We start from the raw sequence: 72,089 nt of genomic DNA on the forward strand, positions 1-72,089 counted from the left end.
CTAAATACGGTTGTGTCTACTGTCATCCTATTTTATAGGTGAAATAAGTCAGTTTTATGGAGGCTATAAAATGAACTCAAGATCACAAAGAAAGTAAATGAGAGCATTTGGATTAAAACTGAAGCCTTTTATGGGTGCCTAGGTGGCTCAATGATTGTGTCTGCCTTTGACTCAGGTCATGATCCCAGGGTCCTGGGATGGAGCCCTGCATCAGGCTCCCTGCTCAGTGGGAATCTGCTTCTCCCTCTCCCTCTGCCTCTCCTCCCCTTCTTTCTTTCTCTCTCTATCCCTCTCAACTAAATAAACAAAACAAAAAAATAAAAATAAAAATTAAAATAAGCAAAACAAAACTGAAGCACTTTGAACCTTTTAGATTTCAAAGCCCTATGCTACATATTCTGGGAAAGGAAAAATAAAAATAAAAGTCATTTTTAAGGGCTCCCCACATAGCCACCACTTCAGGGGTTGTCTATATCCCACTAACCCTGGACAAATAAAAAGCAAATAATATATTATCATTCTTATAGTTTAAAAAAGTTGAATATTGTTAATATCATATATTGTGACCTTATAGAAAATATAATTGCAGCAAGTGCCTCCTTTTCCTGTGACATGTCTGTGACATCTTTTCAGTTTTTACAAGGTTTTGAGATAGAAGCAAATTGTCTCATATGTAAAAATGCTCAGTGAGGTTTAAATGAATAAACATCCTTTATAATAATTCACAAATAATAATGGAATTTTTAAAAAGGGGGTAGGCAGAAGAATGACTCACAATAGATGAGAGGAAAAAATATATGTATGTATACTTATAACAGAGACAGCTATACACAAGCAAATTTGTTGCCTTCTCTACACTCCCTGTCCTCTGCTACCCTGTCATTTCACTTCCCAAAACTTTGCCTTAAATGCTACAAACAAATTGAGCCTCAGCTACCCTCCTCACCATTTCCACATTTCTCTATTCCATGACACATGCTCACATGTCTCAGTTGTCCTCTACACACACACTGCCTGCCCCAAAAGAACCACCACCTTGCCCTGTAATAAGAATGGACCTATCTATGTATGTGTGCATGTGTGAGCCACTGTGCACTGCCTGTGACCTGACATTCTCCATCCAGCTGCATTTTCAGTAGCTGCAGTTAATTCTGCCATGATAACTCATCCATCCCTTTGCTAACTCCCAGCACAACCCACTTAAAATCATCCCTGCATTTTTCTTATTTTAAGAATGTTGAGAGCAGAACCCTGCTGGCTAGAGCAGAATCATACGAGCTACACAAAATGTGGGGATGAAACCAAAATGATCCAGCAGAACAGACAGCACACAGAAATAGGTACTCAGGTACCACTATTTGTGTGGGAAAACTCCAGGGACACTGGAAGCCCCCAAGCTGTTCTGCCTAGAGAGAAAGGAGACATGATGCCTCTAGAAAGCAAGTATTTTACAAGAAAGACTGGTTTAAAGTAATATTTTCTTAATTTCTCTAACTATTATGGTCCTAAAATAAAAGTAGATGAGAAGAGGAGAAATGACATAAATTGAGTATTCAGGAAGCATGGATTTTGACATTAGCTCTACCAATAGAGCCATGTAATTGTGGCAAATATTTCCATTTTTCTGAGTCCTATTCTTTCCTCTATGAAAGATGATATTTTGATTGTAAGACTCTTAAAGTCATTTCTGCTTTAACATTTTTAAAATATTAATTGAGGAGGGAGCCACAATTTTAATAAAAGTTGAAGAAAATGAGCTAATTAGGGAAAAGTCAGAATAGTTAGATTATAGAAATGGTTAAAAGTGAGCAAACTGGTCTTTATTTTAATAAAGGATTTTTTTTTTTTTTGAGATGAAGATCAGTTGGACTTAATCTAACTTTGGTCAGCATGAGAGGAAATGTTCTCTATTTGCTAAGATTAGTTTTAACACGGACTGCATTGGATGTCAAAGTTGCAATAGGCAATGGGAAAGAATATGTAACTCCTCTTAAGAAACTTTGAAATAACATGAAATTATCTCTTAAATGGCCTATTCCAAACAGAAAAAAAAAATGCATGCAGGTAGCTTTTCATTGATCCTTTGATTTCACACATTTCATGAACAGATTAATGTAAGAGATAAAAATCCCTACTTTTGGCCCTTATTTCTTCCTTTTTCCAGTGTCCATCTGCCATCTGTCTCCCCCACTGAAGCTCCCAGTGTCTGAGAGCAAAAGACAGATAATCAAAATACAATGGAAAACAAGTGCCATAGGCAGTGGTTTGCCAGTAAATGTTTAACAACCAGTTCTGGGGATAGGCGTGTGCTTTTGATTTGCAGTGCTTACCAGTATTCACAGTGTAAATATTCCCACGTGGTTGATTTCAAGCAACCAATATGGCATCAACTAACTGCAAAATTTCTGAACACTTAAAAATCAGCTTTTAGGAGGTAGTATAAGCTAGCTGTAGCACACCACTGAACAGGTATTAGCAAAGTGATTTAAAGCTCACTACTACCTGTCCAGAGGAAATAGGTTGTCAGGGGCTGGCTCAGCAACCTGCAGAAATTGTGAGAGCATGGTGAATTAGGCCACAAGTGGTTTGCTAGGGCAGGGTCCTAGATGTGCGATGGGAAATTCAAAAGGAAAGCAAAATGGGAAATGTTGTGAGGGGCTAGGTAATCATACTAAGGAGTTAGGGTTTCATCTCAAGAACAAAAAGAAACCTGGGACACATCAAGGTGGTGGTTCAATGCAGGGTAATGATAAAAAAAATGATTTATTTTAGAAAAATAACTCCAGTGTGAATTATGGACACATTCAGAATCCAACTTGAATGTTTTAAGCAAAAATAGGAAATTATTGTAATGATTACAACTCTATAGCAATGCACATGAGTCAATGAAACACAAAAGCTACTTGGACTATACCAAACACTGGAAGCCTGTCAGGAATCCAACCCATGTTCTCCCCCAACCCCCCTTCTCTCAGTCTCCTGAGTTTGTTTTTCTTTTCACCCCTATTCAACTCTCTCTTTTTTTCAGAAGAGTGGTTTTCTCTGCAACCTCATTTATATGGTAAGATGACAAATATTCCAAACATCCAATTTAAAAAGAAGAAGGAGGAGGAGAGGGAAAAGGAAGAGAAGGAAAAGGGGAAAAGAAGGAAAGAAGAATCTTGTTTACATGGCTTTGATCAAGTGTCTTATCCAATCAATTGTGCCATGGATGTGACATGGGAAAGAAAGCCAAATATGAACTGTAGGTTTAGGAAGACAAAGGAGCAGGTGCTTGTGTGGAGGGGAGCAGTTCTCACAAAAGGATGTCACTAGAGGTTGGGTAGATATTCTCAGAAGTATCTACTAAAGATTGGAAATGAGAGAGAATATTAAAGAAGATCCATGTTTGAATCTAAGTTCCTTCACACATATTCTATATGATCTCTTAGCAAGTTAGGTTACTTCTTCAAGACATAATCTCCTAATGAATAACATGAAGATAATAGTACCAATCTTAGTAGGTTATGGGAAGAATTACTGAGTTAGGAAGGAGAGGCAAGATGGCAGAAGAATGGGTCCTTGTTTCATCTGGCATTCCAAATTTAGCTAGAAAACTTTATTTTTTTAAGATTTTATTTACTTATTCATGAGAGACACAGAGATAGAGACAGAGACATAGGCAGAGGGAGAAGCCACCTCCCTGCAGGGAACCCTAAGAGGGTACCTGATCCTGGAATTCCTGGATCACGCCCTAAATCCAAGGCAGATGGCAGACACCCACTGAGCCACCCAGGCCTTCTGAGCTCGATAACTTTAAAACCATCCTGAACACCTATGAATTCAACCTAAGATGTAAAGAAAGAGCAGCTGGAACACTACAGATAGAAATATGATCACCTCTTGCAAGGTAGGAGTTTGGAGAGGAGAAAAGGAGGGGATATGTGGGAAGATAAATGGCGGGGGGAAGGAGCCTGTGAAAGCTGGCTGCAGGAAAATGATACAGCTCTGAGGAGCAAAATCAAGACCTTTAGGAATCTGCTCCTGAGAGAGTCTTCCCAGCTTGAAAAGTGCTCAGTGGTGCAACAGGGCAGAATTGCAGGAGGGGCAGTGAGGTCTCAGTATTCCCAGAGGTACAGAAAGAACAGGGGTGCTTGAGCCCTCAAAGTTCCCAGGCATTGGAACTGGAAATGGGTTTAGGTCAGTAAGCCCCAGAGAAGGCTCAGCTTGTTGGGCCATAAGCCACAAACTGCAGATAAATTGGGGGACAGCTGTCTATGCTGGGTCCCTGCAAAGCACTGGAATGCAGCAACCCTCCACTTGCATCTGGGAGAGGTAGAACAGGTGTGCACCCAACCAGTGAGCACTCTCCATGCCAGGGCCCTGCAACAGACAAAAGCAGGAAGACCCTTCACTTTCTCCAGAAGGGGCAGAGCTGGTAAGCCCATAGGCCTGAGAAAGCTCTCCCACTGCCTGGGAGCCCTTCAAATTGTACAAATCAGTCCACCCCTCTTACCCCCACTGCTGTCCTCAGGAGGATCTGAGCCAGTGGGCACTATAGGAGTCTGCAGTTTGGCACACACTGGGAGCTCTTGGCTCTGGGGCTGCAGATCTGGCTTTGGCCATTTTTATTATTTTTTCCCTCTTTCACCCTCAAGAGAGGCGCAGCCTCCAGGGAACAAAGGCCTCACAAGGCAAACAGCTTAATTGAGCCCAGCCACCCAGGAAGGGGTGGGGCATCTCTGCCCAGGCACAGACACCTGAGAATCAGCCCAGAGGGCCCCTTCCTCAGAAGAACTGCTAAAAGAACAGGGGAACAGCAAGGTTACTGACCAAGCAGGACTGGAAAACTCTAGGACTGATGAAAACTAGTGAATAGAACTTGAAGTTTTTTCCTTATGATTCTTTTATCTTTCAGGATAAAAATTTCCAATATTCTTTCTTTTTTCTCATTTTAACTATAATATTTTATCAATCCTTCATTTTTTAAGGTTTCTGCTTTTTGGCTTTCATATTTTTACAGTTACATGTTATTCTTTGTATAAGTTTTGCTTTTTTATATACATTTGGAATTTAGTATCTTTTTTTTTAATTTTTATTTATTTATTTATGATAGTCACACACACAGAGAGAGAGAGAGAGGCAGAGACACAGGCAGAGGGAGAAGCAGGCTCCATGCACCGGGAGCCCGATGTGGGATTCGATCCCGGGTCTCCAGGATCGTGCCCTGGGCCAAAGGCAGGCACCAAATCGCTGCGCCACCCAGGGATCCCGGAATTTAGTATCTTTTAACATACAGACCAAAACACACTCAGAACCAACTGGATCATTGTCTTGGTCCACTCTGTGAGACTATATTCTCTGTCCCCATTTCCTCCCCATCTTTTTAAATTCGTTTTTTCACTTTTGTTGGCTTTTTTCTTTATTTTCTGGTCTCTGACCTCTTTGGAATTGTCTAATGTGTATTTGACTCTCCTCACTTGTACAGCAATTCTGCACAGGACAAAATGTCTAGAAGGAAGAACTCACCACAAAAGAAAGAACCACAGGTAATACTCTGCCACAAATCTAATGGATATGGATTCAAATAAGATGTTGGGGATAGAATTCAAGATTACAGTTATAAAATTACTGGTGGCTCTTGAAAAAAAAGCATAAGACTCTAGAAAATCTCTTACTGCAGAAATGATATCTAATCAGGCCCAAGTTAAAATTACTCTGAGATGCTGTTGAAACCGGATGCTCTAACAGGTAGGGTAAATGAGGTAGAAGAGAGAGTCAGTGACATAGAAGACATGTTGATGGAAAAGAAGGAAGCTGAGAAAAGCAACTAAGAGCCTATGAAGAGAGACTCTAAGAATTAAATGGTAGTTTGAAAAAGTATAACATCCATATTATTGGGATTCCAGAGGATATGGAGAGAGAGGGGACCAGAAGGTATATTTGAACAAATCATCACTGAGAATTTCCCTAATCTGTGGAAGTAAACAGACATTCATATCCAAGATCAACAAAAGCTGATCAACACCCCAACATATAATAGTGAAGCTTGCAAATTTTACAGATAAAAAGAAAATCCTAAAAGCAGCTTGAGATAAGAGATTCCTAACATATATGCAGAGAAATATCAGATTAATAACCAAACTATCCACAGAGACCTGGCAGACCAGAAAAGGGCTGGCATCATATGTTCAAAATACTAAACAAGAAAAACATGCAGCCAAGAATACTTTATCTAGCAAGGCTGTCATTCAGAATAAAAGGAGAGATAATGAGCTTCCAGGATACACAGAAATGGAAAGAATATGTGACCACCAAACCTGCCTTGAAAGAAATATTAAGGGGGACTCTAAGTGAAGACGAAGCCCAAAGAAACAATCTGCAGAAACTACTATGTACAGGTAATACTATTACATTAATTTTATGTCTTTCAATAGTTACTCTGAATGTGAATGGGCTAAATGATCCAGTCAAACACACAGGATATGAGACTGGATAAAAAAGTAGGACCCATCCTGTCTACAAGAGACTCATATTAGAATGAAGGACACCTTCAGACTGAAAATGAAGGGGTGGAGAATCATTTATCATGCAAATGGACCTCAAAGAAAGCTGGGGTAACAATCTTCATATCAGATAAATTAGATTTTAAACCAAAGACTATAGTAAGAGATGAAGAGGGACACAATATCATATTTAAAGGATCTATCCAACAAGAAGGCCTAAGAATTATGAATATTTATGTCCTTAACATGAGAGCAGCCAATTATGTCAACCAATTAAAAAACAAAGTAAAGAGACACATAGATAATAATACATTAATAGTAGGAGACTTCAACGCTCCACTCTCAGGCAAGGACAAATCTTCTAAGCAGAATATTAGCAAAGAAACAAGGTTTTGAATGACACCCTGAACCAAATGGACTTCAAAGATATATACAGAAATTCCATCCTAATACAACAGAATACACATTCTTCTCAAGTGTACATGGAACTCTCTCCAGAATAGACCACATACTGGGTTACAAATCAGGTCTCAATGGATACCAAAAGATTGGAATTATTCCTTGCATATTTTTGGATCACAATGTTTTGAAAATAGAACTCATTCACAAGAAGAAATTTGGAAGGAACTCAAATACTTGGAGGTTAAAGAGCATCCTACTAAAAATAAATGTATCAACCAGAAAATTAGAAAGGAATCAAAAAGATTCATGCAAAGTAACAAAGATGAAAGCACAACTGTTCAGAATCTTTGGGATGCAGCAAAGGCTTGTATTGAAAAAAAACATTTCAATATATTTAAAAAATGGAAAAATCTCAAATACACAAGCTAACCTTACACCTGAAGGAACTGGAGAAAGAATAGCAAATAAAGCCTAAACAAAGCAGAGGAAGAGAAATCATAAGGATTTTTAGAGCAGAAAAGAATGAAATAGAGACCAGAAGAACTATAGAACAGATCAATGAAAGCAGGAGGTGGTTATTTGAAAGAATTTATAAGACAGATAAACCTCTATCCAGACTCATTAAAAAGAAAAGAGAAGAGACTCACATTAATAAGATCATAAATGAAAGAGGAGAGATCACAACCAACACCAAAAAAATACAAATGATTTTTAAAACATATTATGAGCAACTATATGCCAACAAATTAGGCAATCTAGAAGAAATGAATGCACTCTTGGAAACCTATAAACTACCAAAACTAAAACAGGAAGAAACAGAAAACCTGAACCAACCAATAACCAGCAAGGAAATTGAAGCAGTCATCAAAATCTTCCAAGAAACAAAAGTCCAGGGCCAGATGGATTTCTCAGGGAAATTCTACAAAACAGTGAAAGAAAAAATAATACCTACTCCAGTAAATCTGTTTCTAAGGATAGAAATGGAAAGAATACTTTCAAACTCATTCTATGAGGCCAGCATTACTTTGATCCCAAAACCAGACAAAGACCCCACCAAAAAGGAGAGTTATAAACCAATATCCCTGATGAAAATGGATACAAAATTCTCACCAAGATGCTAACCAATAGGATACAACAGTACATTAAGAGGATTATTCACCAGGACTAAGTGGGATTTATCCCCAGATTCACCAGGACTAAGTGGGATTTATCCCCAGATGCAAGGTTCAACACTCATAAAATAATCAATGTGATAGATCACTTAATAAAAGACAAGAACCATACTATCCTCTCAATAGATGTAGAGAAAGCATTTGACAAAATACAGCATCCATTCCTGATTAAAACTCTTCAAAGTGTAGGGATACAGGGAGTATATCTCAATATCATAAAAGCCATCTATGAAAAGCCCACAGAAAATATCATTCTCAATGAGGAGAAACTAAGAACCTTTCCCCTAAGATCAGGAACATGACAGAGATGTCCACTCTTTTTACTGTTATTCAACATAGTACTAGAAGTCCTAGCCTCAGCAATCAGACAACAAAAAGAAATATAAGGCAGTCAAATTGGCAAAGAAGTCAAACTCTCTCTCTTTGCAGATGACATGATACTGTATGTAGAAAACCCAAAAGGCTCCACCCCAAGATTGCTAGAACTCATACAGCAATTTGGCAGTGTGGCAGGATACAAGATCAATGCCCAGAAATCAGCAACATTTCTATACACTAACAATGAGACTGAAGAAAGAGAAATTAAGGAGTCAATCCCATTTACATTTGCACCCAAAACCATTTGATACCTGGGAATAAACCTAACCAAAGAGATAAAGAATCTGTGCCCTAGAAACTACAGAAGACCTCTGAAAGAAATTGAAGAAGACACCAAAAGATGGAACAATATTCCATGCTCATGGATTGGCAGAATAAATATTGTAAAAATGTCTATGCTACCCAGGGCAATTTACACATTCAGTGCAATTCCTATCAAAATACCATGAACTTTCTTCACAGAGCTGGAACAAATAATCTTAAGATTTGTATGGAATCAGAAAAGACCCGAAATAGCCAGAGAAATTTTGAAAAAGAAAACCAAAACTGGGGGCATCATAATGCCTGACTTCAAGCTGTATTACAAAGCTGTGGTCATCAAGACAGCATGGCACTTGCACAGAAACAGATACAAAGATCAATGGAACCAAATAGAGAACCCAGAAATGGGCCCTCAACTCTATGATCTACTCATCTTTGTCAAAGTTGGAAAGAATATCCAATGGGAAAAAGAGTCTCTTCAATAAATGATGGGAAAATTGGACAGCCACATGCAGAAGAATGAAACTAAGCCATTCTCTTACACCATACACAAAGATAAACCCAAAATGGATGAAAGATCTAAATGTGAGACAAGAATCCATCAATCCTAAAGGCTTTTGGCAACAACTTTTCTGATCTTGGCTATAGCAACTTCTTGCAAGATATATCTATGAAGGCAAGGGAAACGAAAGCAATAATGAACTATTCAGACTTCTTCAAGATAAAAGCCTTCTTTATAGCAAAGGAAACAGTCAACACAACTAAAAGACAACCTACAGATTGGGAGAAAATATTGGCAAATGACCTATCAGATAAAGGGCTAGTATCCAAGATCCATAAAGAACTTATCAGACTCAATACCCAAGAAACAAATAATCTAGTCATGAAATGGGCAGAAGACATGAACAAACATTTCTCCAAAGAAGACCTATACATGGCCAACATGCACATGAAAAAAAAAAATGTTCCACCTCACTTGCCAGCAGAGAAATATGAATCAAAACAACAATGAGATACCACCTAACACCTAACAATGAGAATGGCTAAAATTAACAAGACAGAAAAGAACAAATGTCAATAAGGATGTGGATAAAGGGGAACCCTCTTGCACTGTTGGTGAGAAAACAGTGTGGAGGTTCCTCAAGAAATTAAAATTAGAACTACCCTGTAACCCAGCAATTGCACTACTGGGTATTTACCCCAAAGATACAGATGTAGTGAAATGATGGGACACCTGCACCCCAATGTTTATAGCAGCAATGTTCACAATAACCAAACTGTAGAAGGAGCCATGATGTCCTTCAACAGATGATGGATAAAGAAGATGTGAAATATATGGAATATATTATATATATTCCATATAAATATATGGAATATAATATATATGGAATGTTATTCAGCCATCAAAAAGGATGAATACCTACTATTTACATCGATGTGGATAGAACTGGAGGGCATTATGTTGAGTGAAATAAGTCAATCAGAGAAAAACAATTATCATATGGTTTCACTCATATGTGGAATATAAGAAATAGTGAAAGGGACCATAAGGAAAGAGGGAAACTGATTTTGGAAAAAAAATAGAGAGGAAAGCAAACCACAAGAGACTCTAACTCTGGGAAACAAAGGTTTGCAGAAGGGGAGGAGGGTGGGGGGGATGGGGTGACTGGGTGATGGGCACTAAGGAAGGCACACGATGAGATGAGAACTGGGTGTTATACTATATGTTGGCAATTGAATTTAAATAAGATTTTAAAAATTAAAAAAGAATAAAGAATTACTGAGTTAACCCACATGAAGGAACTTAGCACATTACCTGTTATGTACTCAGTCCTAATTAAATATTTATTGTCATTATAAATGTTATTAATTTCAAGTAAAGTAATAAATGTAGGAAATAACTAAATAATTTGGAAAACACAAAAAAGCAAAAGGTACAGGCAAGTAAATGAAAATACCTACATTCCTAGAATCCAGAATATAATACTGTTAACATTTTAGTAGAGAGTCTTCTAATGAAAGCCATTTTTGCATTTCTGAATTAGTATTAAACAGCCTTCCCAACCATTAGAATGTAAACAGCAAAGAGGTAGAAAAACTCAGCATAAAGTTTATAAGCTTAATAGACTAAAGTCATGAATCCCAATAGATAATCCATATTGGACCCACTTTTCCTCTTGACACAATCTAACAAGATCTAATTTTTTAGTTCAAAGTTGGTAAGGAGCTTCCTAAAGAAGCTCTGGAGGAGATATTCTTTTAATTATTCAGTCAATAATTAAATAGTTATACCTTAATGGTACGTGAAGTGATAACCAACAGCCTTAGAGCATTGGGAAAACCTCCAATATATCATAGAGGAAAAAAATAATAAAAATTTAAAAGGTAAGATTTTAGAGTCATTTAGTGTAGGAATAAGTATCTAATAGACACTAGTCATAGTGTAGACTTGACTGAATGATAATTTTTGCAGTGATTAATGATAGTGGCCCAGAATCATCAAGGAAATTTTGTTATGCTCTGTGTGGATAAAGGCAATGAGACATTCCTAGAATTCCAAGTCAGTGTAATTAAATCATGACATGTTTGGAGAAGATCTCTTGACATGTCTCTTGACATGTCATGGAAAATAATTTGTATCTGCAGTGCCAGCTCTAATAGATTAGCATAAACTGGGGAGAGTACTGTGTTAAGTACTGTGTTAAGGCTTACTCTATACTCTGTAATCTAAAGAAAGATAGCCTTATGCATCATCAATAATGTATACCTTGGGCTTCAGAACTAGTAGGGGCTGCCTCTGTATATTTATCTATCCCGGGCTTGACCAAAGCTCAATTTGAGATATTATTACATACATAGATAAAAACTACCAAGAAAGGTAGGAATTACTGGCATGGAACCCATTTCAGAATAGGCCAACTTTATCAGTATATGACATTTTCAGAGAATATCTTCAATCTGAAAGATGAGACAAATTTCTTCAGAGAGATGTTCTATCAGTAGGGTTATTTTAGAGGTTTAGTGTTTAGGCTAAAATAATCCCACACAGTTATTCTTGCATACAACAAGCAATTTCTCAATTAAGATTTGAGATACTTTAATAATGGAGGAGGAATGATGTCTCTAGGGGGCACAAAATTCTGATCACTAAAAAATATCTAATATAAATAATTAAGAAATATATATTTGCAATTCTGACTCTTGAGCTTGATTAATGTAAATCAGCCACCCATTTACCCACTGACCTGTTAATAGCCTACACCAACTCCAAAGAAGACCTTCAATGAACAAAGACTGAATTTATACCTAATTTTATATGTAAATATTATGTTTAAAGTTATATAATTTTATGACTTTTTCTATCAAAGTAAGACCTCCATATGCCCCTCCCCCCAACACACACAGAGTTAAGGACCAACATTCATATTTATTATAACTATGTTTATGGAAATTAAAATAATTATCACCATAGTTAACATAGCTTACTACATGAAGGCTTTATGTTTAATGATTAATAAATGATATTACATATCACTCAAAGTAACCCCTGGAAACGAGAATTATTGTTACTTCCACTTTCCTGGAGAGAAATCCAAGGCTTAAAAAGGTTGTGTGTCTTGTCCAAGGTCATATAACTAGTAAGTGAAAAAGCCAGGATCTGAACCAAGGTGGTCCGGTTCTAACGCCCTTTTGTAGCCAGAGCCCAACAGAGAGAAACAAAGGTCTGATTCATGCGTTCCCAGCTTGAGCCTGACCTTGACCTTTATCCAAGAAGCAATCAGGATTCAGTTGAGAATCAATGCACAAAGAAAATTTCATTTCTTACCTGCAAGGGTAAGGATCAGATTCTATTGTGGTGATCACATGCTTCCTCAGCACAGGCTGGTCTCTATACTAGTGACTTTCAAATGCCTTTGTGACCCACAGTAAGAACTATGTTTTACACTGCATCCAAGGTCACACACACAAATATACACACCTAATAAACAAAACTTCTCAGAAAAGTACCTATTCATATTATACGTGATATACTCCGATTTTTCTATTCCATTCTATTCCAATTCTATTTCATTACTGGTCAAGACTCACTAAATTGACTTCCTGATTGCAATTTTGAATAATGCTCCTTTGTTCAATTCCTCCAGTGTTATGTCTCCCACTCCATCTCCCCTTGTTTTCATCTCAACTTAGACTACAATAAGATCAATGTATTTTGAGAGAAACATTTATTTTAGAAATACTTCTACTGACCATGTTTTAATAAAATTTTGTCATTTTTTATTAAAAAGGAACATCTATTATTAGACAGCAATAAATATCTCTTCCCTTATGATGCCAGATAAATAAGCTTGTATAAACAAAATATGAATATAAAATTATGCAATAAAATTAAATAACCAGGGCAGCCCAGGTGGCTCAGCGGTTTAGTGCCGCCTTTGGCCTAGGGCGTGATCCTGGAGGCCTGGGATCGAGTCCCACTTCGGGCTCCCTGCATGGAGCCTGCTTCTCCCTCTGCCTGTGTCTCTGCCTCTCTCTCTCTTTCTCTCTCTGTGTCTCTCACAAAAAAATAAATAAAATCTTAAAAAAAAATAAATAACCATGGTTTAAATTATAATATTTATCACATCTATTGATTAGTCACATGTACAAATATAAATATTAATATAATAACTAAATTTCCAACTAAGTCTATACCCTCCGAAAATACTTGGATAGAATTTCATCAAGTTGGAAAATTTAATTTGGGATTGTCTAACCTAAAATATATGCGACTTATACAAAATTCAATGTGAAGGTCCTGGGGAACATGTTAAATAGCTTCCAAACTAAAACCGCTTCTTGGTACAGACAGAGCTTCCATACTGACATGCCATGGACAGTGGGTTCAAATATGAAACCCAAGATGAAAATGCAATTCTCAAGGGACAAATGCTGCACAGTGGTTGATTTCTACTTGGAGCTACTTTTCACATGGATCCTTTTAAGTAGGGCAAATGGCAATAGGAATTTATTGACTGTCCTGAACAATTCTTATTGTTCTTACACCACTTAATGTTTACTAAGATATTCTGGGGGCATAGAGATTTTTTTCTCCTTTGCTTCTGAGGGAGAAATAACAGAAAATAAGAGAGTAAAGCATGAAAGGACAGAGTTTAGCCATATGGAGGAACCCTGAAGCCCTATTTTGCAGAAATAGCTACAAGACTTTAAGAAAAAAAAAAAGCCTACTTTTTTATACTGTTTACATTTCTGAAATGCAAATCCTTTCCTTTTCCCTAAATATTCTTTTATACCTATAGAGTCTTTAAAATGAAATTTTTGTTTTTAATTTTTTGTTGTCTGTGTTCTGAACATCAAGTAAAGGGGCTGAGTTTTACATCTGGGTTGATACAGTGAGTTCTGGGGACAGCACATTTAGGATGACAGGAAAATGTGTAACCGAACTACTTCAGCAGAAACAGAACCTGAGGTTGTAAGTGCTCATGAAAGGCAAAGCCTGCTAGGAATTTACAAAAACATTTTCTGATGGCACTGGATCTTCCATGGAATGCAGAGTTAAATTGATCTTATTTTCATCTCAAGCAACAGTGACCCCAACTGATACCAAGTATTCGATTTTAAGTAAATAAACCTACATGTGATTTTAAAACATATGTTTAAATCCAAAATTCACATGTATACATATATTACTTCGCTTCAAAGAAAAGAGTGTGTATCAAATAAAAAGACAGTATTTGGGACAGCCCGGGTAGCTCAGCGGTTTAGCACTGCCTTTAGCCCAGGGTATGATCCTGATGACCCAGGATCGGGTCCTACGTCGGGTTCCCTGCATGCAGCCTGCTTCTCCCTCTGCTTGTGTTTCTGCCTCTCTCTGTGTCTCTCATGAATAAAGAAATAAAGTGTTAAAAAAAAAAAAAGAAGAAGACAATGTTTGGTAATTTATGCTGGAAACATGGTTGGGGATCTAGGCTATTCACAATACTACAAGTGGACCTTCCACAAAATGTTTAAGATTGAGGACTGAATCCAGACTCCATAGAATTTATACTTTTATATTTAGTTTAGGAATTTCTAATTGTAAGATTATTCTCAGTTAAAACAGAAAGAAAAGAAGAAAGAAAAAGAAAGAGAAAGAAGAAAGAAAGAAAGAAAGAAAGAAAGAAAGAAAGAAAGAAAGAAAGAAAGAAAGAAAGAAAGAAAGAAAGAAAGAAAAGAAGAAGAAAGAAAGAAAGAAAGAAAGAAAGAAAGAAAGAAGAAAAGAAAGAAAAAGAAAGAAAGAAGGAAAGAGGAAGGAAGGAAGGAAGGAAGGAAGGAAGGAAGGAAGGAAGGAAGGAAGGAAGGAAGGAAGGAAGGAAGGAATGGGTTGCCTGGGTGGCTCAGTCGGTTAAGCTCAAGTCACGATCTCAGGGTCCTGGGATCAAGTTGTTCATCAAGTGCTACACCCCGAGTCAGGCTCCATGCTAAGTGGGGGGTCTGCTTCTCCCTCTCCCTCTGCCCTTCCTCCTGCTCCTACTTAAACACTCTCTCTCTCAAATAAATAAAATCTTTTAGAAAAAGGAAGGAAGGAAGGAACGGAGGGAGGGAGGGAGGGAGGGAGGGAGGGAAGAAGAAAGGAAGGAGGAAGGAAGGAAGGAAGGAAGGAAGGAAGGAAGGAAGGAAGGAAGGAAGGAAGGAAGGAAGGAAGGAAGGAAGGAAGGGAGGGAGGAAGGAAAGAAGGGAGGAAAGAAGGAAGGGAGGAGGAAGAAAGAGTATAATTGGAGAAATTCCTACTTTAAGGAAATTCTGTAGACCAAAATCTGTTTTTGTGCTGAAAACCTGATTAAAACAACATATACAAGTGTGGTTCATGCTTTTTAGGACGCTCTCATCTTCTGTTTCATTTGCACCCTTTTGTGTCTTAGCCTTACTGGAAATGTGTGTTATAATATAAGAAAAAAGGTCTTCTAATTTTCTAATGATTATGGTTTAGCAATATTCATCTTTTCTACAAGAGTTTGCCTAATAACAAAGAGAAACAAGTAAGGGCAGAAGAGCAGAAAAGAATATAATTAATTTCAGTTGAGTTTCTATATGCCTCCTTCTATGTGTTGCCCATTATGGAGGTCTTTCCTTCATGTATCATTTCACTAAATTAATTTGGTCCTCATATATCATTATTGCCTTCTTTAAAAGAAAGCTTAGGAAAGTTAAATTAAGTTACAAAATCACATAAATGATAAGTGGCATCCACTTACAACTATGCCACGGTTTCAAGTGTCTTTCAGTGTGTCAATTAAGTATGTCCCAAAGAAACTAACGTTGCTTCACCACATAAGCTTGGTAAATGCTGGATTAATCAACAGCAAGAAGGTCTTCTTATTATAGGACTTTTATGAGTCATTAATATGATAATGTTGATTGCCAGTGTCTAAAAATATAATAAGTAGAAATTATCTTTAAGAGTAACCCCTCTAATTAGTGTTCAGTGAATTAGTCACTTTAGGAAATAAATATGACACCAAACTATGTACCCTAAAAAAAAAAAAAAAAAAGGATTTGATTGATCTAGAACCAGTGCAATGACATGATCAGAATCTGCCAGAATATGGTCACACCAGGTGGCTGATAACACATCAAACATGCCCTGCAATTCAGGGTACAAGTAAGGAGTCTTTATTGATTTTCTCAGGTTGCTTGACAGCCAAGCCCGTGGGTAAAGTAGGGCTACAAATCCCATCAAATTCACAGGAACTTTTCGACAGACTATGTCTGCCTCCTACACTGCCGTGATATGTTTGAACCTTCCTGGGTTTATACATTGATTATAACCTTGGATAATATGCCACGGCAATTTCTAACTTTCTGGCTGAACATTGGGCTCTAACTGAGAAAAAAAGTAAAAAATCAATGGAATTTTCCTGCTCTCTGATGCAGGTTTATCTTTTTTAATTGATAGCTTTGTTAAAAACGTAATTTTATCCTGTTGTAGTAATTTTGACTGAAAAAGGAATTTTTATCACTTTTGTTGAAAATTCTGGTAAAAATTTCAAACACTATAAAAGCATATATAATTTTTTAAAAACTTAATTTTCCAATCCATCATACTTCTTTTCCAAAGTTGGCTACTAAGACCAGTTTCTTTCTATATATAAGCAATATATACATAAGTGTCTTTAAGGGGTTTTTTTCAGGGAGGTACATATATTAAGAATTATATGTTGTTCTGTTCCTGACATTTAGATTTCCTGAATAAAGATCTTTCTCATATAAACTTAAGATATAGTAGACTAATATAATTCATTTCAAGTAAAATACCAAGTTTAAACAGCTATATTGATCTTTTTAGGAAATACAGACATATTAACTGATATACTACACAGTCCAAGCATTCTTAAGACTATGACACCATTCTATGATCTGAGTGTTCATCCTTAAGGAAATAGAAAGTGAGCAAGGGATTATAGCATGAAGGTGAAGGTGGAAAGGAGAGGAGAAGCTGATAGGCCATAGACAGAGTGTGGCTTTTAGTGTAAGGTTAATGTGACAACATCTTAAGGTTTGACTGGTACTTGGGTGATTATGCTACTTGCATATCCTGTGTTGTTCAATACAGTAGCCAAGACCACATGTGGCTACTAAACATTTGAAATCTGGCTAGGTTGAATTGAAATGTCCTGGAATGTAAAATGCACATTAAATTTTTAAGATTTAGAAGATTTAGAATATCAAAAAAGATTGTAAAATACCTCAATCATTTTTTTAATTCGTTACATATTGAAATGATGGTATTTTGGAAATAAGATTAAATGAAATGTAAAAATAAAATTAGTGGGCAGGGCAAGATGATGGAAGAGTAGGGTCCCCAAGTCACCTGGCCCCACCAACTCACCTAGATACCTTTCAAATCATCCTGAACACCTACAAATTCGGCCTGAGATTTAAAGAGAGAACAGCTGGAACCCTACAGACAGAAGAATTTGTGCTTCTAACAAGGTAGGAAGACAGAAAAAAATAAAAATAAAAAAGAATCAAGTGGGGGAGGGGTCCCGCGAGGAGCCGGGCTAAGGCGGTGGGGGGTGGCAAAGCCTCGGCACAGGGAGGCCCCGCCCGGGGCAGCGGGAACTTCACATCCGCCCCGGATTCTTCCCGAGGGAAAGGCGCTGAGCGGGGAGCCCGGGCGGAGCCGCGGAGGGGCCGTGGGGCCTCCAGCCTCCCGGGGTCACTGGCAGGACGTGCGCCCGGGGCAGGGCGCCCCACACCCCGCGGGCCGAGCGCGGGAAAGGGCTGGAGCGCCCGGCGGGGCCTCGGGGAGCAGCCGGGCGGGCGGGCGGGCGGGGGCTCCGGGCGGAGGGGGCTGCGCCCTGCTGCCTTCGGGAGCCGCGGCCCCGGGAGCGACCCCAGCAGCGCAGGCCCCGGAGCCCAGGGCGCGGGGGACACGGCCGGGACCCTGCGCTCCCCCCGGGACGGGGAGGCGGGGAGGCGGGGAGGCGGGGAGGGCCCGGGACGGCGGGGACGCTCCTGCCGCCGCCGCCGGGCGCCCCCGAGCTGTGCGGGGCCGCGCCCCCCGCCCCGGAGCATCCAGGCCAGTGCGGACGGGGAGCTGCGGTCGGTACCGCGGGAGCTGACGCCGGGGCTGGGGACCCGGCCGCCGCCAGGGGGGTTGTCCCTCCTGGGTCACCCTGCGCCTGGGAGGGGCGGGGCCGCCAGGGGACGGGGCCTCACGGGGTCAGCAGCAGGGGCGGAGCATCTCCCCAGGTGCACACACCTGAGAACCGGCACAGCAGGCCCCGCCCCAGAAGACCAGCTGGAAGGACGGGGAAGGGCAAGTTCTCCACCGAGCAGCGCTGTGAAGCTCCAGGGGAAGTCGAGAGATTTACAGTGTATAGAACCAGAGGGTACCCCTCCTTATTTTTTCTTTGCTTGTTTGTTGTTTGTCCTTTTTCTTCCTCCTTTTTTTTTCTTCCTTTTTCCAGTACAACTCATTTGTATATCAGACTGTAAATTTCCATTTTTTTCTCTTTTCCCACCTTAACTACAATATTTTACCACCTCTTCATTTTTAAGATTCTTCCTTTTTGACTTTCATACTTCTACAATTATAGGTCTTAGATCTATTTTCCACTTCTAGATTCCTTTCAGAATACTCAACTTAATTTTGGGAGATATGCAAGATTTTTTTTTTTTTTTTTTTTTTGGTTTGTATTTTTTGTTTTCTCTGCCTCATTCTATTCTAAAATGGCAGAAGTTAATACCTTATAAAACATAACCAGTATGCACCCAGAACCAAGTGGTATACTGTGCTGGTTCATTCTGTGAGATTCCTCATTTCCATTCTGCCCCTCTCTTTTATCTCATTTATGTTTTGGTGGTCAATGTTGGGGCCCTCTACAAGTATTTCTGGTTTATATAAATTCAGGCCTGAGCATCTTCTAGTATACAGAATTAATATACTCAGAAACAAGAGGATCACCCTCTAAATACCTCAGGTAGATACATTCTCACTCCACTACAACTTCATCACCACCACCATCTCCCAGTCCCCCCTACTTTTTTTCTTCTCCTTCTTTTTTCTTTTTTTTCTCTTCCTCTTTAGGATTCCTAGCCTTTTACTTTTTACTACTTTGTTTTAAAATATGTTTTTCATTTAGGTGATCCTTTTATTTTATTCTGATGTTTGTTTTCAATTTCTGGTCTCTGACCTCAGTAGAATCATCTAGGGTGAAATTTACTTAGGTCGTGGTTGATATTCTTGACTCAGCCCACACATACAGCCACTCTGCACTGAGCAAAATGACTAGAAAGAAGAACTCACCACAAAAGAAAGAATCAGAAACAGTACTCTCTCCCACAGAATTACAGAATTTGGATTACAATTCGATGTCAGAAAGGCAATTCAGAAGCACAATTATAATGCTACTGGTGGCTCTAGAGGAAAGCATAAAGGATTCAAAAGACTTCATGACTGCAGAATTTAGATCTAAAGGATGAAATTAAAAATCAATTAAATGAGATGCAATCCAAACTGGAGGTACTAACGACAAGGGTTAATGAGGTAGAAGAACTAGTGAGTGACATAGAAGACAGGTTGATGGAAAGGAAGGAAGCTGAGGAAAAAAGAGAAAAACAATTAAAAGACCATGAAAAAAGGTTAAGGGAAATAAATGACAGCCTCAGAAGGAAAATCTACGTATAATTGGGGTTCCAGAGGGTGCTGAAAGGGCCAGAGGGCCAGAAAGCATATTTGAACAAATCATAGCTGAGAACTTCCCTAACTTGGGGAGGGAAACAGGCATTCAGATCCAGGAGATAGAGAGATTCCCCCCTAAAATCAATAAAAACCATTCAACACCTCAACATTTAATAGTGAAACTTGCAACTTCCCAAGATAAAGAGAAAATCCTTAAAGCAGCAAGAGACAAGAGACCCCTAATTATATGGGGAGAAATATTAGATTAACAGCAGACCTCTCCACAGAGACCTGGCAGGCCAGAAAGGGCTGGCAGGATCTATTCAGGGTCCTAAATGAGGAGAACATGCAGCCAAGAATACTTTATCTAGTAAGGCTCTCATTCAGAATAGAAGGAGAGATAAAGGGCTTCCAAGATAGGCAGAAACTGAAAAAATATGTGACCACCAAACCAGCTCCATGAGAAATGTTAAGGGGGACCCTGTAAAAGAAAGATGAAACCCAAAGAAATAAGCCACAAAAACAGGGACTGAATAGGTATTATGATGACACTAAATTCATCTCTTTCAACAGTAAATCTGAACATGAATGGGCTTAATGGTACCATCAAAAGACGCAGGGTTTCAGACTAGATAAAAAAGCGAGACCTGTCTATTTGCTGTCTACAAGAGACTCATTTTAGATCTAAGGACATGTACAGCCTGAAAATGAAAGATTGGAGAACCATTTACTATTCAAATGGTCCTGAAAAGAAAGCAGAGGTAGCCATCCTCATATCAGATCAATTAAAGTTTATCCCAAAGACTGTAGTAAGAGATGAGGAGGGACACTACATCATACTTAAAGGATCTATACAACAAGAAGACCTAACAATCATGAATATTTATGCCCCCAGTGTGGGAACTGCCTAGTATATCAATCCATTAATAACCAAAGTAAAGACATACTTACATAATACACTAATACTGGGAGACTTCAACATGGCACTTTCTGCAAATGACAGATCTTCTAAGCACAACATTTCTAAAGGAACAAGAGCTTTAAATGATACACTGGACCAGATGGATTTCACAGATATTTCAGAACTTTACATACAAAAGCAACTAAATACACATTCTTCTCAGGTGCTCATGGAACTTTCTCCAGAATAGACCACACATTGGGTCATAAATCAGGTCTCAACTGATACCAAAAGATTGGCATTGTCCCCTGCATATTTTCAGACCATAATGCTTTGAAACTTGACTCAATCACAAAAAGAAATTTAGAAGAAACTTAAACAGGTGGAGGTAAAAGAGGATACTGCTAAAAGATGAAAGGGTCAACCAGGAATTTAGAGAAAAATGAAAAAGATTTATGGAAACTAATGAGAATGAAGATACAACCGTTCAAAATCTTTGGGATACAGCAAAAGCAATCTGAAGAGGGAAATACATCACAATACAAGCATCCCTCAAAAAACTGGAAAAAAAACTCAAATACACAAGCTAACCTTGCACCTAAAGGAACTGGAGAAAGAACAGCAAATAAAACCTACAGCAAGCAGAGGAAGAGAGTTAATAAAGATCCGAGCAGAACTCAATGAAGTAGAGACCAGAAGAACTGTAGAACAGATCAACAAAACCAGGAGTTGGTTCTTAGAAAGAATTAATAAGATACATAAACCATTAGCCAGCCTTATTAAAAAGAAGAGAGAGAAGACTCAATAAAATCATGAATGAGAAAGGAGAGATCACTACCAACACCAAGGAAATACAAACAATTTTAAAAACATACTATGAGCAGCTATATGCCAATAAATTAGACAATCTAGAAGAAATGGACGCATTTCTGGAAAACCACAAATTACCAAAACTGGAGCAGTAAGAAACAGAAAACCTGAACAGGCCAATAACCAGGGAGGAAATTGAAGCAGTCATCCAAAACCTCCCAAGACACAGAAACCCAGGGCCAGATGGCTTCCCAGGGGAATTCTATCAAATGTTTAAAGAGAGCAGTCTCAGTGGCTCAGCGGCTTAGCGCCACTTTCAGTCCAGGGTGTGATCCTGGAGACCTGGGATGGAGTCCCATGTCAGCCTCCCTCCATGGAGCCTGCTTCTCCCTCTGCCCGTGTCTCTGCTTCTCTCTCTCTCTCTCTCTCTCTCTCTCATGAATAAATAAATAAAATATTTGAAAAAAAATGTTTAAAGAAGAAACAATACCTATTCTACTGAAGCTATTCGGAAAGATAGAAAGGAATGGAATACTTCCAAACTCATTTTACGAGGCCAGCATCACCTTAATTCCAAAATCAGACAAAGACCCCACCCAAAAAGGAGAATTATAGACCAATATCCCTGATGAACACAGATGCAAAAATTCTCAACAAGATACCTGCCAATAGGATCAAACAATACAGTAAGAAGATTATTCACCATGACCAAGTGGGATTTATCTCCGGGATGCAAGGCTGGTTCAACACTCGTAAAGCAATCAATGTGATAGATCATAACAACAAGAGATAAAACAAAACAAAACAAAACAAAAAAACAAGTACCATATGATCCTCTCAATAGATGCAGAGAAAGCATTTGACAAAATACAGCATCCATTCCTGATCAAAACTCTTCAGAGTGTAGGGATAGAGGGAACATTCCTCACCATCTTAACATCTATCTATGAAAATCCCACAGCAAATATTGTTCTCAATGTGGAAACACTGGGAGCATTTCCCCTAAGATTAGGAACACGACAGGGATGCCCACTCTCACTACTGTTATTCAACATAGTACTAGAAGTCCTAGCCTCAGCAATTAGACAACAAAAAGAAATAAAAGGCATTCAAACTGGCAAAGAAGAAGTCAAACTCTCCCTCTTTGCAGATGACATGACACTGTACCTAGAAAACCTGACAGACTCGACCCCAAGATTGCTAGAGCTCATACAGCAATTCGGCAGTGTGGCAGGATACACAATCAATGCCCAGAAATCAGTGGCACATCTATACACTAACAATGTGACTGAAGAAAGAGAAATTAAGGAGTCGATCCCATTTACATCTGTACCTGAAAGCATAAGATACCTAGGAATAAACCTAACCAAAGAGGTAAAGGATCTTTGCCCTACAAAACACAGAACACTTCTGAAAGAAATTGAAGAAGACACAAAGTGATGGAAAACTATTCCATGCTCATGGATTGGAAGAATTAATATTGCGAAAATGTCAATGCTACCCAGGGCAATTTACACATTCAATGAAATCCTTACCAAAATACCATGGACTTTCTTCAGAGAGTTGGAATAAATCATCTTAAGATTTGTGTGGAATCAGAAAAGACCCCGAATAGCCAGAGGAATATTAAAAAAGAAAATCAGAGCCGGGGGCATCACAATGCCAGATTTCAGGTTGTACTACAAAGCTGTGATCATCAAGACAGTGTGGTACAGGCACAAAAACAGACACCTAGATCAATGGAACAGAATAGAGAATCCAGAAATGGGCCCTAAACTCTATGGTCCACTAATATTCGACAAAGCAGGAAAGACTATCCACTGGAAAAACGACAGTCTCTTCAATAAATGGTGCTGGGAAAATTGGACAGCCACGTGCAGAAGAATGAAACTAGACCATTCTCTTACACCATACCCAAGATAAACTCAGAATGGATGAAAGATCTAAATGTGAGACAAGAATCCATCAAAATCCTAGAGGAGAACAGAGGCCACACCCTTTTTGGACTTGGCCACAGCAACTTGCAAGATACATCTATGAAGGCAAAGGAAACAAAAGCAAAAACGAACTATTGGGACTTAATCAAGATAAAAAGCTTCTGCACAGCAAAAGAAACAGTGAACAAAACTAAAAGATAACCTACAGAATGAGAGAAGATATTTGCAAATGACATATTAGATAAAGTGCTAGTATCCAAGATCCATAAAGAACTTATTAAACTCAATAGCAAAGAAACAAACAATCCAATCATGAAATGGGCAAAAAACATGAGCAGAAATTTCATCACAGAAGACATAGACATGGCCAAGAAGCACATGAGAAAATGCTCCGCATCACATGCCATCAGGGAAATACAAATCAAAACCCCAATGAGCTACCACCTCACACTAGTGAGAATGGTGAAAATTAACAAGACAAGAAACAACAAATGTTGAAGAGGAGGTGGAGAAAGGGAATCCTCTTGCACTGTTAGTGGGAATGTGAACTGGTACAACCACTCTGAAAAACTGTGTGGAGGTTTTCAAAGAGTTAAAAATAGAACTAATCTACCACCCAGCAATTGCTCTACTGAGGTTTTACCCCAAAGATACAAGATGCAGTGAAACAGCAGGATACCTGTACCCCAATGTTTTTAGCAGCAATATTCACAATAGCCGAACTGTGGAAGGAGCCTCAGTGTCCATCGAAAGATGATTGGATAAAGAAGATGTGGTCTATATATACAATGGAATATTACTCAGCCATTAGAAATGACAAATACCCACCTTTTGCTTCATTGTAGACAGAACTGGAGGGTATTCTGCTGAGTGAAATAAGTCAATCAGAGAAGGACAATCATTATATGGTCTCATTCATTTGGGGAATACAAAAATAGTGAAAGGGATTAAAGGGGAAAGGAGAGAAAAGAGTTCAGAAATATCGGTGAGGGTGACAGAACATGAGAGATACCTAACTCTGGGAAATGAACAAGGAGTAGTGAAAAGGGAGGTGGGTGGGGGGATGACGTGACTGGGTGACGGGCACTGGGATGGGCACTTGACAGGATGAACACTGGGTGTTATGCTATATGTTGGCAAATCGAACTCCAAAAAAAAAAGTATACAAAAAGAATAATAAAATAAAACAAAAACAAAACTAAATTAGTGTGTGACCTACAAAATCAGCTCTGCAAGAAATACTAAAGGGGAGTCTTTGAGCAGAAAAGAAAGATCAAAAGTGACAAAAACAAGAAAAGATTAGAGAAACCTCCAGAAACAATAAGAAAAGAAGTAATAAAAAACAATGAACACATAGCTCTCAATAATTACTTGGAACATAAATGGACTAAAAGCTCCAATCTAAAGACATAGGGTGTCAGAATGGATAAAAAGACAAGACCCATGTATAGGTTGCCTACAGAAGACTCATTTTAGACCTAAAGACACCCCCAGATAGAAAATGAGGCTCTGGAGAAACATTTATCAAACAATGAGTGTCACAAGAAAGCCAGAGTAGCAATACTTACATTGGACAAACGAGACTTTAAAACAGACTGTTGACAATATCCAAACTATGGAAAGAACTGAAATGAATGGATAAAGAAGATGGTAAAGAATATATGTATATATCCCATTGTAGATATAATTGAATATTACTCAGGCATCAAAAAGAATGAAATCTTGCCATTTGTAATTATGTAGATGGAGCTGGAGTATATTAGTCTAAGTGAAACAAGTCAGTCAGAGAAAGAAAAATACCATCTGATTTCATGCATATGTGGAATTTAAGAAACAAAACAGATGTGAAAGGGGGAAAAAAAGAGAGAGGGAAGCAAACCATAAGAGACTCTTAATGGTGGAGAACAAACTGAGACTTGATGAATGGAAGTAGGGTGCAGGATGGGCTAGATGGGTGATAGGTATTAAAGAGGGTACTTATTATGATGAGCACTGGATATTATACATAAGTGATGAATCAGTAAATTCAATCCTGAAACCAGTACTATACTATATATTAACTAACTAGAATTTAAACAATATTTGAAAAAAATAACAAGGACTGTAAAAGAGATAATGAAAGGCATTATATCATAATGAAGGGGATAATCCAACAAGAAGATATAACAATTATAAATATTTTTGCACCCAACCTGGAAGCTCCCAAATATATAAAACAATTAATAGCAAATATAAAGGAACTAATCGATAGTAATACAATAATAGTGGGAGATGTTAACATCCCACTTACATCAATGGTCAGATCATTTAGAGAGAATATAATCAAGGAGACAGTGGCTTTGAATGACACACTGAACCGGATGGACCTAACAGATATATTAAGAACATTCCTTCCTAAGACATCAGAATACACATTCTTTTCAAGTTAACGTGGAATATTCTCCAGAATAGATCACATATTAGATCATAAATTAGGCTTCAACAAATACCAAAAGAATAAAATACCATACAACTTTTCTGACCACAACAATATGAAACTAGGAGTCAACCACAAGAAAAAAAATTGGAAAGACCACAAATGTGTGGAGGATAAGTGATGTTACTAAACAATAAATGGGTCACTCAGGAAACCAAGAAAATTAAAAAAAATACATAGAAACAAATGAAAATGAAAACACAATGGTCCAAAATCTTTGGAATGCAGCAAAGCAGTGCAAAGAGGAAAATATATAGCAATGCAGTCTTACCTCAAGAAGCAAAAAAAATCTCAAACAACCTAACCTTATATCTAAAAGACCCAGTAAAACAACAAATGAAACCTAAGACCAGCAGAAGGAAGAAAATAATAAAGATTAGAGCAGAAATAAATGATATAGAAACTAAAAAAAAAAAAAAAAGATAAAGAAAACAAAAAACAAAAAATAGAACAGATCAATGAAACCAGGAACTGGTTCTTTGGAAAGACTCATAAAATTTACAGTCCACTAGACTGACTTACCAAAAAGGAAAGAGAAAGGACCAAAACAAATAAAATCACAAGCAAGAGGGGAGAAATAACAACCAGCACTACATAAATATAAACAAATGTAAAAGAATATTATGAAAAACTATATGCCAACACATTGAACAACATGGAAGAAATAGATAAATTCCTAGAAACATAATGAACTACCAAAATTGAAACAGGAAGAAATAGAAAACTTGATAGCCAGCAAAGAAATTGAATTAGTAATCAAAAATCTCCCAACAAACAAATGTTCATGGCCAGATGGTTTCACAGATGAAACCTTTCAAGCATTTAAAGACTTAATACTTATTTCTCTTAAACCATTCTAAAAAATAGAAAAGGAAAGAAAACTTCTGAAGTCATTCTATGAGACCAGTATCACTCTGATACCAAAACCAGATAAAGACTCCACTATTAAAGGAATTATAGGCCAATATTCCTGATGAATATGGATGCAAAAATTCTCAATAAAATACTAGCAAGTTGAATTCAATAATACATTAAAAAATCATTCACTGTGATTAAATTGGATTTATTTCTATTGTACGGGTGGTTCAATATTCACAGATCAATCAACATGATACACCACATTAATAAAAGAAAGGACACAAACCATATTATCATTTCGATAGATATAGAAAAAGCATTTGACAAGTACAACACCCATTTATGATAAAAACCCTCAACAAAGCAAGTTTAGAGAGAATATACCTCAATATAATAAAGGCCTTATATGAAAAACGCACAGTTAATATCAACCTCGATGGGGGAAAAAAACAGAGCTTTTCCTCTACAGTCAGGAAGAAGACAGGGATGTTCTCTCTTGCCACTGTTATTTAATATAGTACTGAAAGTCCGAGCCATAGCAATCAGACAACAAAAGGAAATAAAAGCTATCGTGGGCAAGGAAGAAAGAAATCTTTCACTACTTGCAAATGACACAATACTCTATATGGAAACCTGGAAAAGAATTTGGCAAAGTTGCAGGGTACAATTCAATACAGAAATCTTGCATTTCTTTACACTAATACTTAAGGGAAGCAGCAGAAAGAGAAGTTAATGAATTAATCCCATTTACAATTGTGCCAAAAACAAAAAAAATGCCTAGGAATAAATCTAACCAAAGAGATGAAAGACCTGTACTCTGAAAAGCATAAAACACTGATGAAAGAAATTGAAGACAACGCAAACAAATGGAAAGACATTCCATGCTCATGGATTGGAAGGACAAATAATGTTAAAATGTCTACATTATCCAAAGCAATCTATACATTTAATATAATCCCAATCAAATAGTAATTGCATTTTTCACAGAACTAGAATTTAAAAATCCTAAAATGTCTATGGAACCACAAAGGATCCCAGATAGCCAAAGCAGTCTTGAAAAAGAAAAGCAACATTGGAGGCATCACAATTCTGGAATTCAAGTTATATTACAAGCTAGCGATCAAAACAGTATGATACCAGCACAAAATAGACATACAAATTAATGGAACAGAATAGAGAACCCAGAAATGAACTCACAACTATATGGTCAATTAATCTTCAACAAAGCAAGAAAGAATATCCAATGGGAAAAACACAGTCTTTTCAAAATGTGATGTGGGGAATACTGGATGGCAACATGCAAAAGAATGAAAACTGGACTACTTTCTTATACCACACACAAAAATAAATTGAAAATGGATTAAAGACTAAATGTGAGACATGAAACCATAAAAATCCTAGAGAACACAAGCAGTAACCTCTTTAACATCGTTGTAGCAACTTCTTAGATGTGTCTCCTGAAGCAAGGGAAACAAAAGTAAAAATAAACTATTGGGACTATATCAAAATTAAAGGCTTCTGCACAGAGAAGGAAACAATCATCCAAACTAAAGTCAGCCTACAGAATAGGAGAAGAAATTTGCAAATGTTCTGTCTGATAAAGGGTTATTATTTGACATTTATAAAGAACTTATAAAACTTAATACACCAAAAATGAATAATCTAAAGTGAGCAGAAGACATAAATGGATTTTTTTTAAAAGAAATGCCTTTTCTTTAGATTTTATTTATTTATTCATGAGAGACACACAGAGAGAGGCAGAGAGAGAAGCAGGCTCCACGCAGGGAGCCCCATGTGGGACTCGATCCCAGGACTCCAGGATCATGGCGTGGATGGAAGGGAGGTGCTCAACCACTGAGCCACCCAGGTGTCCCATAAATGGACACTTTTCCAAAAAAATATCCATATAGCCAACAGACACATGAAAAAAAATGCTCAATATCACTGGTAATCAGGGAAATACAAATCGAAACTACAATGAGAGGGAGCACCTGGGTGGCTCAGTGGGTTAAGTGTCTAACTGTTGATTGCAGGTCATGAATCAAAGCCCTGTGATCCGCTCCATGCTGGGCATGCAACCCTACAATGAAGTATCACCTCACACTTGTCAGAATGGCTAAAATCAACAACACAAGAAACAACAGGTATTGGCAAGGATGTGGAGAAAGGGGTACCCTCTTGTGCTGTTGGTGGGAATGAAACCTGGAATAGCCACTCTAGAAAACAGTATGAAGTTTCCTCAAAAAATTAAAAACAAAACTACCCTATAATACAGCAACTACACTACTAGGTATTTACCCAAAGGATACAAAAATACTAATTCAAAGGATGCAAGCATCTGGTTGTTTATTCCAGCATTATCTACCATAGCCCAATTATCGAAACAGCCCAAGTGTTCATTGACTGATGAATGGATAAGGAAGAGGTGATATGTATATACAATGGAATATTACTCAGCCATAAAAAGAATGAAATCTTGCCTTTTGCAACAAGGTGGATGGAGCTAGAGAGTATGATGCTAAGTGAAATGTCAAAGAAAGACAAATACCATATGATTTATACCATATAAATCTTCAATTTAAGAAATAAAACAAGCAAGAAAAAAAAGAGACAGAGGAAGACAAACCAAGAAACAGACTCTTCAGTGTAGAGAACAGTGATTGTTACCAGAGGGGAGGTGGGTTGGGAGATGAGTTAAATAGGTAATAGGGATTAAGGAGTGCAATCGTGGTGAGCATTGGGTGATGTAGTGTTGAATCACAGAATTGTACCCTGAAACTAATATTATACTGTATGTTAACTAATTAGAATCTACATAAAGAAAATAAACTTATACCTTCTTCCTTTTTCCATATTGGCGGTATCTATTTTTTAGAAGATTTTATTTTATTTATTCATGAGAGACACAGAGAGACAGAGAGAGAGGCAGAGACACAGGGAGAGGGAGAAGCAGGCTCCTTGCAAGGACCCTGATGTGGGACTTGATCATGGACCCCAGGATCACGACCTGAGCTGAAGGCAGACGCTCAATTACTGAGCCACCCAGGCGTCATATTGGCTATATCTAGATGATTACTGAGACAAAACATATCTGTCAGAAATTGGCAAGTTATTTTAGTATTATTTTAATTAAAATATATATCTTACGTGAAATACATGTTATATATTTCTCACACATATGTAATCTGCATTCAAGAAAATGAGTGAAAGTCATATGCAGTAAGAGAAAATCCTAAATACAAAAGATGTTATAATTATGTGTAAAGATCATCAGAGTTTTCTAAACCTCAAAAGAAAAGCCCTCATTTAGACATGATATTCCAACTAAAGTTCAAATAGAGAGAGAATCACCTGGAGCTCCTTGGCCAACCTCAAACCTGGGGGACAGTTGAGTTCAAGGAATGATGTCAATGTTAACTGGCCTCAAGATCACATATGGCTTTGTAGGTAAAATGTCATGAAAGTTCACCTGGACTAGAGTAGACTAACAAGCCCAGGTAGGATGTTCCATTTGACTCCAATGTTTTTAAGATTTTTTTAAGAGCCTGACTTGGGGTTCTATACCACAATCCATGAGATATGTTGTAAACCGAAACCAAGAGTCAGCCGAATGAGCCACCCAGGCACCCTTTGACTCCATTTTTTTTTAAAGATCCTATTTATTTATCAATGACACACACACACACAGAGAGAGAGAGAGAGAGAAGAGAGAGAGAGAGAGGCAGAGGGAGAAACAGGCTCCATGCAGGGAGGCCGATGTGGGACTTGATCCTGGGACTCCAGGATCACGCCCCAGGCCAAAGTCAGGTGCCAAACCGCTGAGCCACCCAGGGATCTCGACTCCAATTTTTAAGAGAAGAAGTGGCCATACCCCTGATCAGCTGGGACTCTCAATGGCATCCCTGTGGAACGAACTGAAGTATTTCACATCAAAGATCAGAGGAATCATAGGACAGAATTTGAACTATTAGGATAAAGGAAGGAGCAGACATGATGCTTCATCCTCTAATTTGAGGGATTCAGAGCTCTCAGTCTTAGTTAATAAGATTATCTCTTAAAAAAGCAAGTTCCAAGAACTCATGATATTTATTCAAGAATTAGTATCAAGAATTAGTATCATCATAGTGTTTTTGAAGAGCTAAATTGGCTGCAAAGGAGAATGGCTAACATTGCACAAAAACAAGATAGCTTGGAAGGTTTTAGATTCAGAATGCCTGGTAGCACCATTCTGTTTCTGAAGAGCTGGATTACATATTTTTGAAAAAGTACAACTGAATGAAAAAAGTGAGTAAAACTAGCAGGATCTATCTTATTTGATGTATGTGAAAAAGTCATAGACAGGCAAGATAGGAGACATCATCCCTATTTTCCAAATGAGGAAGTGAGACAGTCAATATGTGCTAGGGAAAAGGTTCAGCCTAGAGATTCATTTAGAGCTCATGTCAAGGAAAAGCATATCAATCCCACAAGCAACTTGGTGAGATAAGCATCAAGCATTGCAGGAAGCCAGAGCTGCTGTCAATTGCCCTCCTCCCCCTCAGCCATGGATATATTTAAACCAAGTAATAATAAAGCAAACCGGCAGCTGGTACTTTTGTAGAGCCAACTCTGGAGCCCCCTCAAAAGAGAACTTTTTTTCTAGATAGAGCTTGTCATTTTTTTTCATTTGCTGTTTATTTTAAAGTTACATTTCTAATTAAATGAAACATTTTAAAGTAAAAAAAAAATTGGAATGAACTGAGCCAAATTGCAAGTACAGACATGCCTTGAGCAATGTGCAGGTTTTCACGTTTTTAAAACTCTGCCTTCCTGGCATTTGTCTATAATACATGATGAGACCAAAAACACTCAATTCCACAGACACTAGGAGAGAAGACCCTTCCCTACATCCAGACCCTGACTAGTCATACATTCAGCAGGCGAGAGTAGTCATACATTATTTGTGTTTTTAAAAACTATGATAGTGATCATCATTGACTGACTGCCTAGTGCATCACAGTCACTAAACATACATTCAGTCCTCACAAAACTTGTTGGGTATGACTGCGCATTTTACAAATCAAGGAACTGAGGCTCAGAGAAGGTAGCTTGTTTAGGGACAGACAGCTTCCAACTGGCTGACTCTCATAGCACACCTTCCGCCTGCATTGTTCCAGTCCCTGTGAACCTCGGGCTTCCAAAAATAGTTGATGCACTTTGAGGGAGACAAACGGAATTTCTGTTGCTTGGAAAGGTGCAACCTAAGCTACTTTCTACCCAGAAGTCTAGAATTTGAGTAGACACATCTTTCCGAATTCTTTGAGAACTGATGTCCTGCAAGGATGCCAAAGACTTGCATTCATATGATCCAATCTGCTTCTTACTGGTGATTGTACAGTTCCTTACCCACCTGAAGCCACCTTCATTTCTTTATCTGTAAAATGGGGGCTCCACGAGAGATGCCCTGCCCCTTCATCTGTCAGTTGAAAAACTCCCCACAAATGGTGTGTGATTTTTCTCACCTCAGGAAGAATGCTGCCAAAATATTTAGCATGCTCATATTCAGCCATGGTAAAATCAGCTTGAGATTTCTTATCTCTACCTCTCACTTCTGATAACTATACAGAAAACGGAACTGAAATGGGTTTTGTGCAGCAGAAGCCACAGAAAAAGGACCATGCTTTCACTAAATCATAAGGAGGGGCTGATTCTGCTGGCGCTTCAAACATGTGCCAAATGCGTCTCTCAGCTTGCTCCGTTAGTAACAGGTGTTCACAGGCTGGTGAGGATGGAGAAAAAGCCTCCCCCCCACTTTGCTTGTCTTTCACTTGTCAAGGGTTTTGACAGGCATTTGCAGTTCCCTGTCACACGGTTCTAAGCACGGCTGCACAGCATGCTGCTCAAAGCAACCCCAAGTCAAGGAACTCAGAGAATTTCCCCTTAGAGTTTCTGTTTGATGACATGCCTACATATGAGTGCTGGTAGCCTTCCTCTTAACATGCGTCTGCTTATTCATCCTCCTGATCCAAAGTTTGTCTGACTGGTGACTGGGCTTTACTCCAGGTAAGGTATCAGACTTGATTTCTATACCTGTTCACTAAGATCTAAAATATCTCTTTGTCTTGCTCCCATGTACCCAGTGTATGTATAATCCCTACTTATATCATAATCACTTTTTAAAGTGTCTGCCTCTCCCCCTAGACTCTCAGTTTCTAGGAGCAGGAACCCTGTAATATTCCTAACACACTAAGTACAGAATCTGGCATATAACAAAGGCTAATAAATGCATATTGGACTGAATCTTAATTCAATGCATATGAGGTACCTGAAAATGATAATCCCCCTGACAGAAATGAGACCATATTTCTTCTAGTTACTAAAACCTTTTTTATGATAACACAACTAGATCTAGGGATTCAACAGTAGTCGCTTCTGGTCCCAGGCCTAAAGTTTATTTTTGTAGTTGGCTGTTAGAGTGATAAAGTCACTTGGAGTTTATTGTGTCCACTTACCTTTACATATGGGTGGACATCATATGTATTATATGTGTCATATGTATTATAAAACATATATATTATATAATGCAAATTTATAAAATACATTCCTTTAAATGATTCATATATATTTATTTTTGAAATATATTGTATATAAATATATATTTATGAAATATACATTTCTTTAAACACATATGTGTGGGGGCAGCCCAGGTGGCTCAGAGGTTTAGCATCGCCTTCAGCCCAGGTTGTGATCCTGGAGAATTTGGATCGAGTCCCACATCGGGCTCCCTGTGTGGAGCCTGCTTCTCCCTCTGCCTGTCTCTCTCTCTCTCTCTCTCTCTTTCTCTCTGTCTCTCTTGAATAAATAAATAAAATCTTAAAAAAAAAAACACATATGTGTGTATGTGTGTGTATATGATCTGGTACTTCCAGGTTCAGGGTAGAATGTGCATTTTTTATTGATCTGCTTTGCCCACTCACTGATGGAATATTTTCCTTTGCTGAGATTTATTGTTATTCTAGATAACAGTTTAGATAACATAACGTGCTTAACTTAATTCACATCACTAAACCAGTATTATGCAGAGTGAAACTGAGGGAGGAATTTTCCTACTTGGTTTCTTGGGAAATAGAAAGAGACCACACACACATACACCACACACCCCCACCAATCCCAATCCTTCCTGATTTCCCATAGTTCCTTTGAATGACTGAGCAGTTACACACACCAGAAAAAGGTAATCACATTTCATGCTTCTAAGAATGATCTGATCACAAGAGGGTCCAAAAGGACCCTGTTCCTACCCCGCAGAATGGTTGGTTGGTTGGTACAGTATTTGGGGTGAGGGATTCCTAAACTCCTTGAAGCATTTGCCGCTTCAAGATGAAGAATGAGCTTGTCAGAGCAATGGTCTGAGCCTCTGTGGTAGTTTCACACCATCACTGCAGAGAGTGCTATTTCAGTTTTCTCTGTTCTCAACTACTATCTCTGTCCTTTGGCATCAGAGAATACATGTCTTTTATATAAAGAGAGAAGCTTCGTGACGAAAAGGAATTTATAGATTGCTTTGTCTTCTGACTTCACAGAGGGTAACATATTCTAGAAGTTTATGTAGCTTGCTCAAAAGCTGATTAGGAGCTGATGGCAGAACTGAGATTAGAACCTGAGTCTCATGGCTTCAGTCAGATGATTTTTTCCATTACATTACAGTTGAGATCTGTTTGTACACATCATTCAGGTTCAAATACACAGTGGTTCTCAAATTTAAACCTTCATTTGAACCAGCCAAAGGGCTTATTAAAATATAGATTGGGACCTGCCCTTAGGGCTTCTGATTGAGTAGTGGATCTGGCATGGGGCTGGGAATGTGCATTTCTAATGAGATCACAGGTGATGTTTATGCTCTTGGGCCTGAGATTATACCTGAGATATACTAAAGTTGTCAAATGGAACAAACATTGCCCTCTCCTTCCTCTTTAATTTACTTTTTTTTTTTTCAATATTTACCGAATATGAACCAAATGCCTGGCATGTTTGGTGCTGGGGACCAGAAACATGAAGATGACAAAAGCACAATCCTCTTTTTGAGGAGTTCACAATCAGTGGGGAGGGGCAGATGCATAAATAATGAGCAATCTTTTAATTGTAGCGATAGAAGTTTATATAAAGTATAATGGTTGCACAGTCCTGAAAATAATGACACAAAGACTTTTTAGGGAAGGCTTTGCCAGAGAGGTGACATTTGAGCTAGGCTTGGAAGGACAAGTGGGATTTTTTCAGATGGAGGAGAGACAAAAGGATATTCTTTTAGGCTGAAGGAACAGAAGGTGCAAAGGCATGGAGAGTGACATCTTTAGGAAGAGTTGGCTAAGTAAGAGTGGCAGGAACATGGGGTGTATGGAACAGAAGTCAGGGAGCAGAAGAAATGAAGATTGAAAGATATGGAGGGTGTATTAATGAAGGGCATTCCATATCCTTCCAAGGACTCTGGAGTTCACCTTGTGCGCAGCAGGGAAAGATTTTTAGGTGGGATGTCCTCACACTCTGGCCAAAGATTACTTGATTAAAAGTAACCTTTGGCCAGAGTGTGAGGGAGGATGAGAACAGTTTTCTGGAAGCAAGTATAAATTAAGATTGTATTGTATTAATCTACATTAGGAATGATGATAACACATCCAAAACAACAGCAATGGGAATGCTCAGAAAAGAGCATTAAAGGGTTAAAATAACCAGGACTGGCTGACAGATCAGAGGTAAAGAATAAGAATAGAGAACCATAGATAATTCTATAGTTTCTAGCTTGGTCAGCTGATGAGATGGAAATGCTATGAACAGAGATAGCAAATAAGAGTAGTTAGTGGGGTGAGGTAAGTTCATTTGGGACAAGTTGGAACACTGGTGTCTGTAGACGGGCTAGTAGGATGCCCTACTGCAGCTGGGAAATAGAGTCTGAAGTTCAGGAGAATCCTCCAAAGTCAGGAGAGAGATTCAGGTAAAGTCATGGAAGGGCATGAGCCTGCTCAGGGAGATGTGAATTTTTTTGTCCTGGATTAATATGCAAAGTGCCGTCAGAGTGATAAGTGATAAAACCTCAATTAAAAAGAGGAAATCAGGGATCCCTGGGTGGCTCAGCATTTTAGCGCCTGCCTTTGGCCCAGGGCACAATCCTGGAGGCCCCGGATAGAGTTCCGCATCGGGCTCCCAGCATGGAGCCTGCTTCTCCCTCCTCCTGTGTCTCTGCCTCTCTCTCTCTCTCTCTATCATAAATAAATAAATAAATCTTTTTTTTAAAAAATAAAAGAGGAAATCAAGAGGTTAATGATACATATTAAACTAAGCAATAATCAAGTTAAAAACAGAAAATCGGGGTAGCCCGGGTGGCTCAGTGGTTTAGCGCTGCCTTCGGCCCATGGTGTGATCCTGGAGACCCGGAATCGAGTCCCACTTCGGGCTTCCTGCATGGAGCCTGCTTCTCTCTCTGCCTGTGTCTCTGCCTCTTTCTCTCTGTCTCTCTCATGAATAAATAAAATCATTAAAAAAAAAAACCCAGAAAATCAGAACTCAAAATCTGTAACTTTAACATCTGAACATTTTGAGAATGAATGCTAAGAAAACTATAGCAACATGAATCCCCAGCTCTCAGTTCATGCTCTTCACCAACCACTACTGCTTTGTCACCTGAGGCTTTGGGAAAATTCTTACCTTCTCCAGGCCTTGCTTATCTCAACTGTAAAACAGGGCTGCTGAGAGGATTTAACAATTCCTACAAAGCACTTAGCATAATACTTGGCACATAAAAAGGGAGCTATTAATATATATATTATATATATAATGTGAACATTGCACAAGAGATGATGCAATGATTTTTTTTAAGGCTTTATTTATTTAGAGAGAGAGAGAGCACACACATGTGAGCTGGGGTAAGAGCAAAGGGAGAGGGAGAATCTCAAGAGGCAGGGCTAGATCTCATGACCCTGATATATATATATATATATGTGTGTGTATATTATATATGCACATAATTTTATACACACACACACACACACATAAACTCAGCAGTGGAACATTCTGCTAGAAAACAGAACACAAAAACTATCCAAGAAAGCTGCCAGCAAAAGAACAGGTAAAGACAGTAACTGTAAAGACAAATGCTACCGGATAGCCTCTTCTTGTTACTTCCTGAATACCAGAATGGGAGTGCATATTTGGTCTGGCATGCCATGGACATCACAAAGCATTCCTGAGTCATTGTATTCATTTTCTATTGCGGTGTAATAAATTGCCACAAACCTAGAGACTTAAAATGACACAAATGTATTATTTCACAGTTTCACAGCATAACTAGATACTCTGCTTAGGGTCTTATTGGACTGAAACCAAGGGGCTGCAGTTCTTGGTTCTCATAAGGTTTGGAAGTAATGCAAGCTTACAGGTTGTTGGAAGTGCTCATTCCCTTGTAGTTGAACTGAGGTCATAGTTTCCCTTGTAGCTTTCCTCAACAGCTCCAGGTGTCCTGCACCTTCTAGCCACATGGCCCGCATAGGCAGTTCACAGGGATGTTTGTTTTCTTCTAGTCCTGCAGGGACTTATCTTACATTGAATCCTCCTCTTGTGTCTAATCTCTAACTTCTCTTGTCTCTGACTTCTAGAACAAGATTTAATGGGCTTATGTGATTAGCCCATCCAGATAATCTCCCTATTTTAAGATCAACTGATCTGGGACCTTAATCATATCTATAAATTTCCTTCACAGCAGCACCCGGAATGGTGTTTGAGTAACTGGGAGAAAGTGTGTGTACACCAGGGATCTAGGCCTCTTAAGAATCTTGCTTACCACATTTCTGAAGTACATGCAAGTTGTCACACGAATGAGCAGTGATTTTTAGCAGCACTGCTGTACTTAACATTTGCCCTTTGAGTTATTTCTCTAACACTCCTTCTACAAATGAATGACAAGTTGCTGAATATCTCAAAGGCCAAGAGACCTGCATTTAGAGAGTGACATATTTTCTCCCCATGCTCTTAGGGTCCTTCTGAATGATGTGTAATCATAAGTCTTTCACCTCCGACTCTGTGCCCCTAACACCTATATAATCACTGGGTCAAGGCAAGGATTTATCTGTCATTGAAAAAAAAAAAAAGTGGCTTCCAACTCAAAATTGCTTACTATTCCTGACCAAGATTTGAGAAGTGTCGGTTTGATCAATGCAGTCCTGGCAATAAATCAGTTGAGGCCAAGGCTGGTTTTGGGGGTACTTGAACATATGCTGCCCTGAACATATATTTAATTTAGGAGCAATTTATTTTATCAAATCAACTGGCTTCATTCAAGAGACCTCTAATCCAGACTCAGCCAGGCTGAGAAACCAGTAATGAACAAGGAGCAATTGCTGAGGGTGGAGGTGTAGTACAAGCCATGGCTAAAATGCTTAATCTAAGACTAGGGTCTCAGTCAGGTGAAACTCTGTAACTTTTTAGATTGATCTTCACTTGGATGTCTCCAGTGCTGCCAATAGCAGTCTCAGCAATTGGCCTGAGAAAAGAGACTCCTCATCTCTCCTTCCCAACATATAGCAAGAGCCTTAGGATCAACCTCTATTTGGGTCCTTTCATATGTTCATAAATACTGTTAGTGGATCACAGGATTCCAGGCTGGTCAATGTGATACACAAAAGGCACAAGAGATGATGCAAAAAAAAATTTTTTTTTTTTAAGGCTTTATTCAGAGAGAGAGAGAGAGCATGCACACAAGTGCAAGCTGGGGTAAGAGCAAAGGGAGAGGGAGAATCTCAAGAGGCAGGGCTAGATCTCATGACCCTGAGATCACGATCTGAGCCAAAATCACCTTGGCTGCTTAACCAACTGAGCCATGAAGGTGCCCCCGTGTAATGATTTATCACTGGGCTACTAAAGTTTATACTATGTAACCGTTTAGTTAATACTTTGGACATAGTGTTCACATGTATGTTTCCATTTTGCTTTGTTTCAAGGAAAACTGTAAGATCATTTCAAATTACCCTTTTTGTACTTTTTCTCTTCTCCTTTGCTACAAGTAATTATGAGCCTCTGTAAACTCATTTCCATAGATTCTCAAGCCCATGAATCATAAAGAACAGGTGTTCTTACATTACCGAGTAATAACCCACTGATCCTTGAGGCTATTTATCCTACTTACCCCACTTCATCCCCAACAAAAGGGAAGATAATAGGGATACTATATGTACTTTCTGCTTTGCAGGACTAAAGTAGTATCCCCGACTTTGCACTGGCAGAAATCAAAGCAACTTTTCCAAAGTTAAAAAATAAGAAAAACAACTATTAATTTCAAATTTAACTAACCTATTTTTGGGGGAGGGGGAGTGTTACTTCCATTTAATTGCCCATAGACATAGCAGAGTTATTTTACTCAAACCTAAACAGTCCTTCAAAAACCACATTTCTGAAGTACATGCAAGTTGTCACACGACTGAGCAGTGATTTCTAGCAGCACTGCTGCACTTAACATTTGCCCTTTGGGTTAATTTGCTGCCCGCCCCTACCAGCCCCGACCTGGAGTTGAGGAGAACCAAACATATTTTGGCAATATTCTAGTGAGCAGGCAAGTTTATTTGGAAAAAGTGCTTATTTATTTCCATACTAGTACACATTGAGATGTTAAAATTATACTGAGTTATTTAAGACTTACTCTATCCAGAGGTCAATCCAAGACCAAAAGTTAGATTTATGTATTTTTAGTTTAACCTAAGAAAATGTTGGGAATACAGTCATTCAGCATTAGATCCAGGCATTCTTACATACCAGAGTTAACAGTTCTGAAGGGACTTGCTCAACATAGCTTTTAAAACTTACACGCTAGGACTGGAAGCTGAACTTTTATCTTTCTGCTCTGAAAAAAGGTGTGTATATTATAGAGTAGCAAGGGTATATCGGAAACGGAAAAAAAAAAAAAACTGGTAGGAAGCAGACTTCTTTAGAAATGAACTGTCAAATTTTAAGTCATTATCACAAAAGCAGGAAATTTCATCACAGAAACATTTCCAGTGGTTGTGGACAAAGAAGCAAATGTTTTTGTGAATTTTTCTCAAATATCTCAGTACTTGTCTTTTATTATATGCTGATTTTTGTTTCATAAAGATAATTCTTGCCTCTTTGGAGTCATCCTCATTCTGAAAAGACTAGAATGAGAACTGAACAAGTCCTAGATGCACCACTAACTTGCTGAATAAACCTGAGCAAAATCACTAGGACTGCTTTTTAAGTTTCACTTGCCACCTTGAAAAAGAGTAGCTTTGAAACTCTTCAAGTGGTAACACCTTGGAAATTATAAGCAGTACACAGATATAAAGTTTTATGTGTATACTTCTGCACATTACATGATGCCAATTCAGTGTTAATAGGTGTTGACCCCATTATAGGAGAAGTAAAAAGTACTATTTAAAATAATAGTTTAGGGAACCCTGGGTGGCTCAGCTGTTTGGCGCCTGCCTTTGGCCCAGGGCGCGATCCTGGAGACCCCGGATCGAATCCCACATCGGGCTCCCGGTGCATGGAGCCTGCTTCTCCCTCTGCCTGTGTCTCTGCCTCTCTCTCTCTCTCTCTCTCTGTGTGACTATCATAAATAAATAAATAAATTTTTTAAAAAAAGTAAAATAATAGTTTAGTTCATTTTCCAATTTGGCTTATTATTTCCTTTTTTTTTTTTTAATTATTATTTTTAAAAGTTTTATTAGACTTTCCTTCCCCAGGTAAGACACAGAACTGTTCTCTTCTCTTAGGGATTTATTGGTCTCCGTGGAACCTGAGAAGGCAACGACACTCATGACCAAAGAATAACGGCCCACATTTCAGTCTTGTAGTATCCTCAGGACTGAAGTCTCTCAACGTCCATTTGTCTGTCCAGAACATCCATAAGTCCCATGCTTGTTCTGCTGTCCTGGGGACATGGATAGATGACAAATTCACAGGCAGTACTTTCAATCCACACGGAAGGCCTTCCCCTTGGGGTCTGTTAGGATGATTACACCCCAACAAGCAATGCCTAGGGAAAGAAAACAACAGTGCCTTACATGGATGTTACAGCCCAGTGTACTAAGCGCTTCCATATATGCCATCATTTGTAATCCTCACAACTCTCCTACAAGATACATCACCATTACATTTTTCTAATAAAAGAGTGAAACTCAGAAAAGGAAAAGAAAGTTTGGAGGGGAAAAATCGGTTACTTCCCCATTGGTTACAGATAAGGACTGTGGGCCACTTTACCCATGGCACACCTAGAATGTGGGCTTACAATCGGTGTCTAGGAGGTAACTTCAGAGCCCAGCTGTTAAAGCAAAGTTATGCACCCTCACTCCGACCTCCTCCACGATCTGGTGTCAGCAGTGTCACAGCTTGATGGATCTGACCCTGAACAGTGTCACATCCTGATGCTCTGACCTTGAACAGTGTCACATCCTGATGCTCTGACCTTGAACAGTGTCACATTCTGATGCTCTGACCTTGAACAGTGTGTCCCATCCCGATGATCTGACCTCGGGCACAGTACTTCTTAGTCTCTGTGCCTTAGTTTTGTTGGGCGGTAAAAAGGGATTGCTATAATCATACCTATTGCTGGATTCAAGGTTGAAGCTAATAAAAGTTCTCAAGAAATTCTGCGATTTTTTTTTTTTTTTAACGAGGAAAGCTTCCCATCAGCCCCTTCTCCCGGCCTCGCTTCCGGTTTGGAGCCCCCGCCCCCCGCCCCCAGCCCCCCGCCCCGTGCCCTGCCCGCGGCCCGCTCCCCCGCCCCCACCGCCCACAGGCCCTGCGGGGCCCCGACTCTCACTGATGCCGATGACCATCTGCGTAATCGTGCCCGGACCCGGGGCGTATCCCAGCTTCATGGGCTTCCGCGCCACCCAGTACACGTACCCGCCCGCCCCTACCAGCCCCGACCCGGACAGCACGCGACAGCTCCAGCAGTCATTAAACAGACGGGCTTCCGCTGGAGAGGTCGGCGCTCCAGGTGCGGCGAGGGGCAGGGGCTCGGCGGCGTGGGTGGCCTCCGGAAGCGCAGCGACCTGGATCGGCTCCTGAGACCGGAAACGAAAGACCCCATGCTCCAGAGCTCGGCTTCAGCTCCAGGAGTCTTCCAGCCGAACTGACGTAAAAAAAAAAAAAAAATACGGCCGGAAAGCAGAGCGCCGGCGCACTGCACCGGAAGCAGCCCGAGGGTCGCTGGGAAATGTAGTTCTGGCCTTTCTCGAACGAAAAAGATGGGGCGGACCAGCTTGGTGGATTTCTGTAGCTACAACTTTGGTCTTGCCAGAGGCCACCCACACTTAACACCTGGCCCCAATCATTTTAAGAATTATGACTTAGTCAACTCCCTAAATGTCTTGGTTTTTACTTTCCTTAGAGGAGGAGTCTGGGTTTCTAAGTGGTTTCCCTAGTATACAAAGTGAGACCTTGACCATGTCACTGCACCTGTCTGGAGGTGTGTAACTCAGGAGTTAAGTTGTATATGTGCTTAACTATATGCTAGACACTTGCTAAGCGATTATTTGCATCAAGCCATTTAGTCTTCTCAACCCAATAAGGTGTCAGTTTCTCAAAAATTGACAAAACTGATTGACATAGCCGTGGTTGAAACCAATGCCAGTGTCAATACAGTCAAATTTCTTACGAGCGACCTGTACATATTGTGGGTGCAAAACGAACAAACCTTTTTTTTTTTTTTTTTTTTTTTTAAGAGAAAGGAAAAAGAGTTTTATTCCAGCCCAAGTTAAGACAGCTGCCTTGGGTATACACAGTATTCACAAAAAAGAAAGTGTTCTGGGGGGGAAAAATTTTTTGGTGCAAGGTTATATATGTCTTCACGTAAAAAATTACAAATCACCATGATTAAGAACATTCTAGAAAGTCATAGAATTTATCTTAGTTTTTATAGTACATTGGAAGACTGTATGGCTTTAATCTTACACGAACCAGGGAAGTTTCTTTTTTCTTGTGTTCAATATACTCATTTTTGGTTATTTTCTGTTTTATTATTTATTTTTAAGTGAAGAAGATGAATGTTTGCTGGGGATATAAATAGAACTCATGCTTTGAGGTTTTCCATGTCATTTTGACCTTGTTAAAGTATAGCTTCTCTGGGAGCTCAAGAGCAGGAAACATACAAAGTTGAACATTTCCTTTATCAATATTGTGAGGGGACTACATAAACATAATCAAGGTATTAAAAATGAGTTTGAATTACCTGGATAAGTACTTTTCATTTCTCTTCTTTTTTTTTTTTTTTTTTTCCATAGCATCATGTCTCAATTTTGTCATACTCATGTTATTTCTACTTTGAGAGCCCTGGAGATAATTCAACTCAGAATCAGGCTAATGGACTTGAAAAGTTAATATAGAATCTATTTTCGCAGGTTTAAATTCTTATCATCCCTTAAGAATGGACTTTTTAAAAAAATATTTATTTGTGAGAAATACAGAGAGAGAGGCAGAGACAGAGGCAAAGGGAGAAGTAAGTTTCTCACAGGAAGACGGATGCAGGACTTGATCCTGGAACTCAGGAACTGAAGGCAGACACTCAACCACTGAACCCCCCCTAGGCATCCCAAAGGTATGGATACATAGGAGAAAAGAAAGTAATAGGAGAAAATACAATCATGAGAACACAGGTTGGCCTGCTGCTTAATTTCAATGACTATCTTCATTTCCTTATCTTCCTGTCTCTCTGTCTCTGTCTCTGTCTCTCTCCCCATGTCTTGTGCAGGAGAAATACAAAGTGTTGAGAAATTTGGGTTCTATAGCAGGCTCTGTTACCAGGAGTCAGCCTTATGACATAGAGAACATTTTTAATTTTCGTAGGACTGTGGTTACCTCATGTTTGTAATAAGGAGATTCGGAATAGGTGATAATACTTTTTCCTAACTTGAAAGTTCTATAATTTACTATTATTTACTATTATTTTCAGATAGCATTATGCTAAGTTCCATACTAAATGAGTTTAATAGCATTTAACTTAGAAATTCACAATTTATAGCCGCTTCTTTTCACTATGCCTGATTCAACACTCTGTAATGCACATGATTCCTCCTTATGTGAAAAAAAAAATCTTTTGGCAGCAGTTACCAAACATTTTGATTGTGCACTTCTGTGGATAAAAAAGGTTGAGCACATGCAAAAAGAAAAAGTTGAGCACAGAACATTTATGCATACCTATTATTTATAAATTATATATTACTTTGTACATTATGAGGATGATAAAATAATAGAAATATAAATTTTAATATTTTCTCATATCTTGATATATAGGTTTGTGCATCTCCATGGACACCATGATTATTTGACATGTGACTTTATTAATTTATCTAAAAGCTTCTTTAATGTGCACATTACAATTAAAGATGCCAGGAGAGGATATTCTCTAAACAAATATTATTAAAATGACCCATGACACATTTTTTCAAACAACAGGCAATATTTTAACTATTGCTTTTTAAAAGTACCTTCCAAAAGCTGTGATTCTTTTCTTATGATTGCCTCAAATAAATTATCCCAGCTCTTTTATTATTGAACATAGCCCATATTGAAATTGAGATGTTGAAATGAGACTGATTGGAAAATTATTAGAAATGTTAAAACACTTCTTGAGAGAGGACAAGGATAGAGATCAGACAAAACTAAAATTGGAGGAGGATGTGTGCATTTGGAGGGAAAGAAATAGAAGGAGAAGGTTGAAATAGAACTTTACTTCATTCTATTATATTTATTTATTTATTTATTAGTTATTATCTCTAGAGTTCATTTTGGCACTTATGACTCACAAAGCCTTATGACCTCTCTTATTTATTTATGAATTTTAAAAATGCAAAAGGCATAAAAAGTGTCCTTCACACTCCTGTCTCCCAGCCACCCAGTTCCCCTTCTCTAATACAGCCAGTTTCATCAGCTTCTTGTGTGTCTTTTCAGAGATGTCTGTGTGTATGTGTATATTCTTTTCTCCAGTGACTTTGGAGGCCATTCCATATCAGCCAATATGTAAGTAGCTTCTTTAGGTCTTTGTATGGCTCTGTAGTAGTCCATGTATGGTTGTACTATACTGTATTTAACTGATCTCATATTAAGGGACATTAATAGAAATTTAGATTGCTCCCACTCTTTTGGTATTACAAATAGCGCCACAGTATATAACCTTGTACATACATCATATCACAAACATATATCTTAGAATATATTTCTGAAAGGCTATATAGTATTCATAAACTTGATGGACATTGCCAAATTGCCCTTCACAGAAGATGTACCAATTTACACTCTCACCAACAAGTGTGAGATCAGTTTCTCTATCCTGGTCTTTCAAACAGTGAATTATATGAATTTGATTTCTGCCAATGTGATAGGTTTAATTTTCTTTTTCTTATTATTAGTGAGCTTCTTCATATGTTTAAGGGCAATTCATACTTCTTTTTCTGTCAACTGTCCATATTTTTTGCCCATTTTTCCCCCATTGGATTGTGTTTTTCTCTTTGACTTCTAAGAATTCTTTATACATTAGAGAGATTAACTTTTTGTCTGTGATGTAAGTTCATGGTTTTTCACCCAACATGATAGTTGCCTTTTGACTTTGCTTGTACTTTTTACCATGAACGTTTTAAAAATATTTAATTGAATTTAGCAACCTTTCTTTCTATAGCTTTGAGTTTCATGTAATCAGAAAGGCCTTCTACTTCTTATGGTTTCCCTTGGTATTTTGATCTTTTCTTTAAACACTTAAAATTTTAAATGTTTCTTTAAACATTTTGGTCTTTTCTTTAAAATTTTAAGTGTTTAAAGAAAATAGGAATTCCTCCTATTATTAGGTGTTAGGAATGGAATTGGATTTTTCCTTTTTTTCCCCAATCCATTTTTCTCAACTCTATTTATTAAGTAATCCATCTTTTCCCACCTATTAGAAATAACCCCTTTACTAAAATGCCATACATAGATATATGTCCTTTCCTAGACTTCATGTTCTGCTTCATGATTTGTCTATTTATTTATGTGCCAGTGTTACAGTATTTTAATTACTGCAGCTTTGTAATGTGTTAAGACTTGGAGAAAGGTTCCCTCCCATTCCAGACTTTTCTTGGCTATTTTTACATGTTTATTTTTCCACATGAACTTTTGACTTAGCTTGATTATTCTGACAAAATGATGCTGACATTTTTATTAGACTTCTGTGAAAATTGTGGGTTAATTTAGAGAGAATTGACATCTTTATGATGTTGAGTCATCCTATACAAGGACAGGGAAGGCTTTTTCTTTTGTTCATATCTTATTTTGTGTTCCTCTGTAACATTTTAAAGTCTTTTTTATAATGATCTCACACATTTCCTCTCAGAAACTTTATCTTTTGTGCTGTTATTGAAATTAAGGCATTTTTTCCTCATGTTCTGGCTTCTAACCAGTTGTTGCTTGAATACAAGAAGATTATTGATTTCCATATATCCTAACATTGAATTAAATCGGTGCCTTCTGGTGAACTTTTGAAATGTGATTGATTGTTTTCTTTTTATGCAATTCTAGTTGACTTTGAGGAATACTTTATACCCACTTCAAAAACAAAATTTGGGAGCATTCTTTTTCTATACATTACAACAGTTAAAATACCACTGGAATTATGTTTTTTTTAAAGGCTTTCTTAGAATTTCCTTATGATATTGCCTACTTCAGGCACTTTATTATTTTGGTGGGGGAAGGAAGGAATGTGGAAGAAGGTTCTTTGACACATTTCTTTATATTTTAGAAATATGTTTAAATTTTATACTGCAAAGAGTTTTGGCAAATTATACGTTTATGGAACATTATCTACTTCATCCCAGTTTTCCAGTTTATTTGCACTAAATTGAGAAGAGTAGCCCCTTACAATTACCTTAATTTCTTTATAACCTATGTGGAATCTATAAATGCTAATCCTTGGGATCTCGAAATAGAGGGATTATTATGCTGGATTATCTGGGCAGACCCTAAATATAGTCACATATGTCATTATAAATACTGTGTAAAGGGTACACAGAGAACAGAAGGCACCATGACCTCCCTCACCTCCCCTCCCTTCCCTTCCTCTGTAAAGTTGTTGAAATCCAATAACATTTTACCAGGATATATTGTTGTGCCCAAGATTGCAAATCCGAGAAACCACCAAGGAGCCAACACCTATGCAAACACACGAGGGTTTATTTACAATCTCGAGCTTGGGTCCAAGTATACCCGACACAGTGGAGCAGGGACTTGGACCCCGAGGCTAAGAGGCCTAGCAGCTTTGTAGGGGCCAGTGGCCAATGGGATTGTAACATACGCAGAAAGTTGCACAGTCATGTCGGTCCACAAGCAGGTGGCCAACTGAATTACAATTTACCCTATAGTGACCGTTTGAACTAGCCTATCACTCTGGTCAGAATTGGTGTGCAGGTTTGGTGGGCAAAAGGCGGGGTTTACATTCTAATGAAGCGGTTTCTGGTAAGGGTGTGCCCAGCAGCTTGACTAGGGTGGGGGAGCACCTTAAGCAATAAGCAGGTCATGTGGCGGGCATACAGGAGGTGGCGGGTGCAGCACAAAATGGAGTTAGTCCTGCTCTGCTTGTCCAGGGGTAGGGGATTTTTGTTAAATTTCCTGGGTCCCACATATATTTGCTGACTATTCTAGTTCAGATTTCCAGGCATAAACAGTATCTATTATCGTATGTTATATATTTGTATTATTGTATATTATTGTATATTATATAATTCCATATTTTAAAGACAAATATACATATATGTATATATATCTATATATATACACATTCTCTTATCTTTATTTCAAGAATGTTTATCTGAATTATATCTTTCAAGGCACAATTATTTTATTTTTTTCTTTGTCACCAAATACAGCCACCCGTACATTATTGAAGATGGAAGGATAATTCATTTAATATTTTCAAAATAATACACCATAAAACGAACAAAAAGTTAAATTTACCAAGGCATCCTGATTAATTATGTGAACTGGTAATTAGGAAAAAAGAAACACTAATCATTTGTTTCTTTCCTTATAAAATAGAAATTTAAAGAGTTCTGTTAATCATAGTGTAATCTTTGTGGTTAATGAATCTCAAAAGGTGGTACATATAGTTTTAACTAGAAAGATATGTAATTTATTTATTTATTTATTTTTTAAGATATGTAATTTAAATACCTCATATGAATGAATAAAATTTGCATAACTAAACGATTACAGAGAACCCTAGGCTTTCATTAAAAATTGAATGTTGAGTGATCCTTTATGACATTGTATATTAGTACACAAAATACATTTTTTACACTTATAACCCTAAGAAAAGAAAAATAATTGTTTCTTGGTAAAGATCTCCTAGTAATTATTTGGTTTAAAATAGGATAAACTGAACCTCTAAGATTTTAGTATTTACCAAAATTAGATATACCAAGTATTTCACAGTGATTTTTTTCTAAGTCAGGAATCTACATTTTCTTCTGAAATACTGACATGTCAGGGGAGTATCCTGGCATGGTAGTAGTTTTCTGTATGTTGTTGTTGTGTATGAACTACATTATTTCACCTCCTTTCCTCCTCTCATGTGCTTGTTTATTTTACTTGAATATAGGCCCTTTCAGAATGTTCACAAGAAGATATTTCTCTAAGGAAGTTTTAGAGATGAAAAACTAAAGACTGGGTATCAGCATGTCCTTGGATGTCCCTATATTTGCTTCAGACTTCTGCTAGACTGATGATGTGTTTTTACATGTGATTACAAGCTTCATATTTTCTTCCTAGAAAATCAGCATCTACAGTTCCTTTTTTATTGGGCCTTTTTGAGGACTGACCTTTTTTCATTTTTAGCCGCAAGGAATGCCGCCTGCCTCTTTAGGTATGCAATTTTAGTTATCTGCTCAGTTATAAGTATTTGATCATCTTTTAGAGCTTTGTTTCTAATATTTGGCTAAGTTGGCTTATTATATTACCACATCTAAAAAATAGGTTTGCATAACCACCATCCCCCCTAACTTCTGGAGGTATGTCTTTGTGGTGAGCCTCAATTACCAGAAAAAAAAAAAAAAAGGACGTGGGCTTTTAAATTCCACAACAGAGGGTTGGAGATGCCTGAAGATGAGGAGCAACATCCTTGTCCATATTCTGTTGGGCTTTCATACTTCCACATGCTTCTCTTTTCCCCCTCTCCAGAATGAGCAGTAGCTGCTTCATGCAACAGTCCATTTGCAAATAAAATGATAAATGGGCCAGTTCAGACCATGTCAGCTCATGGATTCAGAAAGCTACATGTTTGCCTTTTTGTGACAAGAAATAGACACCACATATTTTCCTGCAGCTAGCAGTGTTTTCTACTTTGTTGATGTCATTACTTCCATAGACCTTGGGAAGGGCAGTGGCCAGAGAGTCATGGACTGCAACATCAGCATGTGAAGAATGACAAGGCGGTGTGACATGCTGCATGCAACCCCTCACCTGTGCCCTGGAAGTTTAGTGTGGGCTCAGCAGAGTAATCATCACAGTATTTCTTCCTCCTATACTATTGTCAATATGGATCTGCTCTTTAATATTTGTTTTTTTTCTTTGTTCTTCAAGGATTCCAATTATATACTTTATTATATCTTCTTTAATTTTCTTAAATTTTTTTTCATTTGTTTTCTTATTTATTTTTGCTTTGCTCCCTGATGTGTTTATAGCAATGTCTGTTCTCTCTCAGATTCCTCTATTTTTGTCCTTATAATCCTTTGATACTTTTGTTTACTTCTCCTACTGTTTCACTTGAATTCTGACAACTCATATTTTATCTTTTCCTGCTGTCTAGTTATCTTGTCTGTAAGTTCTTTTATTTGTGTTTTGAGCTTGCTTCAGAGAATTGGCTGGTTTTTAAATTTTTAAAATTCATGGAGAAATGTTTGGTCATTATTTTTGTATGCTCCATGACAATATGTTTCTGAGTGTTATTATGAATTTACCATTTATTTTTCTTGCTTCTTCTATTCTTTTCCTTTTGTTCCTTAGTGTATCTTTGAACATCCTGTTTTGACTCCCCTGTTTATGAAGCATCTTTGAAAAGGTGGATTTTCCCATCTCTATTAGGAGTAGGTACATCAGGACAGAGCCAGAACTGTACTGCAGGCCAGTTGGGATTATCTTCTTGGCTCAAGGAGTCTTACGTGAATTTATGTCCCCCTTTTTTCTCCCCAGTGAATGGAACAAGCAACTTTGGGGGGTTTCCTTTTTTAATCCAGAGTTTTTTTTCTTCTACACTGCCACAGAGACAGTGTGCATTCTGCATACATGGCTTCTTGGTGGGTTTCTTTATTTCACTTTACCTTCATTATTTCATGGAGTGAAACTTGGTCCAAAGAATGTAGGGACTTAAATTCTGCATCTCAAGGTGTGCTCTTCACCTTCAAGAATTGTACCTTGCTGACTCATTCTTATATGAGCTGCAATGCCCCTGCTCTGGTCTTCCTTGTAATATAATCTTGCATTACCACCACTGACATAGTGATTGCACATATACATATTGCATTGAAGCCTTATCAGCCCTGGTCCCTGGTCATTATAATGAGCAGAATATTCCTCTTGATTTCTTTCAATAATTTGGATAAAAGAAAAATAAACTTTTGTTGTTTGAAGTCCCTGAGATATGAGGGATGTATGTTGTTGTTTGTTTACTGTAGCATAACCTAGCCTATTTTGACTGATACAGTTTGTTTACAACTGAGGTGCTACCCTCAAGGACATTTGGAAATATAAGGAGGCACTTCTCGTTGTCACAATGATAGTGTCCAAGGGCCAAGGATACTAATAATCTCTGGGAATGCTTGGAACAGACCTATGCAATAGAGTTTGCTGTGCTGAAATGTCAATAGTTTCCTCATTGAATAACTCAGTAAATGACTTGACAAGTACAGCCAAACTGCCTTCCAGAAATGAGTGCCCATTATTAAAATCTTGCCCAAATTGGATTTTTGGGGGCTTTTTATAATCTTCTATTTTTAAGTAGTTCAGATGATTTAAAATTGTTATATATGTACTTATTATCTCCTAAATATAATATCCTTGAGTGGACTATTATATCTTATTAATTTTTATATGATTTTCATGAAGTTGTTGGTACTCAGTAAATATCTGTGGATTTAATTTGGCTGAAATATTTTTTTGGGCCCAGGTTTGATAAAGTGAATTCCATATTGTGGGTGCAGATTAGTAAAATGTGGGTTCCCCTTTTGTTTTCTGTAGTTTGAACTGAGAAGAGGCTTGGAAAATAAACAATTGAAAAAGACATTCCCTAAAGGTAGCCATCAAGTGTAATAAGACTCAAGTCAAATGGCCCAGCTGTCACAGTAAAATACAGCCTATTGACTTCCTTCTCACTAGGGAAAAGAACTGCTTGCCACTTACCACAGACAGCATGGAGAGAAAGTATCACCCTAGAACTGCGGGAGAGAATTTTCTGTGTAGCCGAGAGAAAGGCAGAAAATACATCTGGCTGCAGTGTCCCCCTAGTAGATAACCATATGTTTTTATAAGAGGTGAGGGTGGGTTACATAATTATCTTATTTTAAGGATCAGAAAATAAGTAGCACCATAGTTAAAATATAACTGACATAACAAGCAACATTTTTTTATCACTAAAAAAAATAAAATAAAATAAAATACCAGCTAGGTGCAAACCCCTAGTAGAGAGAAATAGACGGGTAGCTTACACAAAGATGAGCAGGATAGGAACTGCCTTCTAGGTTCCAAGAATCTTTTCTGGAAACTGAACATATACATAGATAAATACTTGTAGACTGTGGCAACTGTTATAACAGAGGCAGTTATGAATTTAGTGGGAATGCAGGGGGGAGAAAAGATTGTTTCTGAGTGGAGGCAAATTAGATAAATTTAGAAGGAAAAGTACTTTTAAGTTGAGCCTTAAAAGCAGCCTAATGTGTGGACCATGGAGTGATATGTAAATATCACTGATTCTGTTGTCTTAGGGGTTAAGAGGTATAATAGCTAACATTGGTAAAAATGTTTTACAGTTAAAGAATACTGTTACACACGTTATTCATATGGCCATATTAATGTTATCAGATGGTTTATGTAATTAAAACCTGAAATGTAATGTTAAAGGAATTAAAAATTGGGGTATACTAAAAATTATGATAATTTCCCACTGATTTCTCTTTAATTTATCATTGCTTGTATACCTATATCCTAGGATGCTCATGTCGTGCAAAATGGCAGCTAGTACATCCTCTACATTGCTTCACTCTACTAACATTGATTCCTTGCTCCACCAGAATCCAAACTTAAACATGTTATTCAAAATGATGTTTAATTCTCGTCTTAGAAGATGAACCACTCTTACATCCTAGTACTAATGTTTGTTTGTCAAATTCAAGGAGTTGTATATGGGCTACTAAGCAGTATATTTCCTTTGGTCTGGATACTGGTATTGATTAGATGAAGAATAAATAGTTTGACTTTTCTTCAAGAAATGGCACTTTGTAGTGTCTTGAATATTTTTTAACTTAGGAATGTCTAATGTATATACACAGCTGAGGAGGAAAAGTTGTTCAAATACATGTCAGTGAGCTCAGACCTTTAGAACTGTGAACAAAAAATGATTTAATTATTTCAGTTCTTCCCATAACACTTATTCAGTTCAACAGGATGCCTCTATAACTCCCTTGCTCCTTATTAGCATCATGAGGAAGGAACTTCTATTGATCGTTTTTGGGATCTTTTTCAGTCCTGGTAGGTATTGTGTGGGTGGATATCTGGGAATGCTGTTCTTTGCTGTCCAGTGAATCATCAGAAAAGGAGATTGGCCCCAGGTGTCCTCCTGCAGCCCAGGAGGATTAATATCCTAAGGATTGCTGACACTAATCCACATGGCATCCTACCATCAAGTTAGATGGTTTTGGGGCTGCTGCTGACATAACCCAAAGGAGATAACTTCTCTTGGTGATAAAATGCACAGTTTTCTTGGAATTTTAATTTATTCCAAAATTTCCTCCCTGAGAACATATCCTGGTAGTTTACTGTGTTTAGTATGAAGAATAAAACAACAGAAGAGAAAGAGGATGAGGTGATAATATGAATTAAAATAGCTGTGTATTTTCCAGATTATACATTATCAAATTTAATACAATAGAACAGTAACAGAAGTATTATTATTATCCCCATTTTGCAGATAGGGAAAGTAGTTTGTGTAATTTGCCAGTAGGTGGAAGAGATGAAAAAAATACTGCCTAATATTGAGCAAGACATTCTGCATTTTGAATTCAGTTCGGTTAAAAATAAAACTAATTCAGTTAAATTCAATTCCCTCAGTTAAATTCAATTGTCACAATACCTTTATGTGCAGAGATTAACAGTACCTTTTTTTTTTTTTTTTTTTTTTTTTTTGATGGGTGAGAAACCAGGTATTAGAAGTCACTTAGTTAAGTGATAAAGACTAGACTTGAATCTAGGTCTACAGATGCAGAATGCATTCCAAATCATGTGGCATCTTTTAACTGCAATTTGAGGTGTTTACCCATATACTGTGTTAAAATAATGTCTATAAAGTGCTTTACATGCTGCTTTGCACATGAAAAACATTTTGTGAGTAAAAGCTATCATTAATACGTGAGTAACAAGGGTGTATTTGCCTATTACCTTTATTATAAATATTTTTGAAGATTTTGCAACTATTGTTAGGATCATGGAATGCTGGATTTCATTAAGCCTTTACCTTTATAAAGTATCTTCTCAAGTTGTGTACAGAAAAGCTGAAATTCAGGTGTGTCTTGATGGCTCAGTTGGTTGAGCATCTAATTCTTGGTTTCAGCTCAGGTCTTGATGTTGGGATGGTGAGATGGAGCCCCAGATCAGGTTCCCCATTCAGCATGGAGTCTGCTGAAGATTCTCTTCCTCTGCCTTTCAACCACTTGCACATTCTCTCTCTAAAATAAATAAACAAATTTTTTAAAAAAGAAAACAAAAGCTCAAATTGAAGACAACCTTTCTAAGTTGATAAGATGTCAATGTCAAGTCAGGTTGGCAAGGTGTAGCAACAAGGCAATTTCTTATTGTGCTTGACTGCAATTCTATCCTTCACTCACCTTACTCAGCCAGTGAACTAACAATATCATTTTTAAAGTGCTTTGCATTTTTCTAAGTGCCTTCAAATGCATTCTTTCATTTGTATCTCACAACATTGTGAGATATTAAATATCCCTGCTGTACAAATAGGGAAATTGAGACCCAGAGTCATTTTCCTAACAAAACTAGGTAATAGAGGAACCAAAACCCAGCACAGATTCCCTGAATTAAAATTTGATGCTTTTCTCTCTCCACATTATTCTGTCATATTTTTATTAAGATTTCTATCTCCATATATTAGTTATGAACCCCTAGAATCTGAAAATGCAAATGTAATAAAGTATCACAGTGGGTAGCTTTATGAAATGCATGAGCAAAGAGGGAAATTTGATGGGCTTAATATTGAAATCTTAAAAATTTCTTTTAACAAATGTTTATTTAACATATATTTATTTAGTTCCGACTTTGTCCATGACATCATATTAAATTTTGTGAGGCATATAAAGCAGTAGGGGTCAAGGATGCTGGGAAAAATCTTCACCTCTACTTAATACATTTTTAAATCTTAAAAAAATTATAGGACCCATGTCATGGTAATTACTTACATGTCTTATTTCTATGATCAAACTAAAATCAAATTGATGATGGTAAGTATGTCTTATTTATATTTACATTTCACATAAAGTCTAGCTCAGTACCTTTCTTGTTGAATGAATGAATGAATATATGGTAGATGGATGAATGAATGAATTAATAAATAAATAGGAATACACAGTCAGGATCCTTGCTCTCCAGGAGCTTATGTTACTGAATTGAAAGATATGAAACTAAAATAAATAAAATGCAAGAATCATACATGACCAAATGATATAGAGAAGAGGCATAATTTCCAGTTGAAATTATTATTAGGGAAAGATTTCATGTAACACACACTATTGAATGAAAGGTAAGTAATAAAGATTTATCCTTTTTTTAGAGCAATGTGAATAAACTAGTCTAGTGAAAATAAGAAGTAGGAGATTTAAATCTCCTCACCGTAGGTAGACACAGTGGGCATTCAAAACACTTTGATTGAATGAATAGATGAATCTTCCCAACAAAAATTTTAATGTATTAGCTTTTAAAAATACACTACTGTTGAGATATTTTGGTGTGACTTGAAATCAGTGAGATAAAAAATGTCAAAACACTCTGTGATCAAGGATCTTGGGATACTCAGTTTGGCCCTTCTAGAATTCGCAGTAGATCTTGAGAATGCTTTACTCTCTTGTGGAGATTTACTAAGTCTTTTTAGTTCAGAGAAGCATTTTGGATGTATAATCAAACACAGAACCGAAGAATTTTGAGAGGTTGCATCATTTCCTGGAGAGAGAGAACACCAAGCCAAAAGTCTTCAGTTACATCCTCACTCCTCACTCCATTTAATTTTAACATCTTTCTGCAGGCTGGCCGTAAAAACTAGGATATGAGAATTCCTGCTAGATTCTGGGCCTGGATTATGCTCTAGTCTCCACATTGATCATTTTGTTTTATTTCTTTTTATAGAAAACCACTCGCAATACCTCCTTGGTCTCTAGAGCTGAGTTTTTATACCAACGATAAAAGGAAGCATTATTTACCATAAGGATTTTTTTCCATTTGATTGCAGCGATTTACAATGCTTTCCTTTTCTCAAGAGAAAATAATAATGCTTCTACCAGAAATTTGAGTTTTTAAAAATGTTTTCTAAATTTTACCTCGTTTGTAATCATCAAAAGTATAAATAAGAGCTTAAAGCATTAATTATAGAGATGAGACTTCAGCTTGTTTTTATTACAATAATAAACAGTAAACACATTAAATGGATTTTCCAAAAATTTTACTTTTATATGATTTCCTGTAGAAACATTTTGAAGAATAGTATAAAGAAAAATATCAACAATTTTAATATTATTAACATAAATTATTTAATGGTTTTGGTGGTCACATTTGATGCTCTCTCTGTATTCCCATTTGAACCGGGTGACTGTATATGTTCAGTAAAATCTAAATAGTTTAAAATTTGACTTATAGAACCATGATGGACACTTTTCCAAAAAATAATTTTAAATTAATTATCTAGCACCGTGAGGTGAATCCTGTCTATTGACAATGCATATAGCACATTTCTGGAAATTTTGTACATAGGAATTATTGAAATTTTCTGTATGATAAAATGTGAGCCTTTTAGAAAACTTCTCAGAACTTTGTAAAGTTTGGAAATTTGTATTATCCCTCATATTTTCTTAGAACTATGTAACGATTATGATTAAATGGCTACCTTGACTTGGAATTCCAAAAAATAAGAGACGTATGGGAATAGTTGGACATATACATATAGGAGAGATTTTTTCCAAAAAAAATGAGAGAGAGAGAGAGAAAGAAAGAGAGAGAGAGATTGAGAGAGATGTGCTTTCATAGAAAAAGGCCCAAAAGTGAGAATGTTTTCAAGGAGATGTAAAGTTCTTTCCTCAAGGCAGTGATTTTCAAACCTTGGTATGTAGGGGATCACTGGGGAGACAGTTAAACACTAGCTTTCTGAGCCCCATTCCCAAAGGATGTTCATATCCAGTAAATATCTGCAACAGGTAAAGGGTGCATGAAAAAGGGGCAAGAAGGGGTGATTAAAAGGACTGGAAAAAACTTTAGAGAAAGATATGATCTTTATCTTAATTGTGGTGATGGCTCCTTAGGTGTGTATATAGTTTAAAATATCAAATTGTACATTTTAATTACTACTTTTTAGCAATGTTAGTTATATGTCAAAAAGGTTTCAAAATTAAACAAAGTGGGCTCTAGCCAAAGAGAAGGAGGGGTTCTTCTGAGGCTCTTAGTTTTAGAGGTTTTTGTGTCTGGTATTGAAAGCCCTTCTAACTCAATACACTGTGAGGTGTGTGTGTGTGTGTGTGTGTGTGTGTGTGAGTGTGTGTGTGTGTGTGTGTGTGTGTGTGATGAAGAACTTTGTTAATGGGGAGCAGTAACACTAGGTCTCAGGCTATTTTTATGATGTGAACTTGCAAGATCCAGAGAGAAGTGTGGGTTTTCCTGCCCTTCGAGGAGCCAAATCCACAGTGAAACATTCACCGAATTTGCAGTTCTGTCTTGCCTTTGACTTCTAGGCCCCTCCAGTGACTGTGGTACCACACAGAACTTACTTCTTTTTTCACACTTCCCAAATTGGGTTGTGATGGTAGGAGTGTGAAATAATGAGGGGGAGGGGGAGCAAGGTCAACAATCCTAGAGAACTTCCAACAAAAAAGTCTGAGATTTCTTAGCAGATGACCACATAATGAGTGAGGGAAATGACTTATTCATGGACTATATGAATATTATGTAGGTTTCCTAGCAATAGTTTAGGCTGAAAGATCTCAGGATAGAAGAAAATTGACTTAACCAGAAGATGGTGGCTTGGAGCCAACCACTTGAATATTAAAAGGGATATGACTAAACTGGAAAGTGAGAAGTACATTTTCTGAGGACAAACATGGATGGAAGATCTAAGAGCTGCCTGTTCTTGACTTTTGATATACAAGAGGAAGCAGAGTCAATACTGATTGTGAGCTTTGCCTAAAGTCACACACAGTGAGACTGAATTAACAACTACAAAATACCCTCACTTTTCCAGTTCTCATGTATATGCTCTTTTAACTGCTATTTTTTTAAATTTTATTTATTTATTTATTTATGATAGTCACAGAGAGAGAGAGAGAGAGAGGCAGAGACACAGGCAGAAGGAGAAGCAGTCTCCATGCACCGGGAGCCCGACGTGGGATTCGATCCCGGGTCTCCAGGATCGCGCCCTGGGCCAAAAGCAGGCGCTAAACCGCTGAGCCACCCAGGGATCCCTAACTGCTATTTTTTAAATTAGGTTTTTATTTTAATTTCAGTTACTTAACATACAGTGTTATATTAGTATCAGGTGTACAATATAGTGATTCAACAATTCTATACATTACTCAGTGCTCATCATGATAAGTTTACTCTTTAATCTCCATCACCTATTTCACCCTTACCCCAACCCACCACCCCTTTGATAATCATCAGTTTATTCTCTATAGTTGAGTCTGCTTCTTAGTTTGCCTCTTTTTTTATTCCTTTGTTCATGTTTTTTTTCTTAAATTCCACATGTAAGTGAAATCATATGGTATTTGTCATTTTCTGATTGATTTATTTCACTTAGCATTATACTCTCTAGCTTCATCCATGTTATTGCAAGTAGTAAGATTTCATTTTTTTAATGTCTGTATAATAGTCCATTATGTGTATATGCCACTTCTCTATCCATTTGTCTGTTGATGAACACTTCAGCTGCTTCCATAATTTGTCTATTGTAAATAATTCTGCAATAAACATAGAGGTGCATGTATCCCATTGAATTAGTGTTTTTGTCTTTTTGGTGTAAATACCCGAGAAAGAGACTACTGGATGGTAGGGTAGTTGTACTTTTTTTGTTTTTTTAAAGATTTTATTTATTTATTTATTTATTTATTTATTTATTTATTTATTCATGAGAGAGAGAGAGAGAGAGAGGCAGAGACACAGGTAGAGGGAGATGCAGGCCCCATGACGGGAGCCCGACGTGGGACTGGATCCCGGAACTCCAGGATCATGTCCCGGGCCAAAGGCAGGCGCTGAACCGCTGAGCCACCCAGGGTTCCCCGGTAGTTGTACTTTTAATTTTGTGAAGAAACAGCATACTATTTTCCACAGTGACTGCACAGTGCATGGGGCTTCCTTTTTTTCACATCCTTGCCAATAGCTGTTATTTCTTGAGTTTTTGATTTCAGCCATTCTGACAGATTCCAGGTGATATTTAATTGTGGTTTTGATTTGAATATCCCTGTGATGAGTGATGTTGAGCATCTTTTCATGTATCTGTTGGCCATCTGGATGTCTTCTTTAGAAAGTCTGTTCATGTATTCTGTCCATTTTTTAGTTGGAATATTTGTGTGTGTGTGTGTGTGTGTGTTGAGTTGTAGAAGTTCTTTATATATTTTGGATATTAACCCTTTTTCAGCTATGTCATTTGCAAATATTTCTTCCATTCAGTATGCCATCTTTGCTGTTTAGAAGCTTTTAAAATAAAGATTTTATGTATTTATTCATGAGAGACACAGAGAGGCAGAGACATAGGCAGCAGGAGAAGCAGGCTCCCTGCAGGGTGTCTGATACCAGACTTGATTCCAGGACCCTGGGATCACACCCTGAGCTGAAGGCAGGTGCTCAATCACTGATCCATGAAGGTGTCCCTGTGTGTGTGTTTAGAAGGATTTTATTTTTATGTAGTCCGAATAGTATATTTTTTATTTTGTTTACCTTGCCTCTGGAAACATGTAGAGATGTTGCTATGACTGGTGTCAGAGAAGTGACTGTACTCTCTTCTAGGATTTTATGGTTTTGAGTCTCACATTTAGGTCCTTAATCCATTTTGAGTTTATTTTTGTGTGTGGTGTAAGAGAGTGGTCCAGTTTTATCATTTTGCATATAGGCTGCACAGTTTTCCCAATACCATTTGTTGTAGAGACTTTCTCCAATTGCATATTCATCCTACTTTGTTGAGGATTGGTTGACCATAAAGTTGCAGGTTTATTTCTGGGCTCTCTTATCCTGTTCTATTGATCTATGTGTCTGTTTTTGTGCCAGCACCATGCTGTTTTAATCAATACAGGTTTGTAATAAAACTTGAAGTCTGGAATCATTATCCCTCCAGTTTTTTTTTTTTTTTTCTTTTTCAAGGTTGGTTTGACTATTTGGGATATTCTTTGGTTCCATACAAATTTTAGGATTGTTTGTTCTAATTCAGTGAACAATGCTATTGGTATTTTGATAGGGATTACATTATATCTGTAGATTTCTTTGGATAGTATAAAAATTTTAACAATATTCTTCCAATCCATGAGCATGAAATGTCTTTCCATTTCTTTGAGTCATCTTCAATTTCCTTCATCAATGTGTTAGTTTTCAGAGTACAGGTTAGTCCTAGGTATTTATTATTTTGGGTGAAATTGTAAATGGGATTTTTTTCTTAATTTCTCTTTCTGCTGCTTCATTATTAATGTATAGAAATCCAACAGAGTTATTTCACTGATTTTGTATCCTGTGACTTTACTGAATTCATTTATCAGTTCTAGTAGTTCTTTGGTGGAGTCCTTTAGTTCTCTATCTATAGTGTCATGTCCTCTGCAAATGGTGAAAAGTTTATTTCTTGTTTTGCCCATTTGAGTGGCTTTTATTTCATTTTTGTTATCTTATTGTTGTGGCTAGGACTTCCAGTACTATGTTGAATAAAAGTGATGAGAGTGGACATCTTTGTCTTGTTCCTGACCTAAGGAGAAAAGGTCTCGGTTTTTCGCCTTTGAGTATGATGTTAGTTATGGGTTTTTCATACAAGGCCTTTATTGTGTTGAGGTATGTTCTCTCTAAACCTACTTTGTTGAGAGTTTTTATCACGAATGATGTTGTACTTTGCAGCTATTGAAATGAATATATGGTTTTTATCCTTTCTCTTCTTTGTGTGATGCATCAGGTTGATTGATTTGCAAATATTGAACCATTTTTTTGCATTCTGGGAATAAAGCCCTCTTGATTGTGGTGAATGATTTTTCAAAATGTATTGTTAGAACTTGTTTGCCAGTTTTTTGTTGAGCATTTTTGCATCTATGTTCATCAGAGATACTGGTTTGTAGTTCTTTTTTTGTGGTGTCTTTATCTGGTTTGGGTATTAGGATATTGCTAGCCTCATAGAATGAATTTGGAAGTTTTCCTTCTTCTCTTTTTTGGAATACTCTGAGAAAAAGAGGTAGTAAGTCTTATTTAAATGTTTGGTAGAATTTGCCTGTGAAGCTGTGTAGTCCTATACTTTTGTTTGTTGGGAGTTTTTTGATTGTTGATTCAGTTTCATTGCTGGTAGTTGGTCTGTTCAGATTCTATATTTCTTCCTGATTTAGTTTTGAGAGGTTATATGTTTCTACGAATTTGTCCATTTCTTCTAGGTTGTCCAATTTGTTGGCATATATTTTCATAATATTTCTTACAGCCATTTGTATTTTTGTGGTGGTGCTTGTTATTTCTCCTCTATCACTTGTGATTTTATTTTTGAGTCCTCTCTCTCTTTTTTATGAGCTTAGCTAAAAGTTTATCAACTTTGTTGATGTTTTAAAAACACCAGGTCCTGTTTCATTGATCTGTTTTTTTGTTGTTGATTTTTATTTGTTTAGTTTCTATATCATTTATTTATATTCTAAACTTTATTACAAGTTTCCCTTCTCTCTACTGGTTTTGGGTTTCATTTGTTGTTCTTTTTCTAGCTCCTTTTGGTGTAAGGTTAAGTTGTTTATTTGAGATTTTTCTTGCCTCTTGATGTAGGCTTATATTGCTGTATACTTCTCTCTGAGGACCACTTTTGCTGCATCCCAAAGAATTTGGACTACTGTGTTTCCATTTCCGTGTAATTTTTTTTATCTCTTCTCTGATTTCGTGGTTGACCCATCCATTGTTTAATGGCATATTATTTAACCACTATGTATTTGTGCTCTTTCCAAATTTTACTTGTAGTTAATTTTTAGTTTCATAGCATTATATTAAAAAAAGATGCATGGTATGATTTTGATTTTTTAAAAATTTGTTGAGACTTGTTTTGTGGCCTAATCTGTGATCTATTCTGGAGAACATTCCATGTGCCCTTGAAAATAATGTGTATTCTGCTGTTTAAGGATAGAATGTATCTGTTAAATCCCTCTAATTTACTGTGTCATTCAAGCCACTCTTTCTGATTCTCTGGATTATCTGTCTGTTGATGTAAAGTGGGATGTTAAAGTCCCCCGCTATTGTATTACTATTGATTAGTTTCTTTATGTTTGTTATGAACTGTTTTATGTATTTGGGTCTTCCCATGTTTGGGTGCATAAATATTTATAATTGTTGTATCTTCTTGTTGGATTATCTCCTTTATTATGATACATTGCCCTTCTTTATCTTTTATTAAAGTCTTTGTTTTAAAGTGTATTTTGTTCAATACAAATATTGCTATCTTGGTTTTCTTTTAACATTCATTTACAGGATCCCTGGGTGACTCAGAGGTTTAGCACCTGCTTTGGTCCAGGGCATGATCCTGGAGTCCTGGGATGGAGTCCCACATCAGGCTCCCTGCATGGAGCCTGCTTCTCTCTCTGCCTGTGTCCCTGCCTCTCTCTCTGTGTGTCTCTGTCTCTCTTGAATAAATAAATATTAAAAAACATTCATTTGCATAATTAATGTTTCTCCATCACTTTCAGTCTGCAGCTCCCTTTACATTTGAAATAAGTCTCATAGGTAGCATGTGTATTGGTCTGTTTTCAATCTGCTTCTCACCCTATGTCTTTTGATATGATTGGAGCATTTAGTCCATTTGCATTCAAAGTAATTATTGATAGATATGTATTTATTTACATTTAGTTACTTGTTTTGTGGTTGTTTTTGTAGTTTTTTTCTGATTCTGTCTTCTCATTCTCTCTTTCATGCTTTGCTGGCTTTTTTTAGTGATATACTTGGATTCCTTTCTCTTTATTCTTTACATACCAATACTGGTTTTTGACTTGTGGTTACAACAAGTCTTGTATACAATATCTTCTGCAGATAGCTGTGAGCTGTGTATATGAAGCTGATTCCTGCTTACAACTGAAACCAGTCTTTACTCCTCTTTCCTCTGTTTTGGGTATATGATGTCATATTTTAAATCCTTTTATTTTGTAAATTCCTTGACTGATTTTTACAGGTATACTTATTTTACTGATTTCATGGTTCCTACTTTTTATACTCTGCCTTATGATCTTTCCTTTCCACTCAAAGTGCCCCTTTAATATTTCTTGCAGGGATAGTTTAATGGTCATGAACTCCTTTAGTTTTTGTTTGCTTAAACTCTTTATCTCTCTTTCCATTTTGAGTGATAGCCTTGCTGGATAGAGAATTCTTGGCTGCAGATTTTTCCCTTTTTGCACTTTGAATATATCATGCCACTCTCTCTGGCTGTAAAGCTTCTGCAGAAAAATCTACTTATAATCTTATGGGGGTTTCCCTTTGATGTAACTGTCTTCTTTTCTTTTGATCTTTTTAAAATTTTATTGTTATCACCCCTTTCTGTCATTTTATTTACTGTATATCTTAGTGTGGACCTCTTTGGGTGGATTTGTTGGGGTATCTCTGTCCTCTTGGATCTGGATATCTGTTTCCTTCCTTTGATTTGGGAAGTTTTCAGCTATTGTGTGTTCAAATAAATTTTCTCTCCCTTCTTCTGGGTTCCCTATAATGTGTTATTTCCCTTGAAGAGTCACTGAGTTTCCTAAGTCTATTTTCTTTTTGAATAACTTTTTATTCAAAAAATTGCTCAGCTTTATTACTTTCCATTACTCTCTTTTCCAGATCATTAATTTGTTCTTTTGCTTTCTCTAGCATGTTGTTTATTTCCTCTGTTGTTGTTGTTTTAATTTCAAGTATTGTGTTATCTCTGTTTTTTTTTTTAATCTCTTCGTTAAGGGTCTCACTGATGTCTTTCAATCTTTTTTCAAGTCCAGCGAGTATCTTTATGATCATTACTTTAAATTCTCTATCAGGCATATTATTTATCTCTGCTTCACTTATGTCTCTGACTGTGATTTTGTCCTAGTCTTTCATTTGGGACATATTCCTCTGTATCCTCATTTTGTCTAACTCTCTGTGTTTGTTTCTTTTTTTAGGAAAATCAGCTATGTCTCTTACTCTTGAAAATAGTGGGTGAGGTGCATACTTTTAAGAAATTTGCATTGGTCCTCTTCCACAAGGGACATGCTACTGCTGAGACTGAGCTGGCTGGCTGCTCTGCTAAGCACTCATTGGTGGGGTTGTGGTGCCTGCAAACTCTGCCTATGGATCATGCAGCTACTTAGAGGACACACAGACACTATGGAGACTGTGGCTAGCCAGGGCTGCTCTGCTAAGCTTTGTGCGGGTGAAGGATGCAGTTTTAACAAAGAGTGTGTATCCTCTGAAGGAGGTCAGGAGATGCAGTATTGGTAAGATTCATACCTGTCTTCTGGGGAGGGGACTTGCAGTGCTGGGACTGAGATAGGCCTAGCTGGAGGAGGCGGGCACAGTGTAAGAAAGTTAAGAAGTGGGGATCCCTGGGTGGCGCAGTGGTTTAGCGCCTGCCTTTGGCCCAGGGCGCGATCCTGGAGACCCGGGATCGAATCCCACATCGGGCTCCCGGTGCATGGAGCCTGCTTCTCCTTCTGCCTATGTCTCTGCTTCTCTCTCTGTGTGTGTGACTATCATAAATAAATAAAAATTAAAAAAAAAAAAGAAAGTTAAGAAGTGAATAGCTGCCCCTTGCTTGTTCTCACAGGTGGTCATGTGATTTTGTTGGGTGCAGGGTAGGGAAATGGCGCCTGTCAGTGCCTTTGCTCATGGAAAGGTCCTGCAGTAACTTTGAGATTGATAACACGCTCTCCCTCCTATATGACCCAAGAATTTTTTTTCAAACTGCTCCCTCTAAGCTGTATCTTCCCAGGCTGTTTGTTATCAATCTCTTGAAGGGCAAGGACTCAGTTTATTATTGCCCTCCAGGCTGTTCCAGAGCCAAGTCTACTGATTTGTAAAGTTCCTGGCTTTATATCCTGTCAGTTGTAAGAACTCACAAAATTTGGTCCCTCTGATTTTCAAAGCCAAGTGCTATGAGGATTTATTGTCTACCTGCAGGATCCCTGGTACAATAGTCTGTTTCTCATCCTTCTCTACATCTGTAGCTCCCTTCTTCCAGTGGCCAGACCTGCAGAGTTTAGCTTCTGATCCTCTTCAGTGTGCCTTTTAACCATATTTAGTTGTGGAGTTTGTTCTGTCTGTCTTTGGGTCATTTTCTGGGTTATTTACATACATCTGAGTGTTACCTAGTTGTATTCATGGGGTGAGGTGAGTTTAGGGTCCTCCTACTCCACCTTCCCAAAAGAAGCCAAAAAAGTTAACTGCTCTTTTTACTAATGGTGGATCTCTTTCCCTCTTTTGACTCTGAAGAAATGCACTGGAAAGAGTAGAATAGACATAAGAGAGGTTATTTTAAGTTCAAGCAAGATCAGATGTGGCAGAGAACTTAGGTCCAATAAATTAGTATAGTTCTTCAGTTACACGACAGGATCCTGAAAGATTTAACAGATGTAAATGCAGAATCACAGTTTTGGATAAGTCTTAATGAACAACAGTTATTTTAAAAAAGGAAATTGAAAAAGATAAGCTTCTGGAAAGCCTGGCAAATCAGATAACACACTACAAGAATGATCATGCTATACTATTTACCATTTATAAGTGGACAAAGTTTAGTTAGATGGCCATTTTCAGTTCTTAGATAAATCTAAGAATAATTCAACATTCCTGAGGTAAGTAACTGTTGCAGGATCAGGCCAACGAAGATCCTAGTTGGTTCTTTTAAAAACTTGAGTGAGAATTGATTAAGTGAGCTTGAACCTGGAGGAAAAACATTGGCTGTAAGTAATTTAATACGTTTTTTTTTTTTAAATTTAATAAGTTGTTATATGAAAAGAGGCTATGGATGAGTTATATTTATTCTTCCTAAGACTATAATTCAGAAAATAGATTTAAACTCTGAATGAGGTTGGCAGGAGGATGAGTACTGCCCATCAATGGAATATGTAAATATGTTTAAAAAGAGATAACCTCTAATTTATGTAGGATACTAGCTCAAGTTTTATATCTTTTAGATTGATATTTCCTCTAACTTCCATAGGCCACATTTATGTGATCTTTCTATGAACCTTTATTGCCCCCCGAGTCAATAGTGCAGGTTATTGCATAATTAATTAAGTTTTACTTGGGTCAACTACATACAAAGACCAGGATATATATTATATACAAGGACAGGTTATATATTACAGATAATTGGGTTATTGTCTTGAGGTCATGTGGAAAAGGTTTCATTGTTTTAAAAGTTTAGTTAGATTTTATTACTAGACAAGAAATTTATGGACTCTAAATAGAAGATCAGGATGTAAGCCATGGCTAGACCATAGAGGTCATGATGGTAACAGGCAGGAAAATCTGGCACTGTAGATTGGTATTTGATTGTAGCTGATTAGACACAGAATAAGAGAAAATATTTGCCAATCATATTTGATAAGGAATGTATATCTAAAATATACAAAGACCTCTTACAACTCAATGATTAAAAGACAAATAACTCAATTTTTAAAATAATCAAAGGATACAAACAGATTTTTATCCAGGAAGGGTACAAAAATGGTCAATAGGCACATGCAAATATGGTCACCATCATTAGTTATCAAGGGAATGCAAATCCAAATGGGATAACATTTCACACTCATCAAGATGACTACAGCAAAAGAGTCAGATAATAATAAATGTTGTAGAGTACCTCAAACACTGCTGGCAGGAATGTAAATTGGTGCAGTTATCTGGAAAACTACCTGACAGTGCTTTAAAAACTTAAAAATAGGGGCAGCTCCGGTGGCATAGCAGTTTGGTGCCGCCTGTGGCCTGGGGTGTGGTCCTGGAGACCTGGGATCAAGTTCCACATCGGGTTTCTTACATGGGGCCTGCTTCTCCCTCTGTCTGTGTCTCTGCCTCTCTCTCTCTGTGTCTATGAATAAATAAAAAAAATCTTTAAAAATAAATAAATAAATAAATAAATAAATAAATAAATACTTAAAAATAGTTACCATATAATCTAGCAATTGCCCTTCCAGATATATATTTAAATATATATAAGTATATGGATGGTGATGGCAATGTCCTAAAGTTGTAGTGATGGTTAGGCAACTATGAATATACTGAACAAAACATTGAATAGTATGTTTTAGGAGGATAAATTTTATGGATGTGAATTAGATCTTAATAATGCTGTTATTTATTTTTTTATTTTTTTAAATTTAATTTTATTTTTTTTATTGGAGTTCAATTTGCCAACATATAGCATAACACCCAGTGCTGATCCCATCAAAAGCCCCCTCATAATGCTTTTATTTAAAGAAAAAACCAAAACTTTATAAACCTGAGTCTGAATTATAATTATCAATATGAATCAGTGATGTATTTTATTTTTAAAATCTTTTGCTACCTCTGTACACTGAAAATGACTTAAAATAGTGACTAACCCAATAGCAAAGTTTACTCTTGTGCCCAGATTATGGTGTCTTCAACTTACATTAAAAGGAATTGGTATTTTTTTGAGAAATGGATGATTCTAGATATAGGACAACAAGAAATGTGCAGACTGAGCCTGAACACAGCTTCCATCTACTATTGGAAAGGAAAGTAACTATCAAAGACTTCTGGATCATGTCAAAAGAACTCAGGAGACAGTCTAAATACGATCCCATTGGTCAAAGATGAAATAATTTGAGCATCAGTTAAGACAAAAACTATAATGGATTGAATCCCATCAAAATATGTTTAAGTTCATGGGTTTATAATATACTAAAAGCAAATAATTGATGATTTTTGGTGATATTTATTTATTTATGAAAATGCCTAAGGAGAAAGAATGGGGCATTTGTCCTCCATTCTTATATAACTATCCCTCAGCAACCAAATAATTAATGAGGGAAAATTTCCCTTTATAGAAGTATTCTAGCTAATAAATAAAAAGCAATAACAAATATCACTATTTTGTACTCCCCCATGAATTAATGGATCTAATTAATACTCATTAATAGTTGATATCAAAAAAGAGAGACAATGTGTACATCCTGAAATAAGCACGCAATATTACCCATGAAGGAAATATTCCCAGAAAAGAAATAAATTAATCTAACTTTTATCAAGCATCCAGATTTATCTGCTAATTTATAAGTAATACAAAGTAACAAAGTAAAAACTCAATAAATGACACCACTGGAATATAATTAGCATAGTAGGCTTATAAGCCTCTACAGGATAAATTCCCTAGCATCTTCAACAACAAAAAGGAAATGTAAGAAACAAAAACAGGAGAAGGATTTAAAAGATATACCAGCCACCTCAGTGTATGGGCCTTACTTGTTATTGATTTACTTGAATTATCTGTTTACAAAAATTATAAGACAATCAAAGATATGTGAACAAACGACTGGTTTCCTTGTGATATTAGGGAATTATTATTAATTTATTTTCATTACTATGATTATTATGTGATTTTTTGATATGATAAATGAAATATGAATATGGTATGAAATACAATAATTTATTATGATTATATCTTAAATGTTTTCTAAAAGGAATCACTGTTAAAAATAAATAAAGGAATTATTGTTAATTAGGTTTGGTTATATTTTTTATGCTTTCTAAAAGGAATCTCAAATTTTAGAGAAACAGGCTGGTGTATTTCTATGATATGAAATGATATGACCTGTAGAATGTGCTATAAAATAATTGAGGGAGTGATGGGTAAAAATACAGTGAAACAAGCTTGTCATTTGTTAATATTGTTAATAGTTGTTGAAACTGGGTGATGAGATGAGTACATTGAGCTTATAATACTATTGCTACTACTCATATTTATGGTTGAAATCTCAGTAATAAAATTTTAAAATAAAATCCACAAAAAATGAATAGTGAATGTTTTTAAATCCCATGATAAGTAAGACATAATTTGATTGAAAGGAAATAAAGGAACAATCTTTAACAGGTCTTAATTTTACCTTACAGAAAACTATCTACCACCATTTCCACTCTGTTGGGCTACAGGTTTAAGTCACTAAAGCTGTGCTCAGCCTAATCAAGAATGTATCAGACCTAATTATTTAAGAATTCAAAGTCAGAATGTGTCACAAGTTGAATTGTTTATGTTTATTTGTTTGAAATATTCAGTTCATTCATTTCCCATGGGTGGCAAGGATTTTGCCTGTAGGTAACAGCAGGCAGTGGGTGTTTCAGCATGAGTGAAATTCTATTTAAAAAATTAACTGGAAGGGGGAAGGATTGACTTCATCAAAAAACAAAGAAAGGAGAATGGAGAATACAGATTTAGTGAGATGTGGAAGAGCAGAAAAATAAAAAAGAAAAGAAAAAAGAAATGCTTCATTAAATTGTAGAAGAATGTAAGCTAAGAAATAGTCCAGGGGTGTCTGACTTGATTTTGGCTCAGGTCGTGACCTCAAGGCTGTGAGATCAAGCTCCACATTGGGCTTCATGCTCAGGTCAGTCTGCTTGGGATTCTCTCTCTTCCTTTTCCTCTGCCCCTCCCACTGCTCATGTGCTCTCTCTCTCTCCCTCTAAAATAGATAAGTAAGAAAAATCTAAAAAACAAAGAAGAAAAAAAAATAGGCCAGGATTTTCATAGGTATGAAGAAAGCCTGTATATTCAGAAAATAAATAAGTTTACTTAATATTTAGGTAGCCTTTTTCATAGGAGAATAATTTATAAAGATTTATATTGATTCATTTCCTCAAGTCCAGGAGACATTTCATGATTGCAATATTGATTTTTAGTATTCTGATATTTTGATGCACTGAGTTGTTTTTAAGTAGCTAAATGCTGACACTTATGTTGACGTAATTGAAAAATTATTTGATGTGTTGAATTCTCAACACAGAGATGATCATTTTCAGACCAACAAAATATATCCACACTTTTCTAACCATATTCCTCCCTTTTAAAAAAACCTTCACAACTTGTAGTCCTACTGCTATGACTCCCCTTTCCTAGGCTGCTGATGAGCATGTGTATTTCACCAGAGTCACTTTGGGTTTCTCTCTGCCATATTTGTGTGGCAGTAAGAATTCTAAGATAATTCTCAAGATTCCCGCACTCTGAAGTTCATGCTTTGTATAATCTCCTTGGGTATGGATGGGAATTGTGAATATGATTGGGCAGTCACTCCCTTGTTAAGGTTATGTGATAGGACAAAGATGATGGTCCTTCTCATGATTACTTTATGTCATTACTACCATAATACTAAGAGATATGTTCCTGTTAGCTTTGAAGAAGCAAGATGCCATACTGTGACATGGTCATATGATGTATTGCCATATGTCCACGTGACATCTTGCTGCATGGGTAAAACTTAAGGGCAGGCTTTAGGAGCTAAGAGTGATCACTGGTCAACAGCAACAAAATGTGAACCTATCATACAATTACTAGGAACTGAATTCCATCTACAGTATGAATGAGCTTGGGTGAAGAAGATTCTAAGATCCAGATGAGAACAAAGTGCTGGCTAATACTTTTCAGTTTAATGAGACCCTGAGCAAGGAGCCCATCTATGCCATGCCTGGACTTCTAAAGAACTCTGAAATAATACACGAGTGTTATTTTAAACCACCGAATTTGTGGCATTGTTAAATAGCAATAAAAATGAGTACAATTGGGCAGCCGCGGTGGCGCAGCGGTTTAGCGCCGACTGCAGCCCAGGGTGTGATCCTGGGGACCCGCGATGGAGTCCCACCACAGGCTCCCTGCATGGAGCCTGTTTCTCCCTCTGCCTGTGTCTCTGCCTTTCTCTCTCTCTGTGTCTCTCATGAATAAATAAATTTTAAAAATCTTTAAAAAATTGAGTACAATGGATGTTTCCTTAGATGAGGGAAGTGGTGCGAATGGTGGAACATTATGGAACATGGGTGTGGTTAGTAAGTTATGTGGGATATAAGAAGAAAAGAAGAGTGTTTTCAGGCCCAATTCCCAATTGTTCTATGGAGTGCAAAGACCTGCTTTTGCTCATAGCTAGATTCTCTTCACTTTATTCCTCTGATTATTTTTTTTCCTTCAGAAAAACCGACCTGAATCTATTTCTTACTTTAAATTGTTTAAGCAGACCCCTCTACTCCAATTATTCTCCCTGTCATACTGGCCCTGTTCTCATTCATGTAGGAATGACATCTGAGGTCTTTGCTTTTAAATAAAAAGTGACACTTTTATGTGATTAATATGTGCCTACTTGGTTGAATAATCGCATGTGTTGAGCATTTTGTGCCTATCTGACTTTTTCCACATTAGCACAAAAATGCGTATCATGCTACCAAATTTGGATATCAAAGTTTGGATGTAATATTATAAGAAATAGGTAAAAAGCCTAGTATTGTCTTTTTGGTTTCAATATTGCAATCACTAGAGACATTTACTAATACATCTTACCACTAAAAAGCAAAAGAGCTTATTTTCTTTCAATTCATTGATTTAATAAACAATTATTTAGTACTTACTACATCATGGTAGACATAATGAAGGAACATAAAATGAATAAGAACATAGTATCTGCCTAGGACAAGAACTAGTAAGAAGGCAACTGCATTGACCCTTCTTAATTTCACTACATATCACCTTGAACTCTGACTTCTCTGGGCTTTCTTTCTATAAAGTGGTGAGGATGGTAGATGATCTCAAAGTAGTCTGTCTTAAATGTGATAGTGATGAGTCAAGTTGGTGGAGAGATCAGCAGGAGATTCGGCCTGGAAGTAAGATGCAGAATTACTAGAGTTTCACAGAGAAGTAGAATTAGAATTGAAACTATAATATTGAATTTTATTAATATTTGATGAAATATAAGTAAAATAAGATTTTTAAATACTTATCCAGTGTCAAAAATGAGAAAACATTGATTATGTTGGGAAAAAAATCACTCTCAAGCACAGTGGATGAGAGGATGATTTGACAATGTCTGTCAAAATTTTGACTATGTATACTCTCTGAATTAGCAATCCCACCTCTAGAAATTCATTCTATAAAAATAACAAGTTTATTTCAATAAAATAAATTAAATGTAAAAAATTATTTTAATAAAATAAATTACACGTAAAAAAATAAAAATAACAAGTACTCAATACATACAAGGATATTTATTGAAGTGTTGACTATAATAGCTAAAATTGTTTCAAACTGGAAACAATATATATCAGTAGGAAATTGGCTTAGCATAGAACACTAATATAGTAGAATATAATACTATTAGCAAAAATAATTAGATATAGACATATGTATTGATGTGGACAGGTGTCTATCATATGTTGTTTATAAAAAGAGGTTAAAAATCTAAGATTCCATTTATCTAAAGACATTGTGTAAACAATATATTGTATAGTATACATAACTATCTATACTAAATATATATACAATATATAATGTATATACATGTATACAACATACATATTTGCATACAATTGGGTAGATTTTATATACAGAAGGATCTAAAGGGATACATCCT

At 37.2% G+C, this 72,089-nt stretch overlaps 1 protein-coding gene across 1 annotated transcript; it reads right to left on the reverse strand.

The window, feature by feature from the left end:
* Positions 1 to 40,584: 40,584 nt before the first annotated feature.
* On the reverse strand, positions 40,585 to 41,936 carry DMAC1 (distal membrane arm assembly component 1; the record flags this gene model as incomplete). The annotated part of the gene is made up of 2 exons (XM_025432753.3): positions 40,585 to 40,861; positions 41,648 to 41,936. Coding segments are annotated over 2 exons (354 nt in total), but the record flags the coding sequence as incomplete, so codon positions are not given.
* Positions 41,937 to 72,089: the final 30,153 nt, after the last annotated feature.

The sequence above is a fragment of the Canis lupus genome, chromosome 11, assembly GCF_003254725.2.
Source record: "Canis lupus dingo isolate Sandy chromosome 11, ASM325472v2, whole genome shotgun sequence".
Classification (NCBI taxonomy): domain Eukaryota; kingdom Metazoa; phylum Chordata; class Mammalia; order Carnivora; family Canidae; genus Canis; species Canis lupus.